General features: G+C 49.4%; 1 protein-coding gene and 1 long non-coding RNA gene across 4 annotated transcripts in view; both read left to right on the top strand.

The window, feature by feature from the left end:
• The window catches only part of slc43a1b (solute carrier family 43 member 1b), a 193366-nt gene extending 179716 nt beyond the window's left edge, over window positions 1-13650 (top strand). For all 3 annotated transcript variants that reach the window (XM_072498042.1, XM_072498043.1, XM_072498044.1), the window contains exons 13-15: window positions 11119-11192; window positions 11866-11989; window positions 12774-13650. In XM_072498042.1, the coding sequence (XP_072354143.1) occupies window positions 11119-11192; window positions 11866-11989; window positions 12774-12995 (420 nt within the window). In that variant the 3' untranslated portion in view covers window positions 12996-13650. The remainder of the gene's footprint in view (window positions 1-11118; window positions 11193-11865; window positions 11990-12773) is intronic.
• A 3346-nt stretch (window positions 13651-16996) lies between these two features.
• Window positions 16997-28578, top strand: LOC140410105 (uncharacterized). The gene is made up of 2 exons (XR_011940502.1): window positions 16997-27571; window positions 27667-28578. It is a non-coding gene; the product is annotated as an uncharacterized lncRNA (long non-coding RNA).
• The last annotated feature ends 43511 nt before the right edge of the window (window positions 28579-72089 follow it).

The raw sequence follows: 72089 nt of genomic DNA on the forward strand, positions 1-72089 counted from the left end.
GTCAGCGGACGCTGACGCTCCCGCGCATGCGCCGCATTTCCGCGCCAGCTGGCGGGGCAACAAACGCCATTTCCGCCAGCTGGCGGGGCGGAAATCCCTCCGGCGTCGGCCTAGCCCCTCAATGTTGGGGCTCGGCCCCCAAAGATGCGGAGCATTCCGCACCTTTGGGCTGGCGCGATGCCCATCTGATTGGCGCAGTCTTTGGCGCCAGTCGGCGGACATCGTGCCGTTGGGGGAGAATTTCGCCCCAGGAGTCCATTCAGACTCTGTTACACTGTTCGATCCGGGATTGGGAGACCAGGAGTCCATTCAGACTCTGTTACACTGTTAGATCTGGGATTGGGAGACCAGGAGTCCATTCAGACTCTGTTACACTGTTAGATCTGGGTTTGGGAGACCAGGAGTCCATTCAGACTCTGTTACACTGTTAGATCCGGGATTGGGAGACCAGGAGTCCATTCAGACTCTGTTACACAGTTAGATCTGGGATTGGGAGACCAGGAGTCCATTCAGACTCTGTTAAACTGTTAGATCCGGGATTGGGAGACCAGGAGTCCATTCAGACTCTGTTACACTGTTAGATCTGGGATTGGGAGACCAGGAGTCCATTCAGACTCTGTTACACTGTTAGATCTGGGATTGGGAGACCAGGAGTCCATTCAGACTCTGTTACACTGTTAGATCTGGGATTGGGAGACCAGGAGTCCATTCAGACTCTGTTACACTGTTAGATCTGGGATTGAGAGACCAGGACTCCATTCAGACTCTGTTACACAGTTAGATCTGGGATTGAGAGACCAGGAGTCCATTCAGACTCTGTTACACTGTTAGATCTGGGATTGGGAGACCAGGAGTCCATTCAGACTCTGTTACACTGTTAGATCTGGGATTGGGAGACCAGGAGTCCATTCAGACTCTGTTACAATGTTAGATCTGGGATTGAGAGACCAGGAGTCCATTCAGACTCTGTTACACTGTTAGATCTGGGATTGGGAGACCAGGAGTCCATTCAGACTCTGTTACACTGTTAGATCTGGGATTGGGAGACCAGGAGTCCATTCAGACTCTGTTACACTGTTAGATCTGGGATTGAGAGACCAGGAGTCCATTCAGACTCTGTTACACTGTTAGATCTGGGATTGGGAGACCAGGAGTCCATTCAGACTCTGTTACACTGTTAGATCTGGGATTGGGAGACCAGGAGTCCATTCAGACTCTGTTACAATGTTAGATCTGGGATTGAGAGACCAGGAGTCCATTCAGACTCTGTTACACTGTTAGATCTGGGATTGGGAGACCAGGAGTCCATTCAGACTCTGTTACACTGTTAGATCTGGGATTGGGAGACCAGGAGTCCATTCAGACTCTGTTACACTGTTAGATCTGGGATTGGGAGACCAGGAGTCCATTCAGACTCTGTTACACTGTTAGATCTGGGATTGGGAGACCAGGAGTCCATTCAGACTCTGTTACACTGTTAGATCTGGGATTGGGAGACCAGGAGTACATTCAGACTCTGTTACACTGTTAAATCTGGGTTTGGGAGACCAGGAGTCCATTCAGACTCTGTTACACTGTTAGATCTGGGATTGGGAGACCAGGAGTCCATTCAGACTCTGTTACACTGTTAGATCTGGGATTGGGAGACCAGGAGTCCATTCAGACTCTGTTACACTGTTAGATCTGGGATTGGGAGACCAGGAGTCCATTCAGACTCTGTTACACTGTTAGATCTGGGATTGGGAGACCAGGAGTCCATTCAGACTCTGTTACACAGTTAGATCTGGGATTGAGAGACCAGGAGTCCATTCAGACTCTGTTACACTGTTAGATCTGGGATTGGGAGACCAGGAGTCCATTCAGACTCTGTTACACTGTTAGATCTGGGATTGGGAGACCAGGAGTCCATTCAGACTCTGTTACACTGTTAGATCTGGGATTGGGAGACCAGGAGTCCATTCAGACTCTGTTACACTGTTAAATCTGGGTTTGGGAGACCAGGAGTCCATTCAGACTCTGTTACACTGTTAGATCTGGGATTGGGAGACCAGGAGTCCATTCAGACTCTGTTACACTGTTAGATCTGGGATTGGGAGACCAGGAGTCCATTCAGACTCCGTTACACTGTTAGATCTGGGATTGGGAGACCAGGAGTCCATTCAGACTCTGTTACACTGTTAGATCTGGGATTGGGAGACCAGGAGTCCATTCAGACTCTGTTACACAGTTAAATCTGGGATTGAGAGACCAGGAGTCCATTCAGACTCTGTTACACTGTTAGATCTGGGATTGAGAGACCAGGACTCCATTCAGACTCTGTTACACAGTTAGATCTGGGATTGGGAGACCAGGAGTCCATTCAGACTCTGTTACACTGTTAGATCTGGGATTGCGAGACCAGGAGTCCATTCAGACTCTGTTACACAGTTAGATCTGGGATTGAGAGACCAGGAGTCCATTCAGACTCTGTTACACTGTTAGATCTGGGATTGGGAGTCCAGGAGTCCATTCAGACTCTGTTACACAGTTAGATCTGGGATTGGGAGACCAGGAGTCCATTCAGACTCTGTTACGCTGTTAGATCCGGGATTGGGAGACCAGGAGTCCATTCAGACTCTGTTACACTGTTAGATCTGGGATTGAGAGACCAGGAGTCCATTCAGACTCTGTTACACTGTTAGATCTGGGATTGGGAGTCCAGGAGTCCATTCAGACTCTGTTACACAGTTAGATCTGGGATTGGGAGACCAGGAGTCCATTCAGACTCTGTTACACTGTTAGATCTGGGATTGGGAGACCAGGAGTCCATTCAGACTGTTACACAGTTAGATCTGGGATTGGGAGACCAGGAGTCCATTCAGACTCTGTTACACTGTTAGATCTGGGATTGGGAGACCAGGAGTCCATTCAGACTCTGTTACACTGTTAGATCTGGGATTGGGAGACCAGGAGTCCATTCAGACTCTGTTACACTGTTAGATCTGGGATTGGGAGACCAGGAGTCCATTCAGACTCTGTTACACTGTTAGATCTGGGATTGGGAGACCAGGAGTCCATTCAGACTCTGTTACACAGTTAGATCTGGGATTGAGAGACCAGGACTCCATTCAGACTCTGTTACACAGTTAGATCTGGGATTGGGAGACCAGGAGTCCATTCAGACTCTGTTACACAGTTAGATCCGGGATTGAGAGACCAGGACTCCATTCAGACTCTGTTACACAGTTAGATCTGGGATTGGGAGACCAGGAGTCCATTCAGACTCTGTTACACTGTTAGATCTGGGATTGGGAGACCAGGAGTCCATTCAGACTCTGTTACACAGTTAGATCTGGGATTGAGAGACCAGGAGTCCATTCAGACTCTGTTACACTGTTAGATCTGGGATTGGGAGACCAGGAGTCCATTCAGACTCTGTTACACTGTTAGATCTGGGATTGGGAGACCAGGAGTCCATTCAGACTCTGTTACACTGTTAGATCTGGGATTGGGAGACCAGGAGTCCATTCAGACTCTGTTACACTGTTAGATCCGGGGTTGAGAGACCAGGACTCCATTCAGACTCTGTTACACAGTTAGATCTGGGATTGGGAGACCAGGAGTGCATTCAGACTCTGTTACACTGTTAGATCTGGGATTGGGAGACCAGGAGTCCATTCAGACTCTGTTACACTGTTAGATCCGGGATTGGGAGACCAGGAGTCCATTCAGACTCTGTTACACTGTTAGATCTGGGATTGGGAGACCAGGAGTCCATTCAGACTCTGTTACACTGTTAGATCCGGGATTGGGAGACCAGGAGTCCATTCAGACTCTGTTACACTGTTAGATCTGGGATTGGGAGACCAGGAGTCCATTCAGACTCTGTTACACTGTTAGATCTGGGATTGAGCGACCAGGAGTCCATTCAGACTCTGTTACACTGTTAGATCCGGGATTGGGAGACCAGGAGTCCATTCAGACTCTGTTACACTGTTAGATCTGGGATTGAGAGACCAGGTGTCCATTCAGACTCTGTTACACTGTTAGATCTGGGATTGGGAGACCAGGAGTCCATTCAGACTCTGTTACACTGTTAGATCTGGGATTGCGAGACCAGGAGTCCATTCAGACTCTGTTACACTGTTAGATCTGGGATTGGGAGACCAGGAGTCCATTCAGACTCTGTTACACTGTTAGATCTGGGATTGGGAGACCAGGAGTCCATTCAGACTCTGTTACACTGTTAGATCCCGGATTGAGAGACCAGGACTCCATTCAGACTCTGTTACACCGTTAGATCCGGGATTGAGAGACCAGGACTCCATTCAGACTCTGTTACAATGTTAGATCTGGGATTGGGAGACCAGGAGTCCATTCAGACTCTGTTACACCGTTAGATCCGGGATTGAGAGACCAGGAGTCCATTCAGACTCTGTTACACAGTTAGATCTGGGATTGGGAGACCAGGAGCCCATTCAGACTCCGTTACACCGTTAGATCCGGGATTGAGAGACCAGGAGTCCATTCAGACTCTGTTACACTGTTAGATCTGGGATTGGGAGACCAGGAGTCCATTCAGACTATGTTACACTGTTAGATCTGGGATTGGCAGACCAGGAGTCCATTCAGACTCTGTTACAATGTTAGATCTGGGATTGGGAGACCAGGAGTCCATTCAGACTCTGTTACACTGTTAGATCTGGGATTGGGAGACCAGGAGTCCATTCAGACTCTGTTACAATGTTAGATCTGGGATTGGGAGACCAGGAGTCCATTCAGACTCTGTTACACTGTTAGATCTGGGATTGAGAGACCAGGAGTCCATTCAGACTCTGTTACACTGTTAGATCTGGGATTGGGAGACCAGGAGTCCATTCAGACTCCGTTACACTGTTAGATCTGGGATTGGGAGACCAGGACTCCATTCAGACTCTGTTAGACTGTTAGATCCGGGATTGGGAGACCAGGAGTCCATTCAGACTCTGTTACACAGTTAGATCTGGGATTGGGAGACCAGGAGTCCATTCAGACTCTGTTACACCGTTAGATCCGGGATTGAGAGACCAGGACTCCATTCAGACTCTGTTACACAGTTAGATCTGGGATTGGGAGACCAGGAGTCCATTCAGACTCTGTTACACCGTTAGATCCGGGATTGGGAGACCAGGACTCCATTCAGACTCTGTTGCACAGTTAGATCTGGGATTGGGAGACCAGGAGTCCATTCAGACTCTGTTACACCGTTAGATCCGGGATTGAGAGACCAGGACTCCATTCAGACTCTGTTACACTGTTAGATCTGGGATTGGGAGACCAGGAGCCCATTCAGACTCTGTTACACTGTTAGATCTGGGATTGGGAGACCAGGAGTCCATTCAGACTCTGTTACACTGTTAGATCTGGGATTCAGAGACCAGGAGTCCATTCAGACTCTGTTACACTGTTAGATCTGGGATTGGGAGACCAGGAGTCCATTCAGACTCTGTTACACTGTTAGATCTGGGATTGGGAGACCAGGAGTCCATTCAGACTCTGTTACACTGTTAGATCTGTGATTCAAAGACCAGGAGTCCATTCAGACTCTGTTACACTGTTAGATCTGGGATTGGGAGACCAGGAGTCCATTCAGACTCTGTTACACTGTTAGATCTGGGATTGGGAGACCAGGAGTCCATTCAGACTCTGTTACACTGTTAGATCTGGGATTCAGAGACCAGGAGTCCATTCAGACTCTGTTACACTGTTAGATCTGGGATTGGGAGACCAGGAGTCCATTCAGACTCTGTTACACTGTTAGATCTGGGATTGGGAGACCAGGAGTCCATTCAGACTCTGTTACACAGTTAGATCTGGGATTGGGAGACCAGGAGTCCATTCAGACTCTGTTACTCTGTTAGATCTGGGATTGGGAGACCAGGAGTCCATTCAGACTCTGTTACACTGTTAGATCTGGGATTGGGAGACCAGGAGTCCATTCAGACTCTGTTACACTGTTAGATCTGGGATTGGGAGACCAGGAGTCCATTCAGACTCTGTTACACCGTTAGATCCGGGATTGAGAGACCAGGACTCCATTCAGACTCTGTTACAATGTTAGATCTGTGATTGCGAGACCAGGAGTCCATTCAGACTCTGTTACACTGTTAGATCTGGGATTGCGAGACCAGGAGTCCATTCAGACTCTGTTACACTGTTAGATCTGGGATTGGGAGACCAGGAGTCCATTCAGACTCTGTTACACTGTTAGATCTGGGATTGAGAGACCAGGAGTCCATTCAGACTCTGTTACACAGTTAGATCTGGGATTGGGAGACCAGGAGTCCATTCAGACTCTGTTACACTGTTAGATCTGGGATTGAGAGACCAGGAGTCCATTCAGACTCTGTTACACTGTTAGATCCGTTATTGGGAGACCAGGAGTCCATTCAGACTCTGTTACACTGTTAGATCTGGGATTGGGAGACCAGGAGTCCATTCAGACTCTGTTACAATGTTAGATCTGGGATTGGGAGACCAGGAGTCCATTCAGACTCTGTTACACTGTTAGATCTGGGATTGGGAGACCAGGAGTCCATTCAGACTCTGTTACACTGTTAGATCTGGGATTGGGTGACCAGGAGTCCATTCAGACTCTGTTACACTGTTAGATCTGGAATTGGGAGACCAGGAGTCCATTCAGACTCTGTTACACTGTTAGATCTGGGATTGGGAGACCAGGAGTCCATTCAGACTCTGTTACACTGTTAGATCTGGGATTGAGAGACCAGGAGTCCATTCAGACTCTGTTACACTGTTAGATCTGGGATTGGGAGACCAGGAGTCCATTCAGACTCTGTTACACTGTTAGATCTGGGATTGAGAGACCAGGAGTCCATTCAGACTCTGTTACACTGTTAGATCTGGGATTGGGAGACCAGGAGTCCATTCAGACTCTGTTACACTGTTAGATCTGGGATTGGGAGACCAGGAGTCCATTCAGACTCTGTTACACTGTTAGATCTGGGATTGAGAGACCAGGAGTCCATTCAGACTCTGTTACACTGTTAGATCTGGGATTGAGAGACCAGGAGTCCATTCAGACTCTGTTACACTGTTAGATCTGGGATTGGGAGACCAGGAGTCCATTCAGACTCTGTTACACTGTTAGATCTGGGATTGGGAGACCAGGAGTCCATTCAGACTCTGTTACACTGTTAGATCTGTGATTGGGAGACCAGGAGTCCATTCAGACTCTGTTACACTGTTAGATCGGGATTGAGCGACCAGGAGTCCATTCAGACTCTGTTACACTGTTAGATCTGGGATTGGGAGACCAGGAGTCCATTCAGACTCTGTTACACTGTTAGATCTGGGTTTGGGAGACCAGGAGCCCATTCAGACTCTGTTACACTGTTAGATCGGGGATTGGGGCACCAGGAGTCCATTCAGACTCTGTTACACCGTTAGATCTGGGATTGGGAGACCAGGAGTCCATTCAGACTCTGTTACACTGTTAGATCCGGGATTGGGAGACCAGGAGTCCATTCAGACTCTGTTACACTGTTAGATCTGGGATTGGGAGACCAGGAGTCCATTCAGACTCTGTTACACAGTTAGATCTGGGATTGGGAGACCAGGAGTCCATTCAGACTCTGTTACACTGTTAGATCTGGGTTTGGGAGACCAGGAGTCCATTCAGACTCTGTTACACTGTTAGATCTGGGATTGAGAGACCAGGAGTCCATTCAGACTCTGTTACACTGTTAGATCTGGGATTGAGAGACCAGGAGTCCATTCAGACTCTGTTACACTGTTAGATCCGGGATTGGGAGACCAGGAGTCCATTCAGACTCTGTTACACTGTTAGATCCGGGATTGGGAGACCAGGAGTCCATTCAGACTCTGTTACACTGTTAGATCCGGGATTGGGAGACCAGGAGTCCATTCAGACTCTGTTACACTGTTAGATCTGGGATTGGGAGACCAGGAGTCCATTCAGACTCTGTTACACTGTTAGATCCGGGATTGGGAGACCAGGAGTCCATTCAGACTCTGTTACACTGTTAGATCTGGGATTGGGAGACCAGGAGTGCATTCAGACTCAGTTACACTGTTAGATCTGGGATTGGGAGACCAGGAGTCCATTCAGACTCTGTTACACTGTTAGATCTGGGATTGGGAGACCAGGAGTGCATTCAGACTCAGTTACACTGTTAGATCTGGGATTGGGAGACCAGGAGTCCATTCAGACTCAGTTACACTGTTAGATCTGGGATTGAGAGACCAGGATCCATTCAGACTCTGTTACACTGTTAGATCTGGGATTGAGAGACCAGGCGTCCATTCAGACTCTGTTACACTGTTAGATCTGGGATTGGGAGACCAGGAGTGCATTCATACTCAGTTACACTGTTAGATCTGGGATTGGGAGACCAGGAGTCCATTCAGACTCAGTTACACTGTTAGATCTGGGATTGAGAGACCAGGATCCATTCAGACTCTGTTACACTGTTAGATCTGGGATTGAGAGACCAGGCGTCCATTCAGACTCTGTTACACTGTTAGATCCGGGATTGGGAGACCAGGAGTCCATTCAGACTCTGTTACACTGTTAGATCCGGGATTGGGAGACCAGGAGTCCATTCAGACTCTGTTACACTGTTAGATCTGGGATTGGGAGACCAGGAGTCCATTCAGACTCTGTTACACTGTTAGATCTGGGATTGGGAGACCAGGAGTCCATTCAGACTCTGTTACACTGTTAGATCTGGGATTGGGAGACCAGGAGTCCATTCAGACTCTGTTACACTGTTAGATCTGGGATTAGGAGACCAGGAGTCCATTCAGACTCTGTTACACTGTTAGATCTGGGATTGGGAGACCAGGACTCCATTCAGACTCTGTTACACTGTTAGATCCAGGATTGGGAGACCAGGAGTCCATTCAGACTCTGTTACACTGTTAGATCTGGGATTGGGAGACCAGGAGTCCATTCAGACTCTGTTACACTGTTAGATCTGGGATTGGGAGACCAGGAGTCCATTCAGACTCTGTTACACTGTTAGATCTGGGATTGGGAGACCAGGAGTCCATTCAGACTCTGTTACACTGTTAGATCTGGGATTGGGAGACCAGGAGTCCATTCAGACTCTGTTACACTGTTAGATCTGGGATTGGGAGACCAGGAGTCCATTCAGACTCTGTTACACAGTTAGATCTGGGATTGGGAGACCAGGAGTCCATTCAGACTCTGTTACACTGTTAGATCTGGGATTGGGAGACCAGGAGTCCATTCAGACTCTGTTACACTGTTAGATCTGGGATTGGGAGACCAGGAGTCCATTCAGACTCTGTTACACCGTTAGATCTGGGATTGAGAGACCAGGAGTCCATTTAGACTCTGTTACACTGTTAGATCTGGGATTCGGAGACCAGGAGTCCATTCAGACTCCGTTACACTGTTAGATCTGGGATTGAGAGACCAGGAGTCCATTCAGACTCTGTTACACTGTTAGATCTGGGATTGAGAGACCAGGAGTCCATTTAGACTCTGTTACACTGTTAGATCTGGGATTCGGAGACCAGGAGTCCATTCAGACTCCGTTACACTGTTAGATCTGGGATTGAGAGGCCAGGAGTCCATTCAGACTCCGTTACACTGTTAGATCTGGGATTGGGAGACCAGGAGTCCATTCAGACTCTGTTACACTGTTAGATCTGGGAATGAGAGACCAGGAGTCCATTCAGACTCTGTTACACAGTTATATCTGGGATTGGGAGACCCGGAGTCCATTCAGACTCTGTTACACTGTTAGATCTGGATTGGGAGACCAGGAGTGCATTCAGACTCAGTTACACTGTTAGATCTGGGATTGGGAGACCAGGAGTCCATTCAGACTCAGTTACACTGTTAGATCTGGGATTGAGAGACCAGGATCCATTCAGACTCTGTTACACTGTTAGATCTGGGATTGAGAGACCAGGCGTCCATTCAGACTCTGTTACACTGTTAAATCTGGGATTGAGAGACCAGGAGTCCACTCAGACTCTGTTACACTGTTAGATCTGGGATTGGGAGACCCGGAGTCCATTCAGACTCTGTTACACTGTTAGATCTGGGATTGGGAGACCAGGAGTGCATTCAGACTCAGTTACACTGTTAGATCTGGGATTGGGAGACCAGGAGTCCATTCAGACTCTGTTACACAGTTAGATCTGGGAGTGGGAGACCAGGATCCATTCAGACTCTGTTACACTGTTAGATCTGGGATTGGGAGACCAGGAGTCCACTCAGACTCTGTTACACTGTTAGATCCGGGATTGGGAGACCAGGAGTCCATTCAGACTCTGTTACACTGTTAGATCCGGGATTGGGAGACCAGGAGTCCATTCAGACTCTGTTACACTGTTATATCTGGGATTGGGAGACCAGGAGTCCATTCAGACTCTGTTACACAGTTAGATCTGGGAGTGGGAGACCAGGAGCCCATTCAGACTCTGTTACACTGTTAGATCCGGGATTGGGAGACCAGGAGTCCATTCAGACTCTGTTACGCTGTTAGATCTGGGATTGAGAGACCAGGAGTCCATTCAGACTCTGTTACACTGTTAGATCCGGGATTGGGAGACCAGGAGTCCATTCAGACTCTGTTACACAGTTAGATCTGGGATTCAGAGACCAGGACTCCATTCAGACTCTGTTACGCTGTTAGATCTGGGATTGGGAGACCAGGAGCCCATTCAGACTCTGTTGCACTGTTAGATCCGGCAATGCGCCTCGCCGGCGCAAATTGGCGCCATGAAAATTGGCGCAAAGCGGCCACCGCTTCCCCGTTTTGCCAGCAGGGAGGCAGCAGGGAGCTCCCGGCTCCTGCAGCGGCCGGGCCGTGCGTCATGGCGGATGCCGCTTCCAGGCCTGTGTCGCGAAATAGTCCCTTCCCCCACCCCACCCCCCCCCCCCCCCCCCCTCCCTCCCTCCCTTCGGGAGTCTGTTCAGGCTGCGTTACACTGTTTGATCGGGAATTACATAGGAATTCTCCATTGTAAACCATTTCCTCGGCGATTAGTGCTGGAAATGACTGTTGTGCTCAGTGTAAGAGTCAAACACGGATAAAGCTGTTCTGTCTAACAATGTTCCCTCTCCTCCCCTGCTCCTAGTACCTCACATTTGTCCTCCACACTGTGGTCCGTGGATTCATCCACTCGGCCTGCGGAGGCCTCTACGCTGTTGTGTAAGTCTTTCGCGTGAATAAGTCTCGGGGAGGCGGAGGGGCAGTGGTATTGTCGCACTAGTAATCCCGAGGCCCAGAGTAATGCCCCGGCCCACCCCGGGTTCAAATCCCACCCTGGCAGACGGTAAAAATTTGGATTCAGCGGAAATCTGGACGATGAGCGTGAAAACCGTTGCCGATCGTCGTTAAAAACCCACCTGGAAATCTGCCGTCCTGGCCTGGCCTGGATTTACAGACCCACGGCAATGACTCCTGACTGCCCCCTCAAGGGCAATCAATGGGCGATCAATGCCGACCCCTCCCCAACGTCCCCGCGAACGAATATAAAATTAAATGAATGAAAATCGCTTATTGTCGCGAATGACGTTACTGTGAAAAGCCCCGAGTCGCCACATTGCGGCGCCTGTTCGGGGAGGCCGGTACGGGTATTGCTTTCAAAGCCAGCTACTTAGCCCTGTGCTAAACCAGCCCCCCCCCCCCCCCCCCCGAAGAAGCTGATCTAACCTGAGAGGCGGCGGGGGGGACAACCTGCGCGAAGGGTGTAAATGGGGGTAATCCCTCTCCGGTAGGGGGATAGGCTGACTGGATCTGACGGTAATGGGAGGGAGGGAGGGGGGGGGGGGGATTCAGAGGCCTTGACCACTGTTCTGGAACATTGCCTTCTGCCCCGCAGGTACCCCACCAATCACTTTGGATCTTTGATTGGCCTGCAGTCACTGGTCAGCGCTGTGTTTGCCCTGTTCCAACAGCTCCTCTTCATGGCCATGCTTGGACCATTCAAGGGCGACCCCTTTTGGGTAAGTGAGTCGGGGGAGGGGGGGGGGGGGGGGGGGGCGGTATCGCGCACACAGAATGGCCTCTCACTTCCCACCAGCCAACACGCTTTCCCGTCACCCCGCTGGGTTCGTCCGTCGCCCGAATGGTGCCTCGCCAGCTCTTTGACTGGGGAGGGCATCGCTCGATTCACTCCGGTGATCGGGGGGGGGGGGTGGCCCACTCACCCCCAGGGTGCCGCACAGAGGCCTCTACCTTGTGACGGGTGAGCCATGGACTGACTACCCGACGTGTGACAGCCGCCCTCTCCTCCCTCCTGCCCCCTCTTTAAGGATGGCTCTGGAATTCCCTCCCCAGAACCTGCACCTCACTGTGCCTTTCCCCTCCCTGCTCTCTGCTCGCCCTCCCTTTCTCCCCCCCCCCCACTCCCTCTCTCTCTCACTGCACAGTCTGTCTCTCTCTCTCTCACTCACTCCCTCTCGCTCTCACACGCTCCCTCTCCCTCCCTCGTCCTCCCCCTCCTCTCTCCCCGCTCACTCCTTTTCACCCTCTCTTTCTCCCTCCCTCTCTCTCTCTCTCTCTCTCCCTCTCCCTTTCTCTCTCTCTCCCTCTCTGTTCTTCCACTCAAATCCTACTGAAGTCTGATATTTTTACCGGCTGACATAATACCCCCCCTCCCCTCCCCCCCCCCCCTGCGGCTCGGTATTAATTAATGTTGGTCTAAAACAGCGCGGAGGCTTTAACGTGCCAAAGGCGGTATTAAGTGCCGAATTTGAATTGACGGCCTTTCTCCCGCTGCCCCCTCAGGTGAATATCGGCCTGCTGATCCTGTCCTCCATCGGCTTCCTGTTGCCCGGCTACCTGTGGTACCACCGCCGGAACGTCTTGAAGGCCAGAGGGACGGCGGCGGGCTGCGGGCCAGAGCTCCCGGCCGAGGGGACGGGGCCGCCAGACCAGCCCCCTCCCAGCAAGCTAGCCGGCGAGGCCTCGCTCAACGGTCTGCTCACTAGCAACGAGAGTTCGGCCTAGTCGGGCAGGGGAAGCCTGCCCGTCCCATCCTAGTCTCCCTCCTCCCCTTATTTTTGTTTGACATCCCTCCGACCCCCAGCACGAAGCTGGTACTTGTTTGTGAACAAGTGTTTGAGGACCCACAGCCTCTACTGGCGTAGAGGCCGGGGTGCGGGGAGAGTTTTCAATTTGACATCCTTTGTAAATAGGCCTTTCCCTTCATATTTTCTTCCAGAAGGCGGCTTCTCGCCTTGTTTTTGTATATAAAAAGAATATGGAGGCAATGTCATAATATTTTTATTGATATCATTCTATATTATATATATATATATCACAAATATATATATTTTTTAGCAATGACAGCAATGCTAGTGTGGGGATAGATATCCTCTCCCTCACCACACCGTCCAAGTTTCCTGTTCGAGGCCTGATTCTTGCCTCCTCGAAACATATTTATTCCGTTCAGTGGCAGGAGTGGCGACGCGAGCGTTGTGGAGGAGAGACCCACACTGCTCTTCTTGCACGTGTTCGGACAAACACAAGAATGCCAAATTTCAGAATCTCCCGACGGCGTTCACCCACAGGAGGGTCGGTTGGCATTTTGGCTTCGATTGGCCGGGGCGTTGCCATGAATGAAGTAACGGCCGGGGTGGCGGAGGGGTGCGTTGGGGGGGGTGGTGGGAGGTGGGGGGGGAGTGCTGCTATAGACTCCCCGGGATCTATTGCGCAGAGGCCACGCAGTAGCTCCCTTTTTTGTTTTACCGCTTGCAGGAAGCTGCCTTCAGTCCGAAAGAACAATGTACCTACCCCGCAACCGAGCGACCAATTTTAAGAAAAAGAGTGGCGCTCGCGACGTGGCTCATTGAAGCCCGCTAGAGGAGACTCTGCAAGCTAAAGGTACATGTTCAAGACTTTGGCCTCGTTAAAAAAAAAATTCCGGAGGCTCGCCGAGCCGCTAGTTCCCCATTACTTCGGCAACGCATCGCCCAGGAAGCAACGTGCCAGCCAGCCAGCGGCCTAACCCCCTGCCGTGTAAATTAATTGCGATCACCGTCTGAAATTTGGCATTCTCGGATTTCTCCTGAGGGACTCAAATAGGAAGCCTTCAGCTACGACGCGACCAATGTTGACTCGTCTCATTAAAAGGGGACGTTCGGCGGGGGGCGGGAGGCGGGCTCGGGTGGGGGAAGGGGTTGTGGGGGGTAGGGGGGGGGGAAGAATTAGGATTATTAAAGGGACTATTACCTCAGGTACATCAATAGGACATCCAGGCCTTTCCGTCCTTCCTGTGTTGAGCGGAGGTGTTAGCTGATGCTTTGAGACAGGTTTTCAGGGAGTGGGGGGGGGGGGGAAGGGGGACAGCTGCTCGCCAGTGGCAGGCATCTCGTCTGCGGCAATTGCACTGCCATAAGTTTTACCAAACGGGAATGGTTTCCCGAAGTATGACTGAGCGTGGAGTCTGGTGTTGGTGGGCGTGGGCGCGGGGAGGGGGGGGGGGGGGGGGGGGGGCGGTCTTAACATTTCCGTTCAAAACCTTGATTTCAAAGTGTGCTACACTGAACTTCGCAGGTGGAATGACTGAAGATTTGAGTTCAAACCCACCTGGAGCACAAAATAGGGGGCCGCGAGGTGGACCGCGGGGGTTAATTTAAATTTAATTGAGTACAGGGGAAGAAACAAAAGCTACTCTCAGGGATGGGGCAATTCCCAGATTTTGGATCCAAACCAAAAAAAACAGTTGCCTTCTGGGCCACTAATGCAATCTTAGGGAAGGATTACTGCCATCCTGAATGCAGGCCCGGGCTCCGTGTGACTCCAGGCCAGAGCGTTAATACAGGCTCCTCACTGCCCCGAGCAGAGGGCAGAGCGATTTGTTCCCGGGACTTGGGGCTACCCGAATTCCGGGTTCCCATCGAGCTCCAGCAGCCATCCATTCGGGTGGGAGGCTCACGTGACAGGTGCAATAATTTTCAAAAGTCAATCCATTTCAAAAAGGGAACTTGAACAAGAGTTTTACCAAATACATATCAACCGAATCGAGTGGTGTGAGTGGTTTATATAGAATAACAGATACCCGGGAGTGAGTTACAGACTGGAATCCAATCGAGGGGTTCGGGGTGGTTTATATATAGAATAACAGATACCCGGGAGTGAGTTACAGACTGGAATCTAATCGAGGGGTTCGGGGTGGTTTATATATAGAATAACAGATACCCGGGAGTGAGTTACAGACTGGAATCTAATCGAGGGGTTCGGGGTGGTTTATATATAGAATAACAGATACCCGGGAGTGAGTTACAGACTGGAATCTAATCGAGGGGTTCGGGATGGTTTATATATAGAATAACAGATACCCGGGAGTGAGTTACAGACTGGAATCTAATCGAGGGGTTCGGGGTGGTTTATATATAGAATAACAGATACACGGGAGTGAGGTACAGACTGGAGTCTAATCGAGGGGTTCGGGGTGGTTTATATATAGAATAACAGATACCCGGGAGTGAGTTACAGACTGGAATCTAATCGAGGGTTTCGGGGTGGTTTATATATATAAATAACAGGTACCCGGGAGTGAGTTATATACTGGAATCTAATCGAGGGGTTCAGGGTGGTTTATATACAGAATAACAGATACCCGGGAGTAAGTTACAGACTGGAATCTAATCGAGGGGTTCGGGATGGTTTAAATATAGAATAACAGATACCCGGGAGTGAGTTACAGACTGGAATCTAATCGAGGGGTTCGGGATGGTTTAAATATAGAATAACAGATACCCGGGAGTGAGTTACAGACTGGAATCTAATCGAGGGGTTCGGGGTGGTTTATATATAGAATAACAGATACCCGGGAGTGAGTTACAGACTGGAATCTAATCGAGGGTTTCGGGGTGGTTTATATATAGAATAGCAGATACCCGGGAGTGAGTTACAGACTGGAATCTAATCGAGGGGTTCGGGGTGGTTTATATATAGAATAACAGATACACGGGAGTGAGGTACAGACTGGAGTCTAATCGAGGGGTTCGGGGTGGTTTATATATAGAATAACAGATACCCGGGAGTGAGTTACAGCCTGGAGTCTAATCGAGGGGTTCGGGGTGGTTTATATATAGAATGACAGATACCCGGGAGTGAGTTACAGACTGGAATCTAATCGAGGGGTTTGGGGTGGTTTATATACAGAATAACAGATACCCGGGAGTGAGTTACAGACTGGAATCTAATTGAGAGGTTCGGGGTGGTTTATATATAGAATAGCAGACACCCGGGAGTGAGTGACAGACTGGAATCTAATCGATGGGTTCGGGGTGGTTTATATATAGAATAACAGACACCCGGGAGTGAGTTACAGATTGGAATCTAATCGAGGGTTTCGGGGTGGTTTATATATAGAATAACAGATACCCGGGAGTGAGTTACAGACTGGAATCTAATCGAGGGATTCGGGGTGGTTTATATATAGAATAACAGATACCCGGGAGTGAGTTACAGACTGGAATCTAATCGAGGGATTCGGGGTGGTTTATATATAGAATAACAGGTACCCGGGAGTGAGTTATAGACTGGAATCTAATCGATGGGTTCGGGGTGGTATATATATAGAATAACAGATACCCGGGAGTGAGTTACAGATTGGAATCTAATCGAGGGTTTCGGGGTGGTTTATATATAGAATAACAGATACCCGGGAGTGAGTTACAGACTGGAATCTAATCGAGGGATTCGGGGTGGTTTATATATAGAATAACAGATACCCGGGAGTGAGTTACAGACTGGAATCTAATCGGGGGGTTCGGGGTGGTTTATATATAGAATAACAGATACCCGGGAGTGAGTTACAGACTGGAATCCAATCGAGGGGTTCGGGGTGGTTTATATATAGAATAACAGATACCCGGGAGTGAGTTACAGACTGGAATCTAATCGAGGGGTTCGGGGTGGTTTATATATAGAATAACAGATACCCGGGAGTGAGTTACAGACTGGAATCTAATCGAGGGGTTTGGGGTGGTTTATATATAGAATAACAGATACCCGGGAGTGAGTTACAGACTGGAATCTAATCGAGGGGTTCGGGGTGGTTTATATATAGAATAGCAGATACCCGGGAGTGAGTTACAGACTGGAATCTAATCGAGGGGTTCGGGGTGGTTTATATATAGAATAACAGATACCCGGGAGTGAGTTACAGACTGGAATCTAATCGAGGGGTTCGGGATGGTTTATATATAGAATAACAGATACCCGGGAGTGAGTTACAGACTGGAATCTAATCGAGGGGTTCGGGGTGGTTTATATATAGAATAACAGATACACGGGAGTGAGGTACAGACTGGAGTCTAATCGAGGGGTTCGGGGTGGTTTATATATAGAATAACAGATACCCGGGAGTGAGTTACAGACTGGAATCTAATCGAGGGTTTCGGGGTGGTTTATATATATAAATAACAGGTACCCGGGAGTGAGTTATATACTGGAATCTAATCGAGGGGTTCAGGGTGGTTTATATACAGAATAACAGATACCCGGGAGTAAGTTACAGACTGGAATCTAATCGAGGGGTTCGGGATGGTTTAAATATAGAATAACAGATACCCGGGAGTGAGTTACAGACTGGAATCTAATCGAGGGGTTCGGGATGGTTTAAATATAGAATAACAGATACCCGGGAGTGAGTTACAGACTGGAATCTAATCGAGGGGTTCGGGGTGGTTTATATATAGAATAACAGATACCCGGGAGTGAGTTACAGACTGGAATCTAATCGAGGGTTTCGGGGTGGTTTATATATAGAATAGCAGATACCCGGGAGTGAGTTACAGACTGGAATCTAATCGAGGGGTTCGGGGTGGTTTATATATAGAATAACAGATACACGGGAGTGAGGTACAGACTGGAGTCTAATCGAGGGGTTCGGGGTGGTTTATATATAGAATAACAGATACCCGGGAGTGAGTTACAGCCTGGAGTCTAATCGAGGGGTTCGGGGTGGTTTATATATAGAATGACAGATACCCGGGAGTGAGTTACAGACTGGAATCTAATCGAGGGGTTTGGGGTGGTTTATATACAGAATAACAGATACCCGGGAGTGAGTTACAGACTGGAATCTAATTGAGAGGTTCGGGGTGGTTTATATATAGAATAGCAGACACCCGGGAGTGAGTGACAGACTGGAATCTAATCGATGGGTTCGGGGTGGTTTATATATAGAATAACAGACACCCGGGAGTGAGTTACAGATTGGAATCTAATCGAGGGTTTCGGGGTGGTTTATATATAGAATAACAGATACCCGGGAGTGAGTTACAGACTGGAATCTAATCGAGGGATTCGGGGTGGTTTATATATAGAATAACAGATACCCGGGAGTGAGTTACAGACTGGAATCTAATCGAGGGATTCGGGGTGGTTTATATATAGAATAACAGGTACCCGGGAGTGAGTTATAGACTGGAATCTAATCGATGGGTTCGGGGTGGTATATATATAGAATAACAGATACCCGGGAGTGAGTTACAGATTGGAATCTAATCGAGGGTTTCGGGGTGGTTTATATATAGAATAACAGATACCCGGGAGTGAGTTACAGACTGGAATCTAATCGAGGGATTCGGGGTGGTTTATATATAGAATAACAGATACCCGGGAGTGAGTTACAGACTGGAATCTAATCGGGGGGTTCGGGGTGGTTTATATATAGAATAACAGATACCCGGGAGTGAGTTACAGACTGGAATCTAATCGAGGGGTTCGGGGTGGTTTATATATAGAATAACAGATACCCGGGAGTGAGTTACAGACTGGAATCTAATCGGGGGGTTCGGTGTGGTTTATATATAGAATAACAGATACCCGGGAGTGAGTTACAGATTGGAATCTAATCGAGGGTTTCGGGGTGGTTTATATATAGAATAACAGATACCCGGGAGTGAGTTACAGACTGGAATCTAATCGAGGGGTTCGGGGTGGTTTATATATAGAATAACAGATACCCGGGAGTGAGTTACAGACTGGAATCTAATCGGGGGGTTCGGGGTAGTTTATATATAGAATAACAGATACCCGGTAGTGAGTTACAGACTGGAATCTAATCGAGGGATTTGGGGTGGTTTATATATAGAATAACAGGTACCCGGGAGTGAGTTACAGACTGGAATCTAATCGGGGGGTTCAGGGTGGTTTATATATAGAATAACAGATACCCGGGAGTGAGTTTCAGACTGGAATCTAATCGAGGGGTTCGGGATGGTTTATATAGAGAATAACAGATACCCGGCAGTGAGTTACAGACTGGAATCTAATCGAGGGGTTCAGGGAGTTTATATATAGAATAACAGATACCCGGGAGTGAGTTACAGACTGGAATCTAATTGAGGGGTTCGGGATGGTTTCTATATAGAATAACAGATACCCGGGAGTGAGTTACAGACTGGAATCTAATCGAGGGGTTCGGGCTGGTTTATATACAGAATAACAGATACCCGGGAGTGAGATACAGACTGGAATCTAATCGAGGGGTTCGGAGTGGTTTATATATAGAATAACAGATACCCGGGAGTGAGTTACAGACTGGAATCTAACCGAGGGTTTTGGGGTGGTTTATCTATAGAATAACAGTTACCCAGGAGTGTGTTACAGACTGGAATCTAATCGAGGGGTTCGGGGTGGTTTATATATAGAATAACAGATACCCGGGAGTGAGATACAGACTGGAATCTAATCGAGGGGTTCGGGGTGGTTTATATATAGAATAACAGATACCCGGGAGTGAGTTACAGACTGGAATCTAATCGAGGGGTTCGGGGTGGTTTATATATAGAATAACAGATACCCGGGAGTGAGTTACAGACTGGAATCTAATCGAGAGGTTCAGGGTGGTTTATATACAGAATAACAGATACCCGGGAGTGACTTACAGACTGGAATCTAATCGAGAGGTTCAGGGTGGTTTATATATAGAAAAACAGATACCCGGGAATGAGTTACAGACTGGAATCTAATCGAGAGGTTCAGGGTGGTTTATATATCGAATAACAGATACCCGGGAGTGAGTTACAGACTGGAATCTAATCGAGGGGTTCAATGTGGTAAATATATAGAATACCAGATACCCGGGAGTGAGTTACAGACTGGAATCTAATCGAGGGGTTCGGGGTGGTTTATATATAGAATAACAGATACCTGGGAGTGAGTTACAGACTGGAATCTAATCGAGGGGCTCGGGGTGGTTTATATATAGAATAACAGATACCCGGGAGTGAGTTACAGACTGGAATCTAATCGAGGGGTTCGGGGTGGTTTATATATAGAATAACAGATAGCCTGGAGCGACTTACAGACTGGAATCTAATCGAGGGGTTCGGGGTGGGTTATATATAGAATAAAAGATACCCGGGAGTGAGTTACAGACTGGAATCTAATCGAGAGGTTCGGGGTGGTTTATATATAGAATAACAGATACCCGGGAGTGAGTTACAGACTGGAATCTAATCGAGGGGTTCGGGGTGGGTTATATATAGAATAACAGATACCTGGGAGTGAGTTACAGACTGGAATCTAATCGATGGGTTCGGGGTGGTTTATATATAGAATAACAGATACCCGGGAGTGAGTTACAGACTGGAATCTAATCGAGGGTTTCGGGGTGGTTTATATATATAAATAACAGGTACCCGGGAGTGAGTTATATACTGGAATCTAATCGAGGGGTTCAGGGTGGTTTATATACAGAATAACAGATACCCGGGAGTGAGTTACAGACTGGAATCTAATCGAGGGGTTCGGGATGGTTTAAATATAGAATAACAGATACCCGGGAGTGAGTTACAGACTGGAATCTAATCGAGGGGTTCGGGATGGTTTAAATATAGAATAACAGATACCCGGGAGTGAGTTACAGACTGGAATCTAATCGAGGGGTTCGGGGTGGTTTATATATAGAATAACAGATACCCGGGAGTGAGTTACAGACTGGAATCTAATCGAGGGTTTCGGGGTGGTTTATATATAGAATAGCAGATACCCGGGAGTGAGTTACAGACTGGAATCTAATCGAGGGGTTCGGGGTGGTTTATATATAGAATAACAGATACACGGGAGTGAGGTACAGACTGGAGTCTAATCGAGGGGTTCGGGGTGGTTTATATATAGAATAACAGATACCCGGGAGTGAGTTACAGACTGGAGTCTAATCGAGGGGTTCGGGGTGGTTTATATATAGAATAACAGATACCCGGGAGTGAGTTACAGACTGGAATCTAATCGAGGGGTTTGGTGTGGTTTATATACAGAATAACAGATACCCGGGAGTGAGTTACAGACTGGAATCTAATTGAGAGGTTCGGGGTGGTTTATATATAGAATAGCAGACACCCGGGAGTGAGTGACAGACTGGAATCTAATCGATGGGTTCGGGGTGGTTTATATATAGAATAACAGACACCCGGGAGAGAGTTACAGATTGGAATCTAATCGAGGGTTTCGGGGTGGTTTATATATAGAATAACAGATACCCGGGAGTGAGTTACAGACTGGAGTCTAATCGAGGGATTCGGGGTGGTTTATATATAGAATAACAGATACCCGGGAGTGAGTTACAGACTGGAATCTAATCGAGGGATTCGGGGTGGTTTATATATAGAATAACAGGTACCCGGGAGTGAGTTATAGACTGGAATCTAATCGATGGGTTCGGGGTGGTATATATATAGAATAACAGATACCCGGGAGTGAGTTACAGATTGGAATCTAATCGAGGGTTTCGGGGTGGTTTATATATAGAATAACAGATACCCGGGAGTGAGTTACAGACTGGAATCTAATCGAGGGATTCGGGGTGGTTTATATATAGAATAACAGATACCCGGGAGTGAGTTACAGACTGGAATCTAATCGGGGGTTTCGGGGTGGTTTATCTATAGAATAACAGTTACCCAGGAGTGTGTTACAGACTGGAATCTAATCGAGGGGTTCGGGGTGGTTTATATGTAGAATAACAGATACCCGGGAGTGAGATACAGACTGGAATCTAATCGAGGGGTTCGGGGTGGTTTATATATAGAATAACAGATACCCGGGAGTGAGTTACAGACTGGAATCTAATCGAGGGGTTCGGGGTGGTTTATATATAGAGTAACAGATACCCGGGAGTGAGTTACAGACTGGAATCTAATCGAGAGGTTCAGGGTGGTTTATATACAGAATAACAGATACCCTGGAGTGACTTACAGACTGGAATCTAATCGAGAGGTTCAGGGTGGTTTATATATAGAAAAACAGATACCCGGGAATGAGTTACAGACTGGAATCTAATCGAGAGGTTCAGGGTGGTTTATATATCGAATAACAGATACCCGGGAGTGAGTTACAGACTGGAATCTAATCGAGGGGTTCAATGTGGTAAATATATAGAATACCAGATACCCGGGAGTGAGTTACAGACTGGAATCTAACCGAGGGTTTTGGGGTGGTTTATCTATAGAATAACAGTTACCCAGGAGTGTGTTACAGACTGGAATCTAATCGAGGGGTTCGGGGTGGTTTATATGTAGAATAACAGATACCCGGGAGTGAGATACAGACTGGAATCTAATCGAGGGGTTCGGGGTGGTTTATATATAGAATAACAGATACCCGGGAGTGAGTTACAGACTGGAATCTAATCGAGGGGTTCGGGGTGGTTTATATATAGAATAACAGATACCCGGGAGTGAGTTACAGACTGGAATCTAATCGAGGGGTTCGGGGTGGTTTATATATAGAATAACAGATACACGGGAGTGAGTTACAGACTGGAATCTAATCGGGGGGTTCGGTGTGGTTTATATATAGAATAACAGATACCCGGGAGTGAGTTACAGATTGGAATCTAATCGAGGGTTTCGGGGTGGTTTATATATAGAATAACAGATACCCGGGAGTGAGTTACAGACTGGAATCTAATCGAGGGGTTCGGGGTGGTTTATATATAGAATAACAGATACCCGGGAGTGAGTTACAGACTGGAATCTAATCGGGGGGTTCGGGGTAGTTTATATATAGAATAACAGATACCCGGTAGTGAGTTACAGACTGGAATCTAATCGAGGGATTTGGGGTGGTTTATATATAGAATAACAGGTACCCGGGAGTGAGTTACAGACTGGAATCTAATCGGGGGGTTCAGGGTGGTTTATATATAGAATAACAGATACCCGGGAGTGAGTTTCAGACTGGAATCTAATCGAGGGGTTCGGGATGGTTTATATAGAGAATAACAGATACCCGGCAGTGAGTTACAGACTGGAATCTAATCGAGGGGTTCAGGGAGTTTATATATAGAATAACAGATACCCGGGAGTGAGTTACAGACTGGAATCTAATTGAGGGGTTCGGGATGGTTTCTATATAGAATAACAGATACCCGGGAGTGAGTTACAGACTGGAATCTAATCGAGGGGTTCGGGCTGGTTTATATACAGAATAACAGATACCCGGGAGTGAGATACAGACTGGAATCTAATCGAGGGGTTCGGGGTGGTTTATATATAGAATAACAGATACCCGGGAGTGAGTTACAGACTGGAATCTAACCGAGGGTTTTGGGGTGGTTTATCTATAGAATAACAGTTACCCAGGAGTGTGTTACAGACTGGAATCTAATCGAGGGGTTCGGGGTGGTTTATATGTAGAATAACAGATACCCGGGAGTGAGATACAGACTGGAATCTAATCGAGGGGTTCGGGGTGGTTTATATATAGAATAACAGATACCCGGGAGTGAGTTACAGACTGGAATCTAATCGAGGGGTTCGGGGTGGTTTATATATAGAGTAACAGATACCCGGGAGTGAGTTACAGACTGGAATCTAATCGAGAGGTTCAGGGTGGTTTATATACAGAATAACAGATACCCTGGAGTGACTTACAGACTGGAATCTAATCGAGAGGTTCAGGGTGGTTTATATATAGAAAAACAGATACCCGGGAATGAGTTACAGACTGGAATCTAATCGAGAGGTTCAGGGTGGTTTATATATCGAATAACAGATACCCGGGAGTGAGTTACAGACTGGAATCTAATCGAGGGGTTCAATGTGGTAAATATATAGAATACCAGATACCCGGGAGTGAGTTACAGACTGGAATCTAATCGAGGGGTTCGGGGTGGTTTATATATAGAATAACAGATACCTGGGAGTGAGTTACAGACTGGAATCTAATCGAGGGGCTCGGGGTGGTTTATATATAGAATAACAGATACCCGGGAGTGAGTTACAGACTGGAATCTAATCGAGAGGTTCGGGGTGGTTTATATATAGAATAACAGATACCCGGGAGTGAGTTACAGACTGGAATCTAATCGAGGGGTTCGGGGTGGGTTATATATAGAATAACAGATACCTGGGAGTGAGTTACAGACTGGAATCTAATCGATGGGTTCGGGGTGGTTTATATATAGAATAACAGATACCCGGGAGTGAGTTACAGACTGGAATCTATTCGAGGGGTTAAGGGTGGTTTATATATAGAATAACAGATACCCGGGAGTGAGTTACAGACTGGAATCTAATCGAGGGGTTCGGGTTGGTTATATAGAGAATAACAGATACCCGGGAGTGAGTTGCGGACTGGAATCTAATCGAGGGGTTCAGGGTGGTTTGTATATAGAATAACAGATACCCGGGAGTGAGTTACAGACTGGAATCTAATCGAGGGGTTCGGGGTGGTTTATATATAGAATAACAGATACCCGGGAGTTAGTTACAGAGTGGAATCTAATCGAGGGGTTCGGGGTGGGTTTTCTATAGAATAACAGATACCTGGGAGTGAGTTACAGACTGGAATCTAACCGATGGGTTCGGGGTGGTTTATATATAGAATAACAGATACCCGGGAGTGAGTTACAGACTGGAATCTATTCGAGGGGTTAAGGGTGGTTTATATATAGAATAACAGATACCCGGGAGTGAGTTACAGACTGGAATCTAATCGAGGAGTTCGGGTTGGTTATATAGAGAATAACAGATACCCGGGAGTGAGTTGCGGACTGGCATCTAATCGAGGAGTTCAGGGTGGTTTGTTTATAGAATAACGGAGGGGTTCAGGGTGGTTTATATATAGAATACCAGATACCCGGGAGTGAGTTACAGACTGGAATCTAATCGAGGGGTTCGGGTTGGTTATATAGAGAATAACAGATACCCGGGAGTGAGTTGCGGACTGGAATCTAATCGAGGAGTTCAGGGTGGTTTGTATATAGAATAACGGAGGGGTTCAGGGTGGTTTATATATAGAATACCAGATACCCGGGAGTGAGTTACAGACTGGAATCTAATCGAGGGGTTCGGGTTGGTTATATAGAGAATAACAGATACCCGGGAGTGATTTACAGACTGGAATCGAATCGAGAGGTTCAGGGTGGTTTATATACAGAATAACAGATACCCGGGAGTGATTTACAGACTGGAATCTAATCGAGAGGTTCAGGGTGGTTTATATATAGAATAACAGAGACCCGGGAGTGAGTTACAGACTGGAATCTAATCGACAGGTTTCGGGGTGGTTTATATATAGAATAACAGATACCCGGGAATGAGTTACAGACTGGAATCTAATCGAGAGGTTCAGGGTGGTTTATATATCGAATAACAGATACCCGGGAGTGAGTTACAGACTGGAATCTAATCGAGGGGTTCAGGGTGGTTTATATATAGAATAACAGATACCCGGGAGTGAGTTACAGACTGGAATCTAATCGAGGGGTTCAGTGTGGTTTATATATAGAATAACAGATACCTGAGAGTGAGTTACAGACTGGAATCTAATCGAGGGGTTCGGGGTGGATTATATATAGAATACCAGATACCCGGGAGTGAGTTACAGACTGGAATCTAATCGAGGGGTTCAGGGTGGTTTATATATAGAATAACTGATACCCGGGAGTGAGTTACAGACTTGAATCTAATCGAGGTGTTCAGGGTGGTTGAAATATAGAATAACAAATACCCAGGAGTGAGTTACATACTGGAATCTAATCAAGGGGTTCAGGGTGGTTTATATATCGAATAACAGATACCCGGGAGTGAGTTACAGACTGGAATCTAATCGAGGGGTTCCGGGTGGTTTATATATAGAATAACAGATACCCGGGAGTGATTAACAGACTGGAATCTAATCTAGAGGTTCAGGGTGGTTTATATATAGAATAACAGATACCCGGGAGTGAGTTACAGTCTGGAATCTAATCGAGGGGTTCGGGGTGGTTTATATAGAGTAACAGATACCCGATAGTGAGTTACAGACTGGAATCTAATCGAGAGGTTCAGGGTGGTTTATATATAGAATAACAGATACCCGGGAATGAGTTACAGACTGGAATCTAATCAAGGGGTTCAGGATGGTTTATATATAGAATAACAGATACCTGGGAGTGAGTTACAGACGGGAATCTAATCGAGGGGTTCGGGGTGGTGTATATATAGAATAACAGATACCCGGGAGTGAGTTACAGACGGGAATCTAATCGAGGGGTTCGGGGTGATTTATATATAGAATAACAGATACCCGGGAATGAGTTACAGACTGGAATCTAATCGAGGGGTTCGGGATGGTGTATATATTGAATAACAGATACCCGGGAGTGATTTGCAGATTGGAATCTAATCGAGAGTTTACGGTGGTTTGTATATCGAATAACAGATACCCGGGAGTGAGTTCCAGACTGGAATCTAATCGAGGGGTTCAGGGTGGTTTATATATAGAATTACAGATACCCGGGAGTGAGTAACAGACTGGAATCTAATCGAGGGGTTCAGGGTGGTTTATATATAGAATAACAGATACCCGGGAGTGATTTACAGACTGGAATCTAATCGAGAGGTTCAGGGTGGTTTATATACAGAATAACAGATACCGGGAGTGAGTTACAGATTGGAATCTAATCGAGAGGTTCAGGGTGGTTTATATACAGAATAACAGATACCCGGGAGTGAGTTACAGACTGGAATCTAATCGAGGGGTTCAGGGTGGTTTATATATAGAATAACAGATACCCGGGAGTGAGTTACAGACTGGAATCTAATCGAGGGGTTCAGGGTGGTTTATATATAGAATAACAGATACCCGGGAGTGAGTTACAGACTGGAATCTAATCGAGGGGTTCAGGGTGGTTTATATATAGAATAACAGATACCCGGGAGTGAGTTACAGACTGGAATCTAATCGAGGGGTTCGGGGTGGTTTATATATAGATAAACAGATACCCGGGAGTGAGTTACAGATTGGAATCTAATCGAGAGGTTCAGGGTGGTTTATATTCAGAATAACAGATACCCGGTAGTGACTTACAGACTGGAATCTAATTGAGGGGTTTTGGGGTGCATATTTATATAGAATAACAAATATCTGGGAGCGAGTTACATACAGGATACTACTGCATATATTCTGAATGATAGTTAATAGTTAAAATATTTGCTTTTCTATTATTTTGCTGGGTTGGAGGAGTAGAAATCTGCCTAGGTTCCTGCTCCTGATCACTGTCCAGTGATCACTTGTAAATCAGCCTAGGTTCCTGCTCCTGATCACTGTCCAGTGATCACTTGTAAATCAGCCAGGTTCCTGCTCCTGATCACTGTCCAGTGATCACTTGTAAATCAGCCTAGGTTCCTGCTGCTGATCACTGTCCAGTGATCACTTGTAAATCAGCCAGGGTTCCTGCTCCTGATCACTGTCCAGTGATCACTTGTAAATCAGCCAGTTTCCTGCTCCTGATCACTGTCCAGTGATCACTTGTAAATCAGCCAGGGCTCCTGCTCCTGATCACTGTCCAGTGATTAAACGGACAAAGATTGAGGCAAATCCTGATGTGTGACACCCTGTTGGCTTCAGCTATGTGGAGGATGAACACCATCTCAATTCCATGCGCAGATGGTGACAGGGTGAAGAGAATGAACGTGTCGGAGGTCTATTCAACTTCAGTGTGCTTCATTCCTGATATGTTGGGTGTTCTGGATCACATACAGGTGACCAACACTTGAAGTAGTGCAACACTATTTTATTGAATCATTAACTGTTTAAACATACTCCGACTGTGGTTTAACGCGATACCAGCTTTAACTAAAGACCTTTGCCTTGTCTTAACCAGTCGATGCACTCAGCACATGGTGAATGTCTGTGTTGCAGGCTGTGAGCTCTGTGCTCCTAGCTGGCTGCTACTCGAATGAGTGGGAACTCTGCTGCCCCCTGTCTTCATAGTGCGTGTGCTCTCACTGGTGATTGGCTGCGGTGTTGTGTGTGTTGATTGGTCCCAGTGTGTGTCCATCAGTGTGTGTCTGCACCATGATATACTGGTGTATGTAATGACAATTCCTGGCTGCAATTTCCTCCTCGGTTGAGCTGCACAGGCCGTTGCTGCCAGTGGTAATTATCAAGCAAATCGGAAGTCATCGAAAGTGGCATTCGGAGGGGTGTAAGGTTGCTTTAGTTTAAACAGTTTGTATATCCATTCACCCAGTTCTGTGTCAGAGGTACAGGAGTAGAACCTGGAGAGTCTGTTGTGTGTCTCCATCTGTAAAGAATAATTGTTTGCCTTATACATTGTCCAATAAAATATCGAACACAATGTGTGCTTTTCCGTGTCTTAATTTCTTCATCCGTCCCATTGCAAGGTGACTGGTACAGCACGGGTTAGATACAGTGTAGAGCTCCCTCTACATTACCCTGACAGTGTGTCCCCCACTTTATACCCAGTGTCAGCATCGAGCTCTCCCAGGACAGGTACAGCACGGGTTAGATACAGTGTAGAGCTCCCTCTACATTACCCGGACAGTGTGTCCCCCACTTTATACCCAGTGTCAGCATCGAGCTCTCCCAGGACAGGTACAGCACGGGTTAGATACAGTGTAGAGCTCCCTCTACATTACCCTGACAGTGTGTCCCCCACTTTATACCCAGTGTCAGCATCGCGCTCTCCCAGGACAGGTACAGCACGGGTTAGATACAGTGTAGAGCTCCCTCTACATTACCCTGACAGTGTGTCCCCCACTTTATACCCAGAGTCAGCATCGAGCTCTCCCAGGACAGGTACAGCACGGGTTAGATACAGTGTAGAGCTCCCTCTACATTACCCTGACAGTGTGTCCCCCACTTTATACCCAGTGTCAGCATTGAGCTCTCCCAGGACAGGTACAACACGGGTTAGATACAGTGTAGAGCTCCCTCTCCATTACCCTGACAGTGTGTCCCCCACATTATACCCAGTGTCAGCATCGAGCTCTCCCAGGACAGGTACAGCACGGGTTAGATACAGTGTAGAGCTCCCTCTACATTACCCTGACAGTGTCCGTCCCACTTTATGCCCAGTGTCAGCATCGAGCTCTCCCAGGACAGGTACAGCACGGGTTAGATACAGTGTAGAGCTCCCTCTACATTACCCTGACAGTGTCCCCCCCACTTTATACCCAGTGTCAGCATCGAGCTCTCCCAGGACAGGTACAGCACGGGTTAGATACAGTGTGGAGCTCCCTCTACATTACCCTGACAGTGTGTCCCCCACTTTATACCCAGAGTCAGCATCGAGCTCTCCCAGGACAGGTACAGCACGGGTTACATACAGTGTAGAGCTCCCTCTACATTACCCTGACTGTGTGTCCCCCACTTTATACCCAGTGTCAGCATCGAGCTCTCCCAGGACAGGTACAGCACGGGTTAGATACAGTGTAGAGCTCCCTCTCCATTACCCTGACAGTGTGTCCCCCACTTTATACCCAGTGTCAGCATCGAGCTCTCCCAGGTCAGGTACAGCACGGGTAAGATACAGTGTAGAGCTCCCTCTACATTACCCTGACAGTGTGTCCCCCACTTTATACCCAGTGTCAGCATCGAGCTCTCCCAGGACAGGTACAGCACGGGTTAGATACAGTGTAGAGCTCCCTCTACATTACCCTGACAGTGTGTCCCCCACTTTATACCCAGTGTCAGCATCGAGCTCTCCCAGGACAGGTACAGCACGGGTTAGATACAGTGTGGAGCTCCCTCTACATTACCCTGACAGTGTGTCCCCCACTTTATACCCAGTGTCAGCATCGAGCTCTCCCAGGACAGGTACAGCACGGGTTAGATACAGTGTAGAGCTCCCTCTACATTACCCTGACAGTGTCCGTCCCACTTTATGCCCAGTGTCAGCATCGAGCTCTCCCAGGACAGGTACAGCACGGGTTAGATACAGTGTAGAGCTCCCTCTACATTACCCTGACAGTGTCCCCCCCACTTTATACCCAGTGTCAGCATCGAGCTCTCCCAGGACAGGTACAGCACGGGTTAGATACAGTGTAGAGCTCCCTCTACATTACCCTGACAGTGTGTCCCCCACTTTATACCCAGAGTCAGCATCGAGCTCTCCCAGGACAGGTACAGCACGGGTTAGATACAGTGTAGAGCTCCCTCTACATTACCCTGACAGTGACCCCCCCACTTTATACCCAGTGTCAGCATCGAGCTCTCCCAGGACAGGTACAGCACGGGTTAGATACAGTGTAGAGCTCCCTCTACATTACCCTGACAGTGTGTATCCCACTTTATACCCAGTGTCAGCATCGAGCTCTCCCAGGACAGGTACAGCACGGGTTAGATACAGTGTGGAGCTCCCTCTACATTACCCTGACAGTGTGTCCCCCACTTTAGACCCAGTGTTAGCATCGAGCTCTCCCAGGACAGGTACAGTACGGGTTAGATACAGTGTAGAGCTCCCTCTAGATTACCCTGACAGTGTCCCTCCCACTTTATACCCAATGTCAGCATCGAGCTCTCCCAGGACAGGTACAGCACGGGTTAGATACAGTGTAGAGCTCACTGTACATTGCCCTGACAGTGTGTCCCCCACTTTATACCCAGTGTCAGCATCGAGCTCTCCCAGGACAGGTACAGCACGGGTTAGATACAGTGTAGAGCTCCCTCTCCATTACCCTGACAGTGTGTCCCCCACTTTATACCCAGAGTCAGCATCGAGCTCTCCCAGGACAGGTACAGCACGGGTTACATACAGTGTAGAGCTCCCTCTACATTACCCTGACTGTGTGTCCCCCACTTTATACCCAGTGTCAGCATCGAGCTCTCCCAGGACAGGTACAGCACGGGTTAGATACAGTGTAGAGCTCCCTCTACATTACCCTGACAGTGTCCGTCCCACTTTATGCCCAGTGTCAGCATCGAGCTCTCCCAGGACAGGTACAGTACGGGTTAGATACAGTGTAGAGCTCCCTCTAGATTACCCTGACAGTGTCCCTCCCACTTTATACCCAATGTCAGCATCGAGCTCTCCCAGGACAGGTACAGCACGGGTTAGATACAGTGTAGAGCTCACTGTACATTGCCCTGACAGTGTGTCCCCCACTTTATACCCAGTGTCAGCAACGAGCGCTCCCAGGACAGGTACAGCACGGTTTAGATACAGTGTAGAGCTCCCTCTACATTACCCTGACAGTGTCCCCCCCACTTTATACCCAGTGTCAGCATCGAGCTCTCCCAGGACAGGTACAGCACGGGTTGGATACAGTGTAGAGCTCCCTCTACATTACCCTGACAGTGTCCCCCCCACTTTATACCCAGTGTCAGCATCGAGCTCTCCCAGGACAGGTACAGCACGGGTTAGATACAGTGTAGAGCTCCCTCTACATTACCCTGACAGTGTGTCCCCCACTTTATACCCAGTGTCAGCATCGAGCTCTCCCAGGACAGGTACAACAGGGGTTAGATACAGTGTAGAGCTCCCTCTACATTACCCTGACAGTGTGTTCCACACTTTATACCCAGTGTCAGCATCCAGCTCTCCCAGGACAGGTACAACAGGGGTTAGATACAGTGTAGAGCTCCCTCTACATTACCCAAACAGTGTGTGTCTCCCACTTTATACCCAGTGTCAGCATCGAGCTCTCCCAGGACAGGTACAGCACGGGTTAGATACAGTGTAGAGCTCCCTCTACATTACCCTGACAGTGTGTCGCCCACTTTATACCCAGTGTCAGCATCGCGCTCTCCCAGGACAGGTACAGCACGGGTTAGATACAGTGTAGAGCTCCCTCTACATTACCCTGACAGTGTGTCCCCCACTTTATACCCAGTGTCAGCATCGAGCGCTCCCAGGACAAGTACAGCACGGGTTAGATACAGTGTAGAGCTCCCTCTACATTACCCTGACTGTGTGTCCCCCACTTTATACCCAGTGTCAGCATCGAGCTCTACCAGGACAGGTACAGCACGGGTTAGATACAGTGTAGAGCTCCCTCTACATTACCCTGACAATCCCCCCCCCCACTTTATACCCAGAGTCAGCATCGAGCTCTCCCAGGACAGGTACAGCACGGGTTAGATACAGTGTAGAGCTCCCTCTACATTACCCTGACAGTGTGTCCCCCACTTTATACCCAGTGTCAGCATCGAGCTATCCCAGGACAGGTACAGCACGGGTTAGATACAGTGTAGAGCTACCTCTACATTACCCTGACAGTGTGTCCCCCACTTTATACCCAGTGTCAGCATCGAGCTCTCCCAGGACAGGTACAGCATGGGTTAGATACAGTGTAGAGCTCCCTCTACATTACCCTGACAGTGACCCCCCCCACTTTATACCCAGTGTCAGCATCGAGCTCTCCCAGGACAGGTACAGCACGGGTTAGATGCAGTGTAGAGCTCCCTCTACATTACCCTGACAGTGTGTGTCTCCCACTTTATACCCAGTGTCAGCATCGAGCTCTCCCAGGACAGGTACAGCACGGGTTAGATACAGTGTAGAGCTCCCCCTACATTACCCTGACAGTGTGTCCCCCACTTTATACCCAGTGTCAGCATCGAGCTCTCCCAGGACAGGTACAGCACGGGTTAGATACAGTGTAGAGCTCCCTCTACATTACCCTGACAGTGTGTCCCCCACTTTATACCCAGTGTCAGCATCGAGCTCTCCCAGGACAGGTACAGCACGGGTTAGATACAGTGCAGAGCTCCCTCTACATTACCCTGACAGTGTCCCCCCCACTTTATACCCAGTGTCAGCATCGAGCTCTCCCAGGACAGGTACAGCACGTGTTAGATACAATGTAGAGCTCCCTCTACATTACCCTGACAGTGTGTCCCCCACTTTATACCCAGTGTCAGCATCGAGCTCTACCAGGACAGGTACAGCACGGGTTAGATACAGTGTAGAGCTCCCTCTACATTACCCTGACAGCGTGTCCCCCACTTTATGCCCAGTGTCAGCATCGAGCTCTCCCAGGACAGGTACAGTACGGGTTAGATACAGTGTAGAGCTTCCTCTACATTACCCTGACAGTGTGTCCCCCACTTTATACCCAGTGTCAGCATCGAGCGCTCCCAGGACAAGTACAGCACGGGTTAGATACAGTGTAGAGCTCCCTCAACATTACCCTGACAGTGTGTCCCCCACTTTATACCCAGTGTCAGCATCGAGCGCTCCCAGGACAAGTACAGCACGGGTTAGATACAGTGTAGAGCTCCCTCAACATTACCCTGACAGTGTGTCCCCCACTTTATACCCAGTGTCAGCATCGAGCTCTCCCAGGACAGGTACAGCACGGGTTAGATACAGTGTAGAGCTCCCTCTACATTACCCTGACAGTGACCCCCCCCACTTTATACCCAGTGTCAGCATCGAGCTCCCCCAGGACAGGTACAGCACGGGTTAGATACTGTGTAGAGCTCCCTCTACATTACCCTGACAGTGTGTCCCCCACTTTATACCCAGTGTCAGCATCGAGCGCTCCCAGGACAAATACAGCACGGGTTAGATACAGTGTAGAGCTCCCTCTACATTACCCTGACAGTGTGTCCCCCACTTTATACCCAGTGTCAGCATCGAGCTCTACCAGGACAGGTACAGCACGGGTTAGATACAGTGTAGAGCTCCCTCTACATTACCCTGACAATCCCCCCCCCCACTTTATACCCAGAGTCAGCATCGAGCTCTCCCAGGACAGGTACAGCACGGGTTAGATACAGTGTAGAGCTCCCTCTACATTACCCTGACAGTGACCTCCCCACTTTATACCCAGTGTCAGCACCGAGTGCTCCCAGGACAGGTACAGCACGGGTTAGATACAGTGTAGAGCTCCCTCTACATCACCCTGACAGTGTGTCCCCCACTTTATACCCAGTGTCAGCATCGAGCTATCCCAGGACAGGTACAGCACGGGTTAGATACAGTGTTGAGCTCCCTCTACATTACCCTGACAGTATGTCCCCCACTTTATACCCAGTGCCAGCATCGCGCTCTCCCAGGACAGGTACAGCACGGGTTAGATACAGTGTAGAGCTCCCTCTACATTACCCTGACAGTGTGTCCCCCACTTTATACCCAGAGTCAGCATCGAGCTCTCCCAGGACAGGTACAGCACGGGTTAGATACAGTGTAGAGCTCCCTCTACATTACCCTGACAGTGTGTCCCCCACTTTATACCCAGTGTCAGCATTGAGCTCTCCCAGGACAGGTACAACACGGGTTAGATACAGTGTAGAGCTCCCTCTCCATTACCCTGACAGTGTGTCCCCCACTTTATACCCAGTGTCAGCATCGAGCTCTCCCAGGACAGGTACAGCACGGGTTAGATACAGTGTAGAGCTCCCTCTACATTACCCTGACAGTGTCCGTCCCACTTTATGCCCAGTGTCAGCATCGAGCTCTCCCAGGACAGGTACAGCACGGGTTAGATACAGTGTAGAGCTCCCTCTACATTACCCTGACAGTGTCCCCTCCACTTTATACCCAGTGTCAGCATCGAGCTCTCCCAGGACAGGTACAGCACGGGTTAGATACAGTGTGGAGCTCCCTCTACATTACCCTGACAGTGTGTCCCCCACTTTATACCCAGTGTCAGCATCGAGCTCTCCCAGGACAGGTACAGCACGGGTTAGATACAGTGTAGAGCTCCCTCTACATTACCCTGACTGTGTGTCCCCCACTTTATACCCAGTGTCAGCATCGAGCTCTCCCAGGACAGGTACAGCACGGGTTAGATACAGTGTAGAGCTCCCTCTCCATTACCCTGACAGTGTGTCCCCCACTTTATACCCAGTGCCAGCATCGAGCTCTCCCAGGACAGGTACAGCACGGGTTAGATACAGTGTAGAGCTCCCTCTACATTACCCTGACAGTGTCCCCCCCACTTTATACCCAGTGTCAGCATCGAGCTCTCCCAGGACAGGTACAGCACGGGTTAGATACAGTGTGGAGCTCCCTCTACATTACCCTGACAGTGTGTCCCCCACTTTATACCCAGAGTCAGCATCGAGCTCTCCCAGGACAGGTACAGCACGGGTTACATACAGTGTAGAGCTCCCTCTACATTACCCTGACAGTGTGTCCCCCACTTTATACCCAGTGTCAGCATCGAGCTCTCGCAGGACAGGTACAGCACGGGTTAGATACAGTGTAGAGCTCCCTCTACATTACCCTGACTGTGTGTCCCCCACTTTATACCCAGTGTCAGCATCGAGCTCTCCCAGGACAGGTACAGCACGGGTTAGATACAGTGTAGAGCTCCCTCTCCATTACCCTGACAGTGTGTCCCCCACTTTATACCCAGTGTCAGCATCGAGCTCTCCCAGGACAGGTACAGCACGGGTTAGATACAGTGTAGAGCTCCCTCTACATTACCCTGACAGTGTCCGTCCCACTTTATGCCCAGTGTCAGCATCGAGCTCTCCCAGGACAGGTACAGCACGGGTTAGATACAGTGTAGAGCTCCCTCTACATTACCCTGACAGTGACCCCCCCACTTTATACCCAGTGTCAGCATCGAGCTCTCCCAGGACAGGTACAGCACGGGTTAGATACAGTGTAGAGCTCCCTCTACATTACCCTGACAGTGTGTATCCCACTTTATACCCAGTGTCAGCATCGAGCTCTCCCAGGACAGGTACAGCACGGGTTAGATACAGTGTGGAGCTCACTCTACATTACCCTGACAGTGTGTCCCCCACTTTAGACCCAGTGTTAGCATCGAGCTCTCCCAGGACAGGTACAGTACGGGTTAGATACAGTGTAGAGCTCCCTCTAGATTAGCCTGACAGTGTCCCTCCCACTTTATACCCAATGTCAGCATCGAGCACTCCCAGGACAGGTACAGCACGGGTTAGATACAGTGTAGAGCTCCCTCTACATTACCCTGACAGTGTCCCTCCCACTTTATACCCAATGTCAGCATCGAGCTCTCCCAGGACAGGTACAGCACGGGTTAGATACAGTGTAGAGCTCACTGTACATTACCCTGACAGTGTGTCCCCCACTTTATACCCAGTGTCAGCATCGAGCTCTCCCAGGACAGGTACAGCACGGGTTAGATACAGTGTAGAGCTCCCTCTCCATTACCCTGACAGTGTGTCCCCCACTTTATACCCAGAGTCAGCATCGAGCTCTCCCAGGACAGGTACAGCACGGGTTACATACAGTGTAGAGCTCCCTCTACATTACCCTGACTGTGTGTCCCCCACTTTATACCCAGTGTCAGCATCGAGCTCTCCCAGGACAGGTACAGCACGGGTTAGATACAGTGTAGAGCTCCCTCTACATTACCCTGACAGTGTCCGTCCCACTTTATGCCCAGTGTCAGCATCGAGCTCTCCCAGGACAGGTACAGTACGGGTTAGATACAGTGTAGAGCTCCCTCTAGATTACCCTGACAGTGTCCCTCCCACTTTATACCCAATGTCAGCATCGAGCTCTCCCAGGACAGGTACAGCACGGGTTAGATACAGTGTAGAGCTCACTGTACATTGCCCTGACAGTGTGTCCCCCACTTTATACCCAGTGTCAGCAACGAGCGCTCCCAGGACAGGTACAGCACGGTTTAGACACAGTGTAGAGCTCCCTCTACATTACCCTGACAGTGTGTTCCACACTTTATACCCAGTGTCAGCATCCAGCTCTCCCAGGACAGGTACAACAGGGGTTAGATACAGTGTAGAGCTCCCTCTACATTACCCAAACAGTGTGTGTCTCCCACTTTATACCCAGTGTCAGCATCGAGCTCTCCCAGGACAGGTACAGCACGGGTTAGATACAGTGTAGAGCTCCCTCTACATTACCCTGACAGTGACCCCCCCCACTTTATATCCAGTGTCAGCATCGAGCTCCCCCAGGACAGGTACAGCACGGGTTAGATACAGTGTAGAGCTCCCTCTACATTACCCTGACAGTGTGTCCCCCACTTTATACCCAGTGTCAGCATCGAGCGCTCCCAGGACAAGTACAGCACGGGTTAGATACAGTGTAGAGCTCCCTCTACATTACCCTGACTGTGTGTCCCCCACTTTATACCCAGTGTCAGCATCGAGCTCTACCAGGACAGGTACAGCACGGGTTAGATACAGTGTAGAGCTCCCTCTACATTACCCTGACAATCCCCCCCCCCACTTTATACCCAGAGTCAGCATCGAGCTCTCCCAGGACAGGTACAGCACGGGTTAGATACAGTGTAGAGCTCCCTCTACATTACCCTGACAGTGACCTCCCCTCTTTATACCCAGTGTCAGCACCGAGTGCTCCCAGGACAGGTACAGCACGGGTTAGATACAGTGTAGAGCTCCCTCTACATTACCCTGACAGTGTGTCCCCCACTTTATACCCAGTGTCAGCATCGAGCTATCCCAGGACAGGTACAGCACGGGTTAGATACAGTGTAGAGCTACCTCTACATTACCCTGACAGTGTGTCCCCCACTTTATACCCAGTGTCAGCATCGAGCTCTCCCAGGACAGGTACAGCACGGGTTAGATACAGTGTAGAGCTCCCTCTACATTACCCTGACAGTGACCCCCCCCACTTTATACCCAGTGTCAGCATCGAGCTCCCCCAGGACAGGTACAGCACGGGTTAGATACTGTGTAGAGCTCCCTCTACATTACCCTGACAGTGTGTCCCCCACTTTATACCCAGTGTCAGCATTGAGCTCTCCCAGGACAGGTACAGCACGGGTTAGATACAGTGTAGAGCTCCCTCTACATTACCCTGACAGTGTGTCCCCCACTTTATACCCAGTGTCAGCATCGAGCTCCCCCAGGACAGGTACAGCACGGGTTAGATACTGTGTAGAGCTCCCTCTACATTACCCTGACAGTGTGTCCCCCACTTTATACCCAGTGTCAGCATTGAGCTCTCCCAGGACAGGTACAGCACGGGTTAGATACAGTGTAGAGCTCCCTCTACATTACCCTGACAGTGTCCGTCCCACTTTATGCCCAGTGTCAGCATCGAGCTCTCCCAGGACAGGTACAGCACGGGTTAGATACAGTGTAGAGCTCCCTCTACATTACCCTGACAGTGTCCCCTCCACTTTATACCCAGTGTCAGCATCGAGCTCTCCCAGGACAGGTACAGCACGGGTTAGATACAGTGTAGAGCTCCCTCTACATTACCCTGACAGTGTCCCCCCCACTTTATACCCAGTGCCAGCATCGAGCTCTCCCAGGACAGGTACAGCACGGGTTAGATACAGTGTAGAGCTCCCTCTACATTACCCTGACAGTGTCCCCCCCACTTTATACCCAGTGTCAGCATCGAGCTCTCCCAGGACAGGTACAGCACGGGTTAGATACAGTGTGGAGCTCCCTCTACATTACCCTGACAGTGTGTCCCCCACTTTATACCCAGTGTCAGCATCGAGCTCTCCCAGGACAGGTACAGCACGGGTTAGATACAGTGTAGAGCTCCCTCTCCATTACCCTGACAGTGTGTCCCCCACTTTATACCCAGTGTCAGCATCGAGCTCTCCCAGGACAGGTACAGCACGGGTTAGATACAGTGTAGAGCTCCCTCTACATTACCCTGACAGTGTCCGTCCCACTTTATGCCCAGTGTCAGCATCGAGCTCTCCCAGGACAGGTACAGCACGGGTTAGATACAGTGTAGAGCTCCCTCTACATTACCTGACAGTGACCCCCACACTTTATACCCAGTGTCAGCATCGAGCTCTCCCAGGACAGGTACAGCACGGGTTAGATACAGTGTAGAGCTCCCTCTACATTACCCTGACAGTGTGTATCCCACTTTATACCCAGTGTCAGCATCGAGCTCTCCCAGGACAGGTACAGCACGGGTTAGATACAGTGTGGAGCTCACTCTACATTACCCTGACAGTGTGTCCCCCACTTTAGACCCAGTGTTAGCATCGAGCTCTCCCAGGACAGGTACAGTACGGGTTAGATACAGTGTAGAGCTCCCTCTAGATTAGCCTGACAGTGTCCCTCCCACTTTATACCCAATGTCAGCATCGAGCTCTCCCAGGACAGGTACAGCACGGGTTAGATACAGTGTAGAGCTCCCTCTACATTACCCTGACAGTGTCCCTCCCACTTTATACCCAATGTCAGCATCGAGCTCTCCCAGGACAGGTACAGCACGGGTTAGATACAGTGTAGAGCTCACTGTACATTGCCCTGACAGTGTGTCCCCCACTTTATACCCAGTGTCAGCATCGAGCTCTCCCAGGACAGGTACAGCACGGGTTAGATACAGTGTAGAGCTCCCTCTCCATTACCCTGACAGTGTGTCCCCCACTTTATACCCAGAGTCAGCATCGAGCTCTCCCAGGACAGGTACAGCACGGGTTACATACAGTGTAGAGCTCCCTCTACATTACCCTGACTGTGTGTCCCCCACTTTATACCCAGTGTCAGCATCGAGCTCTCCCAGGACAGGTACAGCACGGGTTAGATACAGTGTAGAGCTCCCTCTACATTACCCTGACAGTGTCCGTCCCACTTTATGCCCAGTGTCAGCATCGAGCTCTCCCAGGACAGGTACAGTACGGGTTAGATACAGTGTAGAGCTCCCTCTAGATTACCCTGACAGTGTCCCTCCCACTTTATACCCAATGTCAGCATCGAGCTCTCCCAGGACAGGTACAGCACGGGTTAGATACAGTGTAGAGCTCACTGTACATTGCCCTGACAGTGTGTCCCCCACTTTATACCCAGTGTCAGCAACGAGCGCTCCCAGGACAGGTACAGCACGGTTTAGACACAGTGTAGAGCTCCCTCTACATTACCCTGACAGTGTGTTCCACACTTTATACCCAGTGTCAGCATCCAGCTCTCCCAGGACAGGTACAACAGGGGTTAGATACAGTGTAGAGCTCCCTCTACATTACCCAAACAGTGTGTGTCTCCCACTTTATACCCAGTGTCAGCATCGAGCTCTCCCAGGACAGGTACAGCACGGGTTAGATACAGTGTAGAGCTCCCTCTACATTACCCTGACAGTGACCCCCCCCACTTTATATCCAGTGTCAGCATCGAGCTCCCCCAGGACAGGTACAGCACGGGTTAGATACAGTGTAGAGCTCCCTCTACATTACCCTGACAGTGTGTCCCCCACTTTATACCCAGTGTCAGCATCGAGCGCTCCCAGGACAAGTACAGCACGGGTTAGATACAGTGTAGAGCTCCCTCTACATTACCCTGACTGTGTGTCCCCCACTTTATACCCAGTGTCAGCATCGAGCTCTACCAGGACAGGTACAGCACGGGTTAGATACAGTGTAGAGCTCCCTCTACATTACCCTGACAATCCCCCCCCCCACTTTATACCCAGAGTCAGCATCGAGCTCTCCCAGGACAGGTACAGCACGGGTTAGATACAGTGTAGAGCTCCCTCTACATTACCCTGACAGTGACCTCCCCTCTTTATACCCAGTGTCAGCACCGAGTGCTCCCAGGACAGGTACAGCACGGGTTAGATACAGTGTAGAGCTCCCTCTACATTACCCTGACAGTGTGTCCCCCACTTTATACCCAGTGTCAGCATCGAGCTATCCCAGGACAGGTACAGCACGGGTTAGATACAGTGTAGAGCTACCTCTACATTACCCTGACAGTGTGTCCCCCACTTTATACCCAGTGTCAGCATCGAGCTCTCCCAGGACAGGTACAGCATGGGTTAGATACAGTGTAGAGCTCCCTCTACATTACCCTGACAGTGACCCCCCCCACTTTATACCCAGTGTCAGCATCGAGCTCTCCCAGGACAGGTACAGCACGGGTTAGATGCAGTTTAGAGCTCCCTCTACATTACCCTGACAGTGTGTGTCTCCCACTTTATACCCAGTGTCAGCATCGAGCTCTCCCAGGACAGGTACAGCACGGGTTAGATACAGTGTAGAGCTCCCCCTACATTACCCTGACAGTGTGTCCCCCACTTTATACCCAGTGTCAGCATCGAGCTCTCCCAGGACAGGTACAGCACGGGTTAGATACAGTGTAGAGCTCCCTCTACATTACCCTGACAGTGTGTCCCCCACTTTATACCCAGTGTCAGCATCGAGCTCTCCCAGGACAGGTACAGCACGGGTTAGATACAGTGCAGAGCTCCCTCTACATTACCCTGACAGTGTCCCCCACACTTTATACCCAGTGTCAGCATCGAGCTCTCCCAGGACAGGTACAGCACGTGTTAGATACAATGTAGAGCTCCCTCTACATTACCCTGACAGTGTGTCCCCCACTTTATACCCAGTGTCAGCATCGAGCTCTACCAGGACAGGTACAGCACGGGTTAGATACAGTGTAGAGCTCCCTCTACATTACCCTGACAGTGTGTCCCCCACTTTATACCCAGTGTCAGCATCGAGCTCTCCCAGGACAGGTACAGTACGGGTTAGATACAGTGTAGAGCTCCCTCTACATTACCCTGACAGTGTGTCCCCCACTTTATACCCAGTGTCAGCATCGAGCTCTACCAGGACAGGTACAGCACGGGTTAGATACAGTGTAGAGCTCCCTCTACATTACCCTGACAATCCCCCCCCCCACTTTATACCCAGAGTCAGCATCGAGCTCTCCCAGGACAGGTACAGCACGGGTTAGATACAGTGTAGAGCTCCCTCTACATTACCCTTACAGTGACCTCCCCACTTTATACCCAGTGTCAGCACCGAGTGCTCCCAGGACAGGTACAGCACGGGTTAGATACAGTGTAGAGCTCCCTCTACATTACCCTGACAGTGTGTCCCCCACTTTATACCCAGTGTCAGCATCGAGCTATCCCAGGACAGGTACAGCACGGGTTAGATACAGTGTTGAGCTCCCTCTACATTACCCTGACAGTGTGTCCCCCACTTTATACCCAGTGTCAGCATCGAGCTCTCCCAGGACAGGTACAGCATGGGTTAGATACAGTGTAGAGCTCCCTCTACATTACCCTGACAGTGACCCCCCCCACTTTATACCCAGTGTCAGCATCGAGCTCTCCCAGGACAGGTACAGCACGGGTTAGATGCAGTGTAGAGCTACCTCTACATTACCCAAACAGTGTGTGTCTCCCACTTTATACCCAGTGTCAGCATCGAGCTCTCCCAGGACAGGTACAGCACGGGTTAGATACAGTGTAGAGCTCCCTCTACATTACCCTGACAGTGTGTCGCCCACTTTATACCCAGTGTCAGCATCGAGCTCTCCCAGGACAGGTACAGCATGGGTTAGATACAGTGTAGAGCTCCCTCTACAATACCCTGACGGTGTGTCCCCCACTTTATACCCAGTGTCAGCATCGAGCTCTCCCAGGACAGGTACAGCACGGGTTAGATACAGTGTAGAGCTCCCTCTACATTACCCTGACAGTGTGTATCCCACTTTATACCCAGTGTCAGCATCGAGCTCTCCCAGGACAGGTACAGCACGGGTTAGATACAGTGTGGAGCTCCCTCTACATTACCCTGACAGTGTGTCCCCCACTTTAGACCCAGTGTCAGCATCGAGCTCTACCAGGACAGATACTGCACGGGTTAGATACAGTGTAGAGCTCCCTCTACATTACCCTGACAGTGTGTATACCCCCCACTTTAGACCCAGTGTCAGCATCGAGCTCTCCCAGGACAGGTACAGTACGGGTTAGATACAGTGTAGAGCTCCCTCTAGATTACCCTGACAGTGTCCCTCCCACTTTATACCCAATGTCAGCATCGAGCTCTCCCAGGACAGGTACAGCACGGGTTAGATACAGTGTAGAGCTCACTGTACATTGCCCTGACAGTGTGTCCCCCACTTTATACCCAGTGTCAGCAACGAGCGCTCCCAGGACAGGTACAGCACGGTTTAGATACAGTGTAGAGCTCCCTCTACATTACCCTGACAGTGTGTTCCACACTTTATACCCAGTGTCAGCATCCAGCTCTCCCAGGACAGGTACAACAGGGGTTAGATACAGTGTAGAGCTCCCTCTACATTACCCTGACAGTGTGTGTGTCCCCCACTTTATACCCAGTGTCAGCATCGAGCTCTCGCAGGACAGGTACAGCACGGGTTAGATACAGTGTAGAGCTCCCTCTACATTATCCTGACAGTGTCCCCGCCACTTTATACCCAGTGTCAGCATCTTGCTCTCCCAGGACAGGTACAGCACGGGTTAGATACAGTGTAGAGCTCCCTCTACATTACCCTGACAGTGTCCCCCCCACTTTATACCCAGTGTCAGCATCGAGCGCTCCCAGGACAGGTACAGCACGGGTTAGATACAGTGTAAAGCTCCCTCTAAATTACCCTGACAGTGTGTCCCCCACTTTATACCTAGTGTCAGCATAGAGCTCTCCCAGGACAGGTACAGCACGGGTTAGATACAGTGTAGAGCTCCCTCTACATTACCCTGACAGTGTGTCCCCCACTTTATACCCAGTGTCAGCATCGAGCTCACCCAGGACAGGTACAGCACGGGTTAGATACAGTGTAGAGCTCCCTCTACATTAAACTGACAGTGTGTCCCCCACTTTATACCCAGTGTCAGCATCGAGCTCTCCCAGGACAGGTACAGCACGGGTTAGATACAGTGTAGAGCTCCCTCTACATTACCCTGACAATGTGTCTCCCACTTTATACCGAGTGTCAGCATCGAGCTCTCCCAGAACAGGTACAGCACGGGTTAGATACAGTGTAGAGCTCCCTCTACAATACCCTGACAATCTGTCTCCCACTTTATACCCAGTGTCAGCATCGAGCTCTCCCAGGACAGGTACAGCACGGGTTAGAAACAGTGTAGAGCTCCCTCTACATTACCCTGACAATGTGTCTCCCACTTTATACCCAGTGTCAGCATCGAGCTCTCCCAGGACAGATACAGCACGGGTTAGATACAGTGTAGAGCTCCCTCTACATTACCCTGACAGTGTCCCCCCCACTTTATACCCGTGTCAGCATCGAGCTCTCCCAGGACAGGTACAGCATGGGTTAGATACAGTGGAGAGCTCCCTCTACATTACCCTGACAGTGTGTCCCCCACTTTAGACCCAGTGTCAGCATCGAGCTCTCCCAGGACAGGTACAGCACGGGTTAGATACAGTGGAGAGCTCCATCTTCATTACCCTGACAGTGCCCCCCCCCCACTTTATACCCAGTGTCAGCATCGAGCTCTCCCAGGACAGGTACAGCACGGGTTAGATACAGTGTAGAGCTCCCTCTACATTACCCTGACAGTGTGTCCCCCACTTTATACCCAGTGTCAGCATCGAGCGCTCCCAGGACAGTTACAGCACGGGTTTGATACAGCGTAGAGCTCCCTCTACATTACCCTGACAGTGTGTCCCCCACTTTATACCCAGTGTCAGCATCGAGCTCTCCCAGGACAGGTACAGCACGGGTTAGATACAGTGTAGAGCTCCCTCTACATTACCCTGACAGTGTGTCCCCCACTTTATACCCAGTGTCAGCATCGAGCTCTCCCAGGACAGGTACAGCACGGGTTAGATACGGTGTAGAGCTTCCTCTACATTATCCTGACAGTGTCCCCCCCACTTTATACCCAGTGTCAGCATCGAGCTCTCCCAGGACAGGTACAGCACGGGTTGGATACAGTGTAGAGCTCCCTCTACATTACCCTGACAGTGACCCCCCCCACTTTATACCCAGTGTCAGCATCGAGCTCTCCCAGGACAGGTACAGCACGGGTTAGATACAGTGTAGAGCTCCCTCTACATTACCCTGACAGTTTGCCCCCCACTTTATACCCAGTGTCAGCAACGAGCTCTCCCAGGACAGGTACAGCACGGGTTAGATACTGTGTAGAGCTCCCACTACATTACCCTGACAGTGTGTCCCCCACTTTATACCCAGTGTCAGCATCGAGCACCCAGGACAGGTACAGCACGGGTTAGATACAGTGCAGAGCTCCCTGGACATTACCCTGACAGTGTGTCCCCCACTTTATACCCAGTGTCAGCATCGAGCTCTCCCAGGACAGGTACAGCACGGGTTAGACACAGTGTAGAGCTCCCTCTACATTACCCTGACAGTGTCCCCCCCACTTTATACCCAGTGTCAGCATCGAGCTCTCCCAGGACATGTACAGCACGGGTTAGATACAGTGTAGAGCTCCCTCTACATTACCCTGACAGTGTCCCCCCCACTTTATACCCAGTGTCAGCATCGAGCTCTCCCAGGACAGGTACAGCACGGGTTAGATACAGTGCAGAACTCCCTCCACATTACACTGACAGTGTCCCCCCCACTTTATACCCAGTGTCAGCATCGAGCTCTCCCAGGACAGGTACAGCACGGGTTAGACACAGTGTAGAGCTCCCTCTACATTACCCTGACAGCGTGTCCCCCATTTTATACCCAGTGTCAGCATCGAGCTCTCCCAGGACAGGTACAGCACGGGTTAGATACAGTGTAGAGCTCACTGTACATTGCCCTGACAGTGTGTCCCCCACTTTATACCCAGTGTCAGCAACGAGCGCTCCCAGGACAGGTACAGCACGGTTTAGATACAGTGTAGAGCTCCCTCTACATTACCCTGACAGTGTGTTCCACACTTTATACCCAGTGTCAGCAACCAGCTCTCCCAGGACAGGTACAACAGGGGTTAGATACAGTGTAGAGCTCCCTCTACATTACCCTGACAGTGTCCCCGCCACTTTATACCCAGTGTCAGCATCTTGCTCTCCCAGGACAGGTACAGCACGGGTTAGATACAGTGTAGAGCTCCCTCTACATTACCCTGACAGTGTCCCCCCCACTTTATACCCAGTGTCAGCATCGAGCGCTCCCAGGACAGGTACAGCACGGGTTAGATACAGTGTAAAGCTCCCTCTAAATTACCCTGACAGTGTGTCCCCCACTTTATACCTAGTGTCAGCATAGAGCTCTCCCAGGACAGGTACAGCACGGGTTAGATACAGTGTAGAGCTCCCTCTACATTACCCTGACAGTGTGTCCCCCACTTTATACCCAGTGTCAGCATCGAGCTCACCCAGGACAGGTACAGCACGGGTTAGATACAGTGTAGAGCTCCCTCTACATTAAACTGACAGTGTGTCCCCCACTTTATACCCAGTGTCAGCATCGAGCTCTCCCAGGACAGGTACAGCACGGGTTAGATACAGTGTAGAGCTCCCTCTACATTACCCTGACAATGTGTCTCCCACTTTATACCGAGTGTCAGCATCGAGCTCTCCCAGAACAGGTACAGCACGGGTTAGATACAGTGTAGAGCTCCCTCTACAATACCCTGACAATCTGTCTCCCACTTTATACCCAGTGTCAGCATCGAGCTCTCCCAGGACAGGTACAGCACGGGTTAGATACAGTGTAGAGCTCCCTCTACATTACCCTGACAATGTGTCTCCCACTTTATACCCAGTGTCAGCATCGAGCTCTCCCAGGACAGATACAGCACGGGTTAGATACAGTGTAGAGCTCCCTCTACATTACCCTGACAGTGTCCCCCCCACTTTATACCCGTGTCAGCATCGAGCTCTCCCAGGACAGGTACAGCATGGGTTAGATACAGTGGAGAGCTCCCTCTACATTACCCTTACAGTGCCCCCCCCCCACTTTATACCCAGTGTCAGCATCGAGCTCTCCCAGGACAGGTACAGCACGGGTTAGATACAGTGTAGAGCTCCCTCTACATTACCCTGACAGTGTGTCCCCCACTTTATACCCAGTGTCAGCATCGAGCGCTCCCAGGACAGTTACAGCACGGGTTTGATACAGCGTAGAGCTCCCTCTACATTACCCTGACAGTGTGTCCCCCACTTTATACCCAGTGTCAGCATCGAGCTCTCCCAGGACAGGTACAGCACGGGTTAGATACAGTGTAGAGCTCCCTCTACATTACCCTGACAGTGTGTCCCCCACTTTATACCCAGTGTCAGCATCGAGCTCTCCCAGGACAGGTACAGCACGGGTTAGATACGGTGTAGAGCTTCCTCTACATTATCCTGACAGTGTCCCCCCCACTTTATACCCAGTGTCAGCATCGAGCTCTCCCAGGACATGTACAGCACGGGTTGGATACAGTGTAGAGCTCCCTCTACATTACCCTGACAGTGACCCCCCCCACTTTATACCCAGTGTCAGCATCGAGCTCTCCCAGGACAGGTACAGCACGGGTTAGATACAGTGTAGAGCTCCCTCTACATTACCCTGACAGTTTGTCCCCCACTTTATACCCAGTGTCAGCAACGAGCTCTCCCAGGACAGGTACAGCACGGGTTAGTTACAGTGTAGAGCTCCCACTACATTACCCTGACAGTGTGTCCCCCACTTTATACCCAGTGTCAGCATCGAGCACCCAGGACAGGTACAGCACGGGTTAGATACAGTGTAGAGCTCCCTGTACATTACCCTGACAGTGTGTCCCCCACTTTATACCCAGTGTCAGCATCGAGCTCTCCCAGGACAGGTACAGCACGGGTTAGACACAGTGTAGAGCTCCCTCTACATTACCCTGACAGTGTCCCCCCCACTTTATACCCAGTGTCAGCATCGAGCTCTCCCAGGACATGTACAGCACGGGTTAGATACAGTGTAGAGCTCCCTCTACATTACCCTGACAGTGTCCCCCCCACTTTATACCCAGTGTCAGCATCGAGCTCTCCCAGGACAGGTACAGCACGGGTTAGATACAGTGCAGAACTCCCTCCACATTACCCTGACAGTGTCCCCCCCACTTTATACCCAGTGTCAGCATCGAGCTCTCCCAGGACAGGTACAGCACGGGTTAGACACAGTGTAGAGCTCCCTCTACATTACCCTGACAGCGTGTCCCCCACTTTATACCCAGTGTCAGCATCGAGCTCTCCCAGGACAGGTACAGCACGGGTTAGATACAGTGTAGAGCTCCCTCTACATTAAACTGACAGTGTGTCCCCCACTTTATACCCAGTGTCAGCATCGAGCTATCCCAGGACAGGTACAGCACGGGTTAGATACAGTGTAGAGCTCCCTCTACATTACCCTGACAGTGTGTCCCCCACTTTATACCCAGTGTCAGCATCGAGCTCACCCAGGACAGGTACAGCACGGGTTAGATACAGTGTAGAGCTCCCTATACATTAAACTGACAGTGTGTCCCCCACTTTATACCCAGTGTCAGCATCGAGCTCTCCCAGGACAGGTACAGCACGGGTTAGATACAGTGTAGAGCTCCCTCTACATTACCCTGACAATGTGTCTCCCACTTTATACCGAGTGTCAGCATCGAGCTCTCCCAGAACAGGTACAGCACGGGTTAGATACAGTGTAGAGCTCCCTCTACATTACCCTGACAATGTGTCTCCCACTTTATACCCAGTGTCAGCATCGAGCTCTCCCAGGACAGGTACAGCACGGGTTAGATACAGTGTAGAGCTCCCTCTACATTACCCTGACAATGTGTCTCCCACTTTATACCCAGTGTCAGCATCGAGCTCTCCCAGGACAGATACAGCACGGGTTAGATACAGTGTAGAGCTCCCTCTACATTACCCTGACAGTGTCCCCCCCACTTTATACCCGTGTCAGCATCGAGCTCTCCCAGGACAGGTACAGCATGGGTTAGATACAGTGGTGAGCTCCCTCTACATTACCCTGACAGTGTGTCCCCCACTTTATACCCAGTGTCAGCATCGAGCTCTCCCAGGACAGGTACAGCACGGGTTAGATACAGTGGAGAGCTCCATCTTCATTACCCTGACAGTGTCCCCGCCCCACTTTATACCCAGTGTCAGCATCGAGCTCTCCCAGGACAGGTACAGCACGGGTTAGATACAGTGTAGAGCTCCCTCTACATTACCCTGACAGTGTGTCCCCCAATTTATACCCAGTGTCAGCATCGAGCGCTCCCAGGACAGTTACAGCACGGGTTTGATACAGCGTAGAGCTCCCTCTACATTACCCTGACAGTGTGTCCCCCACTTTATACCCAGTGTCAGCATCGAGCTCTCCCAGGACAGGTAGAGCACGGGTTAGATACAGTGTAGAGCTCCATCTACATTACCCTGACAGTGTGTCCCCCACTTTATACCCAGTGTCAGCATCGAGCTCTCCCAGGACAGGTACAGCACGGGTTAGATACGGTGTAGAGCTTCCTCTACATTATCCTGACAGTGTCCCCCCCACTTTATACCCAGTGTCAGCATCGAGCTCTCCCAGGACAGGTACAGCACGGGTTGGATACAGTGTAGAGCTCCCTCTACATTACCCTGACAGTGACCCCCCCCACTTTATACCCAGTGTCAGCATCGAGCTCTCCCAGGACAGGTACAGCACGGGTTAGATACAGTGTAGAGCTCCCTCTACATTACCCTGACAGTTTGTCCCCCACTTTATACCCAGTGTCAGCAACGAGCTCTCCCAGGACAGGTACAGCACGGGTTAGATACAGTGTAGAGCTCCCACTACATTACCCTGACAGTGTGTCCCCCACTTTATACCCAGTGTCAGCATCGAGCACCCAGGACAGGTACAGCACGGGTTAGATACAGTGTAGAGCTCCCTGTACATTACCCTGACAGTGTGTCCCCCACTTTATACCCAGTGTCAGCATCGAGCTCTCCCAGGACAGGTACAGCACGGGTTAGACACAGTGTAGAGCTCCCTCTACATTACCCTGACTGTGTCCGCCCACTTTATACCCAGTGTCAGCATCGAGCTCTCCCAGGACATGTACAGCACGGGTTAGATACAGTGTAGAGCTCCCTCTACATTACGCTGACAGTGTCCCCCCCACTTTATACCCAGTGTCAGCATCGAGCTCTCCCAGGACAGGTACAGCACGGGTTAGATACAGTGCTGAACTCCCTCCACATTACCCTGACAGTGTCCCCCCCACTTTATACCCAGTGTCAGCATCGAGCTCTCCCAGGACAGGTACAGCACGGGTTAGACACAGTGTAGAGCTCCCTCTACATTACGCTGACAGCGTGTCCCCCACTTTATACCCAGTGTCAGCATCGAGCTCTCCCAGGACAGGTACAGCACGGGTTAGATACGGTGTAGAGCTTCCTCTACATTATCCTGACAGTGTCCCCCCCACTTTATACCCAGTGTCAGCATCGAGCTCTCCCAGGACAGGTACAGCACGGGTTGGATACAGTGTAGAGCTCCCTCTACATTACCCTGACAGTGACCCCCCCCACTTTATACCCAGTGTCAGCATCGAGCTCTCCCAGGACAGGTACAGCACGGGTTAGATACAGTGTAGAGCTCCCTCTACATTACCCTGACAGTTTGTCCCCCACTTTATACCCAGTGTCAGCAACGAGCTCTCCCAGGACAGGTACAGCACGGGTTAGATACAGTGTAGAGCTCCCACTACATTACCCTGACAGTGTGTCCCCCACTTTATACCCAGTGTCAGCATCGAGCACCCAGGACAGGTACAGCACGGGTTAGATACAGTGTAGAGCTCCCTGTACATTACCCTGACAGTGTGTCCCCCACTTTATACCCAGTGTCAGCATCGAGCTCTCCCAGGACAGGTACAGCACGGGTTAGACACAGTGTAGAGCTCCCTCTACATTACCCTGACTGTGTCCCCCCCACTTTATACCCAGTGTCAGCATCGAGCTCTCCCAGGACATGTACAGCACGGGTTAGATACAGTGTAGAGCTCCCTCTACATTACCCTGACAGTGTCCCCCCCACCTTATACCCAGTGTCAGCATCGAGCTCTCCCAGGACAGGTACAGCACGGGTTAGATACAGTGCAGAACTCCCTCCACATTACCCTGACAGTGTCCCCCCCACTTTATACCCAGTGTCAGCATCGAGCTCTCCCAGGACAGGTACAGCACGGGTTAGACACAGTGTAGAGCTCCCTCTACATTACCCTGACAGCGTGTCCCCCACTTTATACCCAGTGTCAGCATCGAGCTCTCCCAGGACAGGTACAGCACGGGTTAGATACAGTATAGAGCTCCCTCTACATTACCCTGACAGTGTGTCCCCCAGTTTATACCCAGTGTCAGCATCGAGCTCTCCCAGGACAGGTACAGCATGGGTTAGTTACGGTGTAGAGCTCCCTCTACATTACCCTGACAGTGTGTCCCCCACTTTATACCCAGTGTCAGCATCGAGCTCTCCCAAGACAGGTACAGCACAGGTTAGATACAGTGTAGAGCTCCCTCTACATTACCCTGACAGTGTGTCCCCCACTTTATACCCAGTGTCAGCATCGAGCTCTACCAGGACAGGTACAGCACGGGTTAGATAAAGTGTAGAGCTCCCTCTACATTACCCTGACAGTGTGTCCCCCACTTTATACCCAGTGTCAGCATCGAGCTCTCCCAGGACAGGTACAGTACGGGTTAGATACAGTGTAGAGCTTCCTCTACATTACCCTGACAATGTGTCCCCCACTTTATACCCAGTGTCAGCATCGAGCGCTCCCAGGACAAGTACAGCACGGGTTAGATACAGTGTAGAGCTCCCTCAACATTACCCTGACAGTGTGTCCCCCACTTTATACCCAGTGTCAGCATCAAGCTCTCCCAGGACAGGTACAGCACGGGTTAGATACAGTGTAGAGCTCCCTCTACATTACCCTGACAGTGACCCCCCCCACTTTATACCCAGTGTCAGCATCGAGCTCCCCAGGACAGGTACAGCACGGGTTAGATACAGTGTAGAGCTCCCTCTACATTACCCTGACAGTGTGTCCCCCACTTTATACCCAGTGTCAGCATCGAGCGCTCCCAGGACAAGTACAGCACGGGTTAGATACAGTGTAGAGCTCCCTCTACATTACCCTGACAGTGTGTCCCCCACTTTATACCCAGTGTCAGCATCGAGCTCTACCAGGACAGGTACAGCACGGGTTAGATACAGTGTAGAGCTCCCTCTACATTACCCTAACGGTGTCCCCCCCACTTTATACCCACTGTCAGCATCGAGCTCTCCCAGGACAGGTACAGCACGGGTTAGATACAGTGTAGAGCTTCCTCTACATTACCCTGACAGTGTGTCCCCCAATTTATACCCAGTGTCAGCATCGAGCTCTCGCAGGACAGGTACAGCACGGGTTAGATACAGTGTAGAGATCCGCCTACATTACCCTGACAGTGTGTCCCCCACTTTATACCCAGTGTCAGCATCGAGCTCTCCCAGGACAGGTACAGCACGGGTTAGATACAGTGTAGAGCTCCCTCTACATTACCCTGACAGTGTGTCCCCCACTTTATACCCAGTGTCAGCATCGAGCTCTCCCAGGACAGGTACAGCACGGGTTAGATACAGTGTAGAGCTCCCTCTACATTATCCTGACAGTGTCCCCCCCACTTTATATCCAGTGTCAGCATCGAACTCTCCCAGGACAGGTACAGCACGGGTTAGATACAGTGTAGAGCTCCCTCTACATTACCCTGACAGTGTGTCCCCCACTTTATACCCAGTGTCAGCATCGAGCGCTCCCAGGACAGTTACAGCACGGGTTTGATACAGCGTAGAGCTCCCTCTACATTACCCTGACAGTGTGTCCCCCACTTTATACCCAGTGTCAGCATCGAGCTCTCCCAGGACAGGTACAGCACGGGTTAGATACAGTGTAGAGCTCCCTCTACATTACCCTGACAGTGTGTCCCCCACTTTATACCCAGTGTCAGCATCGAGCTCTCCCAGGACAGGTACAGCACGGGTTAGATACGGTGTAGAGCTTCCTCTACATTATCCTGACAGTGTCCCCCCCACTTTATACCCAGTGTCAGCATCGAGCTCTCCCAGGACAGGTACAGCACGGGTTAGATACAGTGTAGAGCTCCCTCTGCATTACCCTGACAGTGTCCCCCCCACTTTATACCCAGTGTCAGCATCGAGCTCTCCCAGGACAGGTACAGCATGGGTTAGATACAGTGTAGAGCTCCCTCTACATTACCCTGACAGTGTGTCCCCCACTTTATACCCAGTGTCAGCATCGAGCTCTCCCGGGACAGGTACAGCACGGGTTAGATACAGTGTAGAGCTCCCACTACATTACCCTGACAGTGTGTCCCCCACTTTATACCCAGTGTCAGCATCGAGCTCTCCCAGGACAGGTACAGCACGGGTTAGATACAGTGTAGAGCTCCCTCTACATTACCCTGACAGTGTCCCCCCCACTTTATACCCAGTGTCAGCATCGAGCTCTCCCAGGACAGGTACAGCACGGGTTAGACACAGTGTAGAGCTCCCTCTACATTACCCTGACAGTGTCCCCCCCACTTTATACCCAGTGTCAGCATCGAGCTCTCCCAGGACATGTACAGCACGGGTTAGATACAGTGTAGAGCTCCCTCTACATTACCCTGACAGTGTCCCCCCCCACTTTATACCCAGTGTCAGCATCGGGCTCTCCCAGGACAGGTACAGCACGGGTTAGATACAGTGTAGAGCTCCCTCTACATTACCCTGACAGTGTGTCCCCCACTTTATACCCAGTGTCAGCATCGAGCTCTCCCAGGACAGGTACAGCACGGGTTAGATACAGTGTAGAGCTCCCTCTACATTACCCTGACAGCGTGTCCCCCACTTTATACCCAGTGTCAGCATCGAGCTCTCCCAGGACAGGTACAGCACGGGTTAGATACAGTGTAGAGCTCCCTCTACATTACCCTGACAGTGTGTCCCCCACTTTATACCCAGTGTCAGCATCGAGCTCTCCCAGGACTGGTACAGCACGGGTTAGATACAGTGTAGAGCTCCCTCTACATTACCCTGACAGTGTGTCCCCCACTTTATACCCAGTGTCAGCATCTCGCTCTCCCAGGACAGGTACAGCACGGGTTAGATACAGTGTAGAGCTCCCTCTACATTACCCTGACAGTGTGTCCCCCACTGTATACCCAGTGTATTGATATGCATTAACAAGTGTATGTGTAAATATGTATGGGCTCTGACCAGGAATAGCACGTGACATTATAACCCGGGACGAGTCTGGAGGAGAATTCATTGTCGACAGCTGTGTTTATTCGCATTAGTTTCCACCCACAGTTTATTACACGATAATAAAATTAACAAGTTTTGAGCTAGATGTTCTTAAGTATGCAGTCTCAGTAATTCTCTCTCTCTTACAAGAACATTACAAAAGGGTTAGTCCCCTCTCCCACAGGGGGACAGGCTGGTGTGTGGGTGTGTGAATGGGGAGAGGGTGGGGGAGAGGGTTAATGCCCTCTCCCACAGGGGGACAGGCTGGTGTGTGGGTGTGTGAATGGGGAGAGGGTGGGGGAGAGGGTTAATCCCCTCTCCCACAGGGGGACAGGCTGGTGTGTGGGTGTGTGAATGGGGAGAGGGTGGGGGAGAGGGTTAATCCCCTCTCCCACAGGGGGACAGGCTGGTGTGTGGATGTGTGAATGGGGAGAGGGTGGGGGAGAGGGTTAATGCCCTCTCCCACAGGGGGACAGGCTGGTGTGTGGGTGTGTGAATGAGGAGAGGGTGGGGGAGAGGGTTAATCCCCTCTCCCACAGGGGGACAGGCTGGTGTGTGGGTGTGTGAATGGGGAGAGGGTGGGGGAGAGGGTTAATGCCCTCTCCCACAGGGGGACAGGCTGGTGTGTGGGTGTGTGAATGGGGAGAGGGTGGGGGAGAGGGTTAATCCCCTCTCCCACAGGGGGACAGGCTGCCTCGATGGCAACTGCCTCGCCCCCTCTCCTCTGTCTCACGTCCCCCTCTTGACGGGCCTCCTGGAGAATCAGGTACGTGGGTCGCTCTATCACCCTGAATTAACCCCACCCTCCCCCACCCCTCCACGCCCCCTCGCCTGGCATTGGGGAAGGTCAGGGAGACTGCTCAGAATGCGTGGCGAGAGGAAGTAGAAAGTGAGCGAGGGAGGGAGGACGGACAGAGGGGGAGACACGCAGGAGAGGGAGAGGGAAAGAAAGAGGAATTGGCTGAGAAAGGGAGATGTGAGAGAGTGGGAAGAGAAAGGTTTGAAATAACAGAGGGGGAAAGAGATCAGAGAGGGGGAAAAGGAAACTGAGAGAGAGAGGATAGATTGGAGGTTTCATTCCATCGCGGGTTGTGGATGTCACTGGTCAGGCCAGCATTTATTGCCGATTCCTAGTTGCCTTTCAGAAGGTGGGGGGGGAGCTGCCTTCTTGAACCGCTGCTGTCCCTGAGGTGTAGGTACACCCACTGTGCTGTTAGGGAGGGGGTTCCAGGATGTTGCCCCGGCGACAGTGAAGGAACGGCCGATATATTTCCCAGTCGGGGGCGGTGAGTGACTCGGAGGGGAGCCTCCGGGCGGTGGGGTTCCCGGGTATCTGCTGCTCTTGTCCTTCTAGATGGAGGCTTTTGTGGGTTTGGAAGGTGCTGCCTGGGGAACCTCGGTGAGTGGCTGCAGTGCATCTTGTAGATGGGACACACGGCTGACAGTGTGTGTCGGGGCGGGGGGTGGGGAGGGGAGTGAATGTTTGTGGAAGGGGAGCAATCAAGCGGGGCCGCTTTGTCCTGGATGGTGTCGAGCTTCTCGAGTGTTGTCGGAGCTGCGCTCATCCAGGCAAGTGGAGAGTTTCCCTCACACTCCTGACTTGTGCCTTGTCTATGGTGGACAGGCTTTGGGTGGGGGTCAGGAGGTGAGTTACTCTCCGCAGGATTCCCAGCCTCTGACCTGCCCTGGTAGCCACAGTATTAATGGGGCTGGGTCCAGTTCAGTTTCTGATCAATGGTAACCCCCAGGATGTGGATTGTGGGGGATTCAGCGATGGTAATGCCGTCGAACGTCAAGGGCCGGGGGTTAGATCCTCTCTTGTCGGAGACGGTCGTTGCCGGGCACTTGTGCGGCACGAATGGAACTTGCCACTTGTCAGCCCCGAGCCTGGATATTGTCCGGGTCTCGCTGCATTTAGACAGGGACATTTTGTTCGCATGTAAAATGGAGCAAGGCATTCCACTGAACTGGCCGAGGCTCACGCCAGGGGAATTCGCACCGTCAGACTCACAGCAGAGGCTCACGCTGGGCGAGATTCTCCGTTTCCGAGACTAAGGGCGGGATTCTCCGTTTCCGAGACTAAGGGCGGGATTCCCTGTTTCTCCCAGTGAGCCGGGGAAGACACAGCCACAGTGCGGCACAACAAAGAGTGAGTTTGGGAATTTGAAGCTAGGTGGGGATTGGAAGCTGGGTGGGGAGGAGGTGCTTTTTCACCCTGGTGAGTGACTGGTAAGTAGTTTTTCTTTTCATTGTCCAATTTCTTTTCTTCCTTTCGTTTTTTGGGAATTGGAGTGGTGTAAGTTAACCCAAGGTTTAAGGCATGGCAGGAGATCGCAGACCCGTGTCATGCTCCTCGTGTGCGATGTGGGAGCTCAGGGACACGCCCACTGACCCTGGCTCCTTCACGTGCAAGGAGTGTGTCCAGTTGCAGCTCCTGTTAGACCGCTTGACGGCTCTGGAGCTGCGGATGGATTCACTCCGGAGCGCCCGCGATGCTGAGGACGCCGTGGGCAGCACGTTTAGCGAGTTGGTCACACCGCAGGTGAAAGTTACTGAGGGAGATAGAAAATGGGTGACCAAAAGACAGAGCAAGAGGAGGAAGGCAGTGCAGGTGTCCTCTGCGGTCATCTCCCTGCAAAACTGATACACCGCTTTGGATACTGTTGAGGGAGATGGCTCACCAGGGGAAGGCAGCAGCAGCCAGGTTCATGGCACCGTGGCTGGCTCTGCTGCGCAGCTGGGCAGGAAGAAGAATGGCAGGGCTATAGTGATAGGGGACTCGATCGTAAGGGGAATAGACAGGAGGTTCTGCGGACGTAATCGAGACTCCAGGAGGGTATGTTGCCTCCCTGGTGCAAGGGTCAAGGATGTCTCGGAGCGGCTGCTGGACATTCTGCGGTGGGGGGGGGGGGGTGTGGGGGGAAGGGTGAATAGCCAGCTGTCGTGGTGCACATAGGCACCAACGATATCGGTTAGAAATCGGGACAAGGTCCTACAAGCTGAATTCAGGGAGTCAGGAGTTAAACTAAAAAGTAGGACCTCAAAGGTAGTAATCTCAGGATTGTTACCAGTGCCACGAGCTAGTCAGTGTAGGAATGTCAGGATAGATAGGATGAATGCGTGGTTTGAGAGTTGGTGCTAGAGGGAGGGATTCAAGTTCCTGGGGCATTGGAACCGGTTCTGGGGGAGGTGGGACCAGTACAAACCAGACGGTCTGCACCTGGGCAGGACTGGAACCGATGTCCTAGGGGGGGTGTTTGCTAGGGCTGTTGGGGAGCGTTTAAACTAATGTGGCAGGGGGATGGGAAATGATGCAGGAAGTCGGAAGGTAGTAAAACAGGGACAGAAACAAAAGGCAGTAAGGGGAAAAGTGTAAAGTCAAAAATCAAAAAGGGAGACAGTACAGGGTATAGTGACTGAGGAGAGCTCAGTGAATAGGGCAGTAATACTAAAAGGAATAAAACGGGAAGTAAAAACATTAATGGTAAGCGACGCGGCAGGTTGTTACATGAAGATATGGGTTCGACGACAAGGAAATTAGGAGAAAAGTTAAAAGTAAAAATAACTTAGGAGAGGTTACTGATCGCGGCGTTAAGATTCAAAACAGAGGTATAAAAGCCAACATAAGTGTACTTTACCTGAATGCTCGTAGTATCCGGAATAAGGTAAATGAGTTGATGGCGCAAATCATCGTGAATGACTATGATTTAGTGGCCATTACTGAAACATGGTTCAAGGATGGTCACGACTGGGAGTTAAATATCCGAGGGTATCAAACTATTCGGAAGGACAGAGTGGATGGTAAGGGAGGTGGTGTAGCTCTGTTATTTAAGGATGATATCCGGGCAATAGTAAGGGGTGACATCGGTGCTATGGAGGATAAGGTTGAATCCATTTGGGTGGAAATAAGGTAAAAAAGTCACTGATAGGAGTAGTCTATAGGCCACCAAATAGTAACATTATGGTGGGGCAGGCAAGAAACAAAGAAATAACAGATGCATGTAGAAATGGTACAGCAGTTATCATGGGGGATTTTAATCTACATGTCGATTGGTTTAACCAGGTCGGTCAAGGCAGCCTTGAGGAGGAGTTTATCGAATGTATCCGCGATAGTTTCCTAGAACAGTACATAATGGAACCTACGGGGGAACAAGCGGTCCGAGATCTGGTCCTGTGCAATGAGACAGTTAGGGATCCTCTCGGAAGGAGCGATCACAATATGGTGGAATTTAAAATACAGATGGAGGGTGAAAAGGTAAAAATCAAACACTAATGTTTTGTGCTTAAACTTAGGAGATTACAATGGGATGAGAGAAGAGCTAGCTAAGATAGACTGGGAGCAAAGACTTTATAGTGAAACAGTTGAGGAACAGTGGAGAACCTCCCAAGCGATTTTTCACAGTGCTCAGCAAAGGTTTATACCAACAAAAAGGAAGGGCGGTAGAAAGAGGGAAAATAGACCCTGGGCATCTAAGGAAATAAGGGAGAGTATCAAATTGAAGGGAAAAGCATACAAAGTGGCAAATATTAGTGGGAGACTAGAGGACTGGGAAATCTTTAGGGGCAACAGAAAGCTACTAAAAAAGCTATAAAGAAGAGTAAAATAGATTTTGAGAGTAAACGTGCTCAGAATATAAAAACAGATCGTAAAATGTTAGGTGGATTGACCATGATAAATTGCCCTCAGTGACCAAAAAGGTTAGGAGGGTTATTGGGTTACGGGGATAGGGTGGAAGCGAGTGCTTGAAGTGGGTCGGTGCAGACTCGATGGGCCGAATGGCCTCCTTCTGCACTGTATGTTCTATGTTCTAAAAAAAAGGTTTCTACAAATATATAAAACAAAAAAGAGTGGCTAAGGTAAATATTGGTCCTTTAGAGGATGAGAAAGGAGATTTAATAATGGGAGATGAGGAAATGGCTGAGGAACTGAACAGGTTTTTTGGGTCGGTCTTCACAGTGGAAGACACAAATAACATGCCAGTGACTGATGGAAATGAGGCTATGACAGGTGAGGACCTTGAGAGGATTGTTATCACCAAGGAGGTAGTGATGGGCAAGCTAATGGGGCTAAAGGTAGACAAGTCTCCTGGCCCTGATGGAATGCATCCCAGAGTGTTAAAAGAGATGGCTAGGGAAATTGCAAATGCACTAGTGATAATTGACCAAAATTCACTAGGCTCTGGGGTGGTCCCGGTGGATTGGAAATTAGCAAACATGACACCACTGTTTAAAAAAGGAGGTAGGCAGAAAGCGGGTAATTATAGGCCAGTGAGCTTAACTTCGGTAGTAGGGAAGATGTTGGAATCTATCATCAAGGAAGAAATAGCGAGGCATCTGGATGGAAATTGTCCCATTGGGCAGACGCAGCATGGGTTCATAAAGGGCAGATCGTGCCTAACTAATTCATAGAATTTACAGTGCAGAAGGAGGCCATTCAGCCCATCAAGTCTGCACAGGCCCTTGGAAAGAGCACCCACCTTAGCTCAGACCTCCACTCTATACCCACACCTCCACCCTATCCCCGTAACCCCGCCTAACCTTTTTGGACGTTAAGGGCAATTTAGCATAGCCGATCCACCTAACCTGCACATCTTTGGACTGTGGGAGGAAACCGGAGCACCCGGAGGAAACCCACGCACACACGGGGAGAACGTGCAGACTCCGCCCAGACAGTGACCCAAACCGGGAATTGAACCTGGGACCCTGGCGCTGTGAAGCAACTGTGCTAACCACTTGCTACCGCGTTGCCCCATCTTCTGGATGCCATCTGAGAGAATTGGACACAGGGTAATTTAATGGAATTTTTTGAGGACATTACCAGTGCAGTAGACAATGGGGAGCCAATGGATGTGGTATATCTGGATTTCCAGAAAGCTTTTGACAAAGTTCCACACAAAAGGTTACTGCATAAGATAAAGAGGCATTAAAGGTAAAGTAGTAGCATGGATAGAGGATTGGTTAATTAATAGAAAGCAAAGAGTGGGGATTATTGGGTGTTTCTCTGGTTGGCAATCAGTAGCTAGTGGTGTCCCTCAGGGATCAGTGTTGGGCCCGCAATTGTTCACAATTTACATAGATGATTTGGAGTTGGGGACCAAGTGCAATGTGTCCAAGTTTGCAGACGACACTAAGATGAGTGATAAAGCAAAAAGTGCAGAGGATACTGGAAGTCTGCAGAGGGATTTGGATAGGTTAAGTGAATGGGCTAGGGCCTGGCAAATGGAATACAATGTTGACAAATGTGAGGTTATCCATTTTTGTAGGAATAACAGCAAAAGGGATTATTATTTAAATCATAAAATATTAAAACATGCTGCTGTGCAGAGAGACCTGGGTGTGCTAGTGCATGAGTTGCAAAAATTTGGGGATTAAGAAGGCAAATGGAGTTTTGTCCTTCATTGCTATAGGGATGGAGTTTAAGACTAGGGAGGTTATGCTGCAATTGTATAGGGTGTTGGTGAGGCCACACCTGGAGTATTGTGTTCAGTTTTGGTCTCCTTACCTGAGAAAGGATGTACTGGCGCTGGAGGATGTGCAGAGGAGATTCACTAGGTTAATCCCAGAGTTGAGGGGGGTTGAGTAGACTGGGACTGTACTCGTTGGAATTTAAAAAGATGAGGGGGGATCTTATAGAAACATACAAAATTATGAAGGGAATAGATAGGAGAGATGCGGGCAGGTTGTTTCCACTGGCGGGTGAAAGCAGAACTAGGGGGCATCGCCTCAAAATAAGGGGAAGAAGATTTAGGACTGACCTTAGGAGGAACCTCTTCACCCAAAGGGTTGTGAATCTCTGGAATTCCTTGCCCAGTGAAGCAGTTGAGGCTCCTTCATTAAATGTTTTTAAGATAAAGATAGATAGTTTTTTGAAGAATAAAGGGATTAAGGGTTATGGTGTTCGGGCCGGAAAGTGGAGCTGAGTCCACAAAAGATCAGCCATGATCTCATTGAATGACGGAGCAGGCTCGAGGGGCCAGGTGGCCGACTCCTGCTCCTAGTTCTTATGTTATTTTGTCAGAGTCAGCATTCCTGATCTGAAGTCTCCTTTCCTCACTATTAGCGAGATAGCGAGGCTCGGAATAGGGAGAGAGTGCAGTTGAACACGTAGCTGCAGGAATGGTGTAGGAGGGAGGGCTTCAGGTATTTGGATAATTGGAGTGCATTCTGGGGAAGGTGGGACCTGTACAAGCAGGACGGGTTGCATCTGAACCAGAGGGGCACCAATATCCTGGGAGGGAGATTTTCTAGTACTCTTCGGGAGGGTTTAAATTAATTTGGCAGGGGAATGGGAACCGGATTTGTAGTCCAGCAACTAAAGTCGCCGATATTCAGGACGCCAAAGCGTGTAATGAGGCAGTGGGGAAGGGAACACTGACAAAGGAGAGTACTTGCAGGCACGGAGATGGGTTGAAGTATGTATACTTCAACGCAAGAAGCATCAGGAATAAAGTGGGTGAACTTAAGGCATGGATCGGTACTTGGGACTACGATGTGGTGGCCATCATGGAAACTTGGATAGAAGAGGGGCAGAAATGGTTGTTGGAGGTCCCTGGTTATAGATGTTTCAATAAGATTAGGGAAGGTGGTAAAAGAGGTGGGGGGGTGGCATTGTTAATTAGAGATAGTATAACAGCTGCAGAAAGGCAATTCGAGGAGTATCACCCTACTGAGGTAGTATGGGTGGAAGTCAGAAATAGGAAAGGAGCAGTCACCTTGTTAGGAGTTTTCTATAGACCCCCCAATAGTAGCAGAGATGTGGAGGAACAGATTGGGAAACAGATTTTGGAAAGGTGCAGAAGTCATAGGGTAGTAGTCATGGGCGACTTTAACTTCCCAAATATTGAGTGGAAACTCTTTAGATCAAATAGCTTGGATGGGGTGGCGTTTGTGCAGTGTGTCCAGGAAGCTTTTCTAACACAGTATGTAGATTGTCCGACCAGAGGAGGGGCAATATTGGATTTAGTACTTGGTAATGAACCAGGGCAAGTGATATATTTGTTAGTGGGGGAGCATTTTGGAGATAGTGACCACAATTCTGTGACTTTCACTTTAGTAATGGAGAGGGATAGGTACGTGCAACAGGGCAAGATTTACAATTGGGGGAAGGGTAAATACGATGTTGTCAGACAAGAATTGAAGTGCATAAGTTGGGAACATAGGCTGGCAGGGAAGGACACAAGTGAATTGTGGAACTTGTTCAAGGAACAGGTGCTACGTGTCCTTCATATGTATGTCCCTGTCAGGCAGGGAAGAGATGGTCGAGTGTGGGAACCATGGTTGACAAGAGAGGTTGAATGTCTTGTTAAGAGGAAAAAGGTGACTTATGTAAGGCTGAGGAAACAAGGTTCAGACAGGGCATTGGAGGGATACAAGATAGTTAGGAGGGAACTGAAGAAAGGGATTAGGAGAGCTAAGAGAGGGCATGAACAATCTTTGGCGGGTAGGATCAAGGAAAACCCCAAGGCCTTTTACACATATGTGAGAAATATGAGAATGACTAGAGCGAGGGTAGGTCCGATCAAGGACAGTAGCGGGAGATTGTGTATTGAGTCTGAAGAGATAGGAGAGGTCTTGAACGAGTACTTTTCTTCTGTATTTACAAATGAGAGGGGCGATATTGTTGGAGAGGACAGTGTGAAACAGATTGGTAAGCTCGAGGAAATACTTGTTAGGAAGGAAGATGTCTTGGGCATTTTGAATGGGGATTGGAGAGTGGCGAATATCGTGCCCCTGTTCAAAAAAGGGACTAGGGATAACCCTGGGAATTACAGGCCAGTTAGTCTTACTTCGGTGGTAGGCAAAGTAATGGAAAGGGTTCTGAAGGATAGGATTTCTGAGCATCTGGAAAGACACTGCTTGATTAGGGATAGTCAGCACGGATTTGTGAGGGGTAGGTCTTGCCTTACAAGTCTTATTGAATTCTTTGAGGAGGTGACCAAGCATGTGGATGAAGGTAAAGCAGTGGATGTAGTGTACATGGATTTTAGTAAGGCATTTGATAAGGTTCCCCATGGTAGGCTTATGCAGAAAGTAAGGAGGCATGGGATAGTGGGAAATTTGGCCAGTTGGATAACGAACTGGCTAATCGATAGAAGTCAGAGAGTGGTGGTGGATGGCAAATATTCAGCCTGGATCCCAGTTACCAGTGGCGTACCGCAGGGATCAGTTCTGGGTCCTCTGCTGTTTGTGATTTTCATTAATGACTTGGATGAGGGAGTTGAAGGGTGGGTCAGTAAATTTGCAGACGATACGAAGATTGGTGGAGTTGTGGATAGTGAGGAGGGCTGTTGTCGGCTGTAAAGAGACATAGATGGGATGCAGAGCTGGGCTGAGAAGTGGCAGATGGAGTTTAACCCTGAAAAGTGTGAGGTTGTCCATTTTGGAAGGACAAATATGAATGCGGAATACAGGGTTAACGGTAGAGTTCTTGGCAATGTGGAGGAGCAGAGAGATCTTGGGGTCTATGTTCATACATCTTTGAAAGTTGCCACTCAAGTGGATAGAGCTGTGAAGAAGGCCTATGGTGTGCTCGCGTTCATTAACAGAGGGATTGAATTTAAGAGCCGTGAGGTGATGATGCAGCTGGACAAAACTTTGGTAAGGCCACATTTGGAGTACTATGTACAGTTCTGGTCGCCTCATTTTAGGAAGGATGTGGAAGCTTTGGAAAAGGTGCAAAGAAGATTTACCAGGATGTTGCCTGGAATGGAGAGTAGGTCTTACGAGGAAAGGTTGAGGGTGCTAGGCCTTTTCTCATTAGAACGGAGAAGGATGAGGGGCGACTTGATAGAGGTTTATAAGATGATCAGGGGAATAGATAGAGTAGACAGTCAGAGACTTTTCCCCCGGGTGGAACAAACCATTACAAGGGGACATAAATTTAAGGTGAAAGGTGGAAGATATAGGAGGGATATCAGAGGTAGGTTCTTTACCCAGAGAGTAGTGGGGGCATGGAATGCACTGCCTGTGGAAGTAGTTGAGTCGGAAACATTAGGGACCTTCAAGCAGCTATTGGATAGGTACATGGATTACGGTTAAATGATATAGTGTCGATTTATTTGTTCTTAAGGGCAGCACGGTAGCATTGTGGATAGCACAATTGCTTCACAGCTCCAGGGCCCCAGGTTCGATTCCGGCTTGGGTCACTGTCTGTGCGGAGTCTGCACGTCCTCCCCGTGTCTGCGTGGGTTTCCTCCGGGTGCTCCGGTTTCCTCCCACAGTCCAAAGATGTGCAGGTTAGGTGAATTGGCCAATGATAAATTGCCCTTAATGTCCAAAATTGCCCTTGGTGTTGGGTGGAGGTGTTGAGTTTGGGTAGGGTGCTCTTTCCAAGAGCTGGTGCAGACTCAAAGGGCCGAATGGCCTCCTTCTGCACTGTAAATTCAATGATAATCTATGATTAATCTAGGACAAAGGTTCGGCACAACATCGTGGGCCGAAGGGCCTGTTCTGTGCTGTATTTTCTATGTTCTATGTTCTATGGATAATAGTTGGATTCGCATCCGGGATCCTAAACGTTGCAGTCCCTGAAGTGTGGGTACAGGAATGGTGCTGTTTGTGTTTGGGATCCGGGAGATTGGCCTGGATTAGAGTTGAGTAATACAGGGGCAGGAGGCCATTCTGCCCTTTGATTCTGTCCCACCCACCAGTCAATGAGATCCTGTCTGATCTGTGACACAACCCCAATTACCCGCCTTCTCTCCATATCCCTTACGGATAACAAAATCAATCTGGGATTTAAAATTAACAACCGATCTGTTGCCAATTGTGGAAGACTTTCCGAACTTCGTGTGGAGTAAGGTTTCTAATTTCTCTTCGGAAAGGACTGGGTCCAATATTCAAAGTCTGACCCCCCCCCACACACAAACACACACACAAACACAGCCCAACCCCCCCTCCCCGCCCCGTTCCGAAACTCCCCCACTCAGCCGAGAGAGTTTCTCTTTGTCAACCACTATCTCTTCCCCTCAATATCACCAAAACCTTGATGAAGTCGCCCCTTAATCTTCTCAATTCCGGGGAATGTAATCCTGGCTTGAGCAATATGTCCTCGGAATTTAACCCTCGCAGTTCTAGGTGGCATTCTTGTGAATTTGCACAGCGCTCGTGGAATCCATCTTGACAGTCCAAACACAGCCCGTCCCCCACACCATCCGCATCAGCGCTCACCAATCCCTGACCCAACAGCTATTCACCGCCAACATGAGCTCCTCTTCAAAACCCAAAACAATGACCTCTCCTCCCATCGTTGCCTTAACCGGTGGGGACGGAGAGGGCCTGGCCGCTGTGCAAACCAATATCTCCATTCCCCTACTGCTAGCCCCTGTGGATGCGTTCAGTGTCCGCAGTACGTCTTCGGCACCGTCGAGAGTGACCCACATCCGCGTGTGGGCGCACCAGCCCCCTGCACAGTGGCAGGGTCGCCAGGGGCCGCCGACCTCGGGTTCCGGGATCGCGGCCGGAATCTCCATCGCGGGGCTGCCGCCAGCGAGCCAGGGCGGAATATTTGGCGCTCGGTCGAATCGCACCCCCCCCCCCCCCCCCGCTGTTCAGCTGCAGCGGGATGGGAGAATTCCGGATCGGGGGGGGGCGCGGGGGGGGAATACAAAAACGAGAACCCCTAAACACCTGGAGTTGTGTGAGTAATAAATAACGTTCAGAAGTGAGAGCCTCCTGCCGTTCGCACCTCTTCCGTCTCTTTGTGGCAACGCCCACCGATCGCTGACCTTCCACTCTGTTCAACTGTTCCACCCCCTCTTATACATCACATTTCCCCCTCTCTTCACCACTCCCCCCCCGCCCCCCCTTCCCGAGAACTACTCCCCACAACGTCCAAGGGAGGTAGCGCGTATCGGATTTCTCTACTGAAGATATGTTGGGTGATTTTGGATCTTTCATTCGTAGACAATTTGGACTCTGTGAAATCTCAAGAAAAACTGGATCAATATATGATATCCCCAGAGGACAGTGGTCCCTCGATAATATCAAGAGGGCATGGGGAAAATACACACGTTTGCACAGTGAAGAACGTGCAAAATGGTCCCTTGCAATAATGGGACAGCTGCGCAGACAGCAAAAAATAACTATTAAAAATAAAAGTGATCACGAGCTTAAGTCCACTAAAGATCAACTAGCGGCAGTTGTTGGGGAATTACGAGATGCAAAATCCAAACGTGAGCGTTATGATGAAATTAGAACAGAATTGGAAAACAAACCCTTTAAAGTCCAGCAGAGGCTTTTCAAATTGGGGAATTGCAACGTAAAGTTCTTGAAATGGAGTCAAAATACCAACAGTTGCAAACAAAAAGCTGAGCGAGTCGAAATTGAGAATTGCAGGTTAATCGAAGAAAGATGTGTTTTAGAAAGAGAAATGAACAATTTTAAAGGACACTGCAAAATCCTGACAGTCTTGCAGCTCATAATTTAAACCGAAGCACAAACGTGAATGGCAGTTCTGATGCTGGAGTAAGTACTCTGAGCAACACAGTTCCAACAGTTTTACCTCCAAATTCAGTTTCACAAACAATTCTTGTACCCCAAACAGCTGAGATTCAACAAGCAGCTCCAGTTGAACAAACACCCAGTGGGAGTCGGTGTTAGAAGGATTACGGCACCTTCATAACTATAACTTCTACCACTTTACCACGTTGTAATACGAAGCCACTACCCCGCTGGACTCTTTTTTAACAGGGGGTGAATGTGGTAGTCTGTGAATGTGGTAGTCTGTGTTAGAAGGATTATGGTACCTGGTAATGCTGGAACACCATTGGTGGAGAATGTACTTGTTCCCATTGGTTAAGCCTGTATGTTAGCTCCGCCCTGCAAGGCGGGGTATAAGAGCCCGTGCCTCCCCAGCAGCTTTCTTCTGTACCTGCGCTGCTGGGGGAAACATCTAGCGTATTAAAGCCGTCAATTGTCTCCAAGCGCTTCTGGAGTTATTGATCGTGCATCGCAGCTCAAACTCAGCATGCAGCCCCAGTGGCACAATCAGTAATTGCACAGCCGAGATCGAGTGTCAGGACTACATTAAAATCCAAAGTTCATTTGCCAGTTGAATCGGATGAAGATAGTGATGCAGCAAGTTTTCCTACAATGCAAAATACTAAATTAATTCGACCAGCCCCTTTAAAACGCAAACGGGTTAGAGTTGGAAGCCAAAAAATCGAGGAGGGAGGTGACACTGTCGCTAAAAACATATTTGATCAGCAATGGATTCATGAACCAACAGATCCTGCAAAAATTGACGAATGGTCCAAAGATCTTCCACACCCTAAAAAGGGTGGTGTGACCACATGGGATGGAATTCACAGATTACAATCCATTTACAGTCTCCACCCATTTGATGGAGTACAAATTCTGACTGTTGTGGTAGGCACTCGTGTCATTTCCACTCTTGGAGCAGAGGTAGAAGTTGCCCTTGGGGACGATTTGCAAAATTTAGAAGCTGGTTGGCTCGCAGTCAAGAATTGGCTATTAAAATTTCGCCCCCCCCCCGAGGACCAATTGGTCTAAGATCACATCTTGCATTCAAAAATATACTGAAGATATTCCGGATTTCGAGGAAAGATTTTTACATCCTTGGATGGATTACTCAGGAATGACACTCGCCCAGGAAACTGACACGTGGGACACAAGCACTTTAGGTCCAATTAAAACGGCTTTTATAGCCGGTGCTAAACCCAAAGTTTCTGCTGCCTTGAATTTGGTTTTACCAGCTTGGGCCACAGCTGGCACGTACCGAGACATAGTTGCCCAATGTATTCAGCTGGATCGTGGTCTGCACAATCAGGCAATCTTTAACACTGCAGTTGCTCAAATTCAGCCCATGGTACCTGCTCAAATCCAGCCCCTGTTACCTGCTGCCTCAGCAACAGCTGTTGCTCTACCTGCTGCTCCAGCTGTTGCAGCGCCTGCAGTAATATCAGCAGTAACTACAATTTCACCACAAGCGTCAGGGCAAACATGTCCCCTTGCTCCATTAAAATCGATGTCTTTTCTGCAGAAGAGTAGGACACTGGATGGCAACATGCTGTCATAAACAACGGATGGATTCGAGAGATGACACTGAAGTAGACAATGTTCACTGCAATACGTTCCCACCTTGTGGTCAACCATGTAACACGCACAAACAAGACGCACCTAGGGTTACGTTCCAACAAGACACACCCAGACTTACGTACAGGGGATTCTAGACCTTCCCAGCCGTTTCCACGTAGGGAGGAACCTTACTCACGTAGGGACGAGCCGTACCCACGTAGGGACGTACACGATGACGACAATGCTATGAACGAAATGTTAAACAGCTGTCCTCCAGCTCAAAGACGTTCTCTGTGTGACAATTCAAAAAACTACCAGACCCCACTCTTGATGATTCTCGCAAGCACTCGTGGAACCGAAAAATGATGGACTATATATCTCGCTGAGAATTTCTATCTGACACTGGAGCTGACGTTACTTGTGTTACCGAACAGGATGCTGCTCTCGTTCCCCTAGCGACAGGGAAAATTAAAGCCCTTGCCGCAGGAGGAGATTCTATTACTCTTCGGGAAGACGTAACCACTGCTTTTAGAATTTGGACCACACCAACTGATGTCATCACTGTGGGCAGGTCCGGTGACACAAGCACTACTCGGTATGGGCACAACTCAATTCTTCACTCAGTTTCGATAATGGAAAAATCACCTGGACCATGCGACACGTCAAAAAAGATGAAATTCAAACTCATCCAATTTGGGCAAAAGACAAAAATGTCCTTTTAAAAATGTCACTGTCGCGGGATATCCGCTCCACCTTGTACCAAACAATACCCGGTTAATAAAACTTCAATTCAAGGCATTCTACCTATAATAAAACAACTTGAAGAGAGGGGAATTTTAGTGCGCGTTTACAGTTCATCAAACAGCCCTGTGTGGGCTGTCAAAAAGGCTAATGGCACATGGTGCCTTACGATTGACTACAGAAGGGCAAATCAATTCATTGTCAGAAAAGCTCCTTTAGTGACAGATCCATCTACAATCTTTAACTCTTTAACTCCTGACCTTCAATGGTTTTCAGTCATTGACATGGCAAATGGCTCCTGGTCAGCACCACTGGCTAAACATGTACAAGCATGGCTTGCTTTTACAGTCAATCAGCAACAGTAGACATGGACTAGACTACCGCAAGGTTCTCACAACAGTTTACCGCATGGCTCTACAGAATCATCTCAGGCAACTGCCTGATCTGCCTTCCACCATTATCCAGTGTGCAGATGGCGTTCTGATAGCCTCCATCAATAAAGATGATCCTAAAAAGGACTTACGGGTGGTCCTGAACCACCTCAGTGATAACGGTCACAAAGCTGGCTTTGCCAAAGCACAAATTGCCCAGGAATTGTTTACTTGGGTCAGAAAATTTCCAAAGGCAAAAGGGAACTGACTCAGGACAGAACGGCTGCCATCAAAGCAGCGGAAGAACCCTCAACTGTTCAGGAAGCCAGATCTTTCTTGGGACTCTGTAATTTTAACAGAAATCGGATTGATTCGTGCACTCAGTTATTGCCATTAGGTGATCTTTTAAAAGGAAACTGAAAATCAAGAGATCAAGTTAAACTTCTGAACTAAAACAATCATTTCTGAATTTGGGAAAGGCCCCGTGTTGAGAACCAGCCTGAGGTACTCCAAACAATGGAAAATCTTTTACCATGTTTGTTCATGAAAGAGATGGTTACATGACTGCAGTACTAGCCCAGGAACATGGTGATCTGTTAAGACCGGTTGGGTACTATTCCCTTAAACTTGACAATGTGGGTACTATTCCCTTAAACTTGACAATGTGGGTACTATTCCCTTAAACTTGACAATGTGGGTACTATTCCCTTAAACTTGACAATGTGGGTACTATTCCCTTAAAGTTGACAACGTGGCCCTGGCATTTGGCAGCTGTTTACGAGCCATGGAAGCCACATGTCGAGCTGTAATGATGACATCAGGCCTTGTCCGAGACCAAATGTTGACCATTAACTGTCCACTGTCGTGTTGGGTGTTCCGCTATACAGACGAACCAACACGGTTGCAGATGGTACAACTCTGTTTTATTACTCTTGATAACAACATCTGTAAACCTATGACTGTGGTTCGTACATCACCCGTTAACCTGTGGACCCAGCCCTAACACTATCTTAGTGAGGCACTCAGCACATGGTGTATGTCTGAGTGGCACGCTGTGAGCTCTGTGCTCTGAGCTGTCTCCTGGTGGAATGGGCTGGAACTGTGGTGTTCCCCGTTTTATAGCGCGTGTGCTCTCACTGGTGATTGGCTGTGACGTTGCGTGTGTGTTGATTGGTCTGTTGATCTGTCCATCAGTGCGTGTGTGTTTGCACCATGATATGTTTATCTGAATGTCATGACATCCACATTCAGTCCATTCTCTCCTGTCCATGAGCAGAGTGTCACAAGTTACATCAGCTGGGTGGACAGCAGTTTTGGAAGCTCCCAACCTATATTTTCACAGAGCCAGACCTGTTAACCCATCATCTTTGCTCCCGTTTCCCGAGGAGCAAAAGGGAGGAGAGGGAGAAGAGCATGACACTGTGAAAATAATCGAGGAAATGGAAGAAGTACACTGAGTAGAAGAAGAGCCACTGCAGAACCCAGATTTAATCCCATTCACTGACGGCTCCTCTTTTATTGACAAGGGTATCAGAAAAGCTGGGTGGGCAGCCACAAGCCCATACGAAGTGTTGGCTGAAGGAAGTTTGCCCCCAGGTACATCAGCTCAAGGCCGAATTAAAGGCACTAAGAGAAGCATGTCATGTGGCAAGAGATAAAACTGCTAACATCTACACCGACTCCAGGTATGGTTTTGGGGTAGCACATGATTTTGGCCACCTGTGGAGAAAAAGCGGATGTCTCACAACGGCAGGTACACCTATCCGAAATGGACAGGAAGTGCGAGACCTTCTGGAAGCTATGGCCTTGCCAAAAGAAGTTTCAGTTCTAAAATGTAAAGCCCATACTCATGGGGACACGATGGAAGCAAGAGGAAATGTTCCTGCGGACCAAGCAGCAAGGGAAGCTGCCTCCCTTTGTGCCTCCCAATGGCATCAGGAATCCAGTCACATTTACAGATTGGGAGTAACCACATGATTTAGGTGAAATGCAGGATGTTTGCACAAGGGAAGAAAAATGGACACGGTTAGAGTCAGGGGTCCAACCGTATGATGATGACATTTGGAGAGAAGTTCCAACTTGTAAACCAGTCGCACCTCAATCACTAATTCCCTTTTTAGCTCAACAAATTCATTCATGGGGACACATATCACCTCAACAAATGATGGATCGATTCCATAGAAGTTGGTGTGGTAAAGGATTAAAAAAACATGCACAATTGGTAGCAAACCGCTGTGTAACCTGTCTGTGGTAGTCACCACTGATTGTACAATAAGTTGTAATGATGATTACTAGAGGTGATACAGGTAAGGCTCCTGTACTACAGGTACGGGGGTAAATCCCTGCCTGGTGGCTCCTCCCACTAGGCGGAGTATAAATGTGTGTGCACACCGAGCTGCCCCCATTCTGGTAGCAGCTGCAGGAGGCCACGCGTCTCTGCTTAATAAAGCCTCGATTATTCTCCACTCTCGTCTCATAGTAATTGATGGTGCATCACTTTCAAAAGAATAACTTGGGTCCTGTGACATCAATGCCTCAATGAAGAGCTCCTGCTCCCGCAGGCCCATTCCAGGATACACAGGTAGGTGACATCACTCCTCCTAAATGTCAACAGTACAATGACGTCCTTGTAATAGTGGATAAATTCTCCAGATGGGGAGGACGAGCTAGCATTGACTCCGACAATGGATCCCACTTCACAGGCGCTGTTTGGAAGGAAGTCTGCAGACTGATAAACATTAACTGGAATTTAGACTGTCCTTATCATCCACAATCCATCAGGACAAGTGGAACGTGTGAATCGAACTTTGAAAGAAAGACTGTCTAAATA

This window comes from Scyliorhinus torazame, chromosome 4, assembly GCF_047496885.1.
Source record: "Scyliorhinus torazame isolate Kashiwa2021f chromosome 4, sScyTor2.1, whole genome shotgun sequence".
In the NCBI taxonomy this organism is placed as follows: Eukaryota; Metazoa; Chordata; class Chondrichthyes; order Carcharhiniformes; family Scyliorhinidae; genus Scyliorhinus; species Scyliorhinus torazame.